This window comes from Salmo salar, chromosome ssa05 (assembly GCF_905237065.1).
Source record: "Salmo salar chromosome ssa05, Ssal_v3.1, whole genome shotgun sequence".
NCBI classification, from domain to species: domain Eukaryota; kingdom Metazoa; phylum Chordata; class Actinopteri; order Salmoniformes; family Salmonidae; genus Salmo; species Salmo salar.
In genome coordinates this window covers 83651565-83716338 of record NC_059446.1, presented here as the reverse complement: position 1 = coordinate 83716338, position 64774 = coordinate 83651565, and the positions used below count along the sequence as shown (strand labels likewise).

The 64774-nt window shown below is 44.0% G+C and overlaps 1 protein-coding gene, 1 long non-coding RNA gene and 4 pseudogenes across 2 annotated transcripts; 1 reads left to right on the top strand and 5 right to left on the bottom strand.

Moving 5' to 3' along the window:
• Positions 1–11918: 11918 nt before the first annotated feature.
• Positions 11919–13731, bottom strand: LOC106598329 (homeobox protein Hox-A2b-like; annotated as a pseudogene).
• Positions 13732–15284: 1553 nt separating this feature from the next.
• On the top strand, positions 15285–16916 carry LOC123743205 (uncharacterized). The gene is made up of 2 exons (XR_006770026.1): positions 15285–15547; positions 16455–16916. It is a non-coding gene; the product is annotated as an uncharacterized lncRNA (long non-coding RNA).
• Positions 16917–26268: 9352 nt separating this feature from the next.
• LOC123743058 (homeobox protein Hox-A9b-like) lies at positions 26269–28908 on the bottom strand (annotated as a pseudogene).
• A 3110-nt stretch (positions 28909–32018) lies between these two features.
• On the bottom strand, positions 32019–33761 carry LOC123743204 (homeobox protein Hox-A10b-like; annotated as a pseudogene).
• A 4730-nt stretch (positions 33762–38491) lies between these two features.
• On the bottom strand, positions 38492–39679 carry LOC123743257 (homeobox protein Hox-A13b-like; annotated as a pseudogene).
• Positions 39680–49077: 9398 nt separating this feature from the next.
• On the bottom strand, positions 49078–61220 carry LOC106596865 (3-hydroxyisobutyrate dehydrogenase, mitochondrial). The gene is given in 10 exon segments (XM_045719195.1): positions 49078–49924; positions 50149–50305; positions 50643–50719; positions 51006–51047; positions 51049–51140; positions 56889–56939; positions 56942–57009; positions 57200–57309; positions 57713–57873; positions 61061–61220. Coding segments are annotated over 10 exon segments (996 nt in total). The 5' UTR covers positions 61131–61220; the 3' UTR covers positions 49078–49756.
• Positions 61221–64774: the final 3554 nt, after the last annotated feature.

Sequence of the window (64774 nt, the reverse complement as noted above, 5' to 3'; positions counted from 1 at the left end):
AATCAAATCCATTACCTGGTTGCAGTTTTTTTGTCTGCCTGTTTTTCCCACATGGGTCTTCCCCGTTTTCTGCAGAGGTACTGGGTAATTTATCCCTCCCCCGTTCCTATTCCTCCAAGCGGGTCAGGACATAGCTCTCCCAGGGCATCGGACCCCTGCTCCATGGCCTTGTTGGTTTGGCTGAGCTTATGGCTTCCCTTTGTGACAGGTGTGATGGTGACATCCCCTCTGGAGATCTGCATACCTTGTGTATGCACTGCCGGGTTCGAGCCACACGGAGAGGGCAGTGGAGTGCCCTACTGGATGCCTGTTTTGTGTGGTGTTCTCAGAACACCTGTGCCTGTTGTGATTGGAGGCCATGCGCGAGTGGGTCGGCCAGGCTCGGGCTCAGGCTGGGGACGAGCTCCCTTCCTCAGGAGTGGTGCGCCAGCGAACCGTTAGTCCCTCTACTAGGCCCAGTACCCCTCCCAGGAAGTGTGGCTGGAGCCAGGCAGAGCCCATCTGCTGCCAGTCCTGGACGGGGGCAGTCAGACCGCTGCGACCACCTTGAACGGAGGGCGCATGCCCCTGCGTCAGGAGGTTGATAGCCTCGATGGCAACGACAGCTGTTCCCTGTTGGCCAGTGATAGGCTGTTCCTGGGGACGATGCTGGCACTGTTCACCACCGAGGCTGACAGGCCATCAGAAGCCGGCAGTGGGGTTTCATTGCCGCCAGCGACTCGAAAGGCTATGAGGGGCCTACTCACTTAGGTAGCCACTGCACTGGACATCAAACTGGTGGACAGTGATTACTGCATCTGTCCCAATCGCTGCTGAGTTCTGCGAGGCCTTGCAGGAGAGCTGGGCACCTGCCATGGTCCTCCCGGACCGGGAGATTATAGGGCGGAACCCGCGACTGAAGCCAGGACCCCCCCCAGAGTCTTTGATGAGGACTTGAAAACCACATATGGGTCCCTCTGCTCTCTTGGCCGCGTTGGTAATGCTGCTGCAGGCCTACCTGCAGGAAGGCACAGAGGCGCTCCTCCGGGAAGTGATGGAGGTGTCTCGCCTGCTTTCCCCTGCTCCAGAGGGATGTGGCCCACTCCCAACGGACGCAGGTGGTTACATCCCGGCTCCATCTCTGGCTGGCCCAATCCCGTCTGCCAGCTGCTCTCCCCATCACCCCAGGGCTGACTTTTGGCCCAGGGGTTAATGACATTCTGGAGCAGACCGATGAGATTCGTAGGGACCGGGAGACCCTGAGACGGTTCATGCCACCTCCTCAGGCTCCAGGTTCAAGGCAGACGGACCGTCGCCACCCACCTGAACTGAACAACGGTGGGGTCCCTTTCCTGCCCCATCGCCTCGTGCTGAGGGACGACAGCGGGCAAGGGCACAGTGTGCGGTGGAGCAACAACCTGTCAACCGTCACCGCCATAGGGACGTGCCTGGGGGACCCAGGTGCTCGGGGCGCCAGAGGAGAGGCAGGTCCCCTGACACCCTTCCCGGCCGCCTCTCCCGGTCTCAAAGGGCAAGGTGGGAGGAGTGTGTGGAGTCCCCATGGGTGTTGTCTACAATGCTTCAGGGGTACCGACTCCAATTCCAGTTGCCGGCCCCCCGTCCTTCAGGGGCCTTCATGTCACCACGGTGGCCGACCCCTCCCCCCCTCCCCCGAAGACGAGAACCCTTTGGCTGGAGATCTCCTCACTCCTGGACAAAGGTGCCATCCGCAGGATCGAGACATCAGAACGGCTAGGTGGGTTCTACTCCACTTATTTTGTGGTCCCAAAAAGAGACGGAGGGTTTCGACCGATTCTGAACCTTCGCAACCTTAATGGGTACTTGAAAGTACTGAGGTTCCCGCTTGTGCCAGGCTGTGTCCAGGGACCAATGGTTTGTGACGCTGGACCTGAGGAATGCGAAATCATGGTTCTTCCCTTCAGCCTCTCCTTGGCACCCCGCACTTTCACAAAGTGCATGGATGCTGTCCTGGCACCTCTCACGTTCCGAGGATTGATGATCCTCAATTACCTGGATGATTGGCTGATTTGTACCCCGACCAGGACCCAGGTCCTGTCAGAGACATGCTCCTGTAAACAACAAGAAGAGTCATCTGACGCCCACCCAGAGGGTGGCCTTCATTGGCGTGTAACTGGACTCAGTCCTCATGACAGCACACTTGCCCACCAGAAGGGTTCAGGCGACCTTGCCTCGACCACTCTCGGCAGGGGCGGGTGGTATCCGCCCTAACCTGCCAACGCCTGTTGGGATTGCTGACGTCGGCCTCGTTGTTGATTCCCCTGGGCCTGCTCCATCTCCGGCCTCTTCAACGGTGGTTCAACTCCCACCGGCTGCAACCGGAGTGCCACAGTCACCACCAGCTGCGGGTGACGGCATAGTGCCTCAGGGCATTGTTGAGGTGGAGCTGTCACTCCTTTCTCTCAGGTGGGGTGGAGATGCTGATGATGTGCCACCAGGAGCTGGTCAGCACAGACGCCTCACAGATCAGCTGGGGGTGACCAAGGGCAGGTCGGCCAGTTGCTGTTGGCTACCCCTTAAAGTGGCAGGCACATCAATACACTAGAGCTCCGAGCTGTACTGCTGGCCCTGCAGTCTTTCCTTCCACATCTGAAAGGAAGACATATCCTGGTGAGAATGAACAACACCACAGTGGTGGCTTACATCAATGTATTGAGGTCCTACCGCCTCCATTTTATGGAACGGGACCTCCTCTGGGGTCAGGGACATCAAGCGTCTCTACTTGCACGTACCTGACATCCTGAATGTGGGCCCGCCACTTTGGGACTGGAGTCTACCCCCCCACATTGCCCCCCTGCGGTACTCCATGTCAGAGCCACCAGGGCCTCTGGGCTTGGATGCTCTGGCTCATGATTGGCCAGGGCTGGAGTTTTAAGCATTCCCCCCTTTTCCCCTGATCCAGGCTGTGCTGGACAGGACCAGGATGGCAGAGCATCGTCTGCTTCTGGTAGCCCCATAGTAGCCCAGATGACACTGGTCCAGCCTTCTCCTATCCCTGTTGTCTGGGACACCTTGGCAACTTCCCCTGAGACCGGACCTGCTGTCTGAGGCTGGGGGTACTCTGTGGCATCTGAGGCCGCACCTCCTTCGCACCAGTGTCCATGTTGGGACTACAGGATAATGAACACCATGCAGAGCACAAGGGCACCGGCTACAACCGCGGCATACCAGTTGCGCTGGTGGTTGTTCTGCTCTTGGTGCACTGGTATTGAGGTTGTGCCCGAGTCATGCGGGGTGCAGTATGGCCTCCAATACCTGCAGTCTCGCTTGGATGAGGGCTTGGCAGCCTCTACACTGAGAGGGTATTTGGCTGCTATATCTGCCTGCCATGTGGGGTGGATGGACAGGCCAGTGGGGCACCATCCCTTGGTCTCCAGGTTTATGAAGGGGATTCGTTGCCTGCGTCCAGCTAGGACCCGCTCAATGGCGAGCTGGGCTCTGGATGTGGTCTTGGCAGCATTGGCAAAGCCGCCTTTCGAACCATTGGAATCTGCCTTCCTGAAACACCTCTCTATGAAGGTGGCTTTCTTGGTAGCGATTACTTCCATGAAGAGGGTGCGTGAGCTCCATGCTCTTTCAATAAGTTCTGAGTGCTACCGAATGGACCGCCTCAACCCTTCATTCCTCCTGAAGGTTCTGTCAGACAGGCATGACAACAGCCCTTTTATCCTGACTGCTTATGACCCCCCATCAGTGGCGGGGGAGTCTGGGCCTCCCTCTGGCATGCTGTGCCCTGTGAATGTACTGGCTGCCTATGTAGAGCGGACACAGTCAGTGAGAACAACAAACCAGCTCTTTGTCTGCTATGGTGAGAGCGTCCTTGGGGCTGGGCTATCAAAGCAGAGGCTCTCTCACTGGATTGTGGACACGATTTACGATAGCATTCCTCTTGCACCTTTGCTAGGTACTATTGGGTAAATGTGGCACCTCCCTCTGTGGTTGGTTCAGCGGTCCTGGGCATCGCCTCCCCTTCCGGGGACTGTGCCGGGTCCCCCCCCTTCCACATTGACGGCCCCTGCATCTCGGTCCCGTGCTGGGACATCGCCGCTGGCTGGCCAGGTCCCTCTAGTACCGACTAAATCTGGTACGGGTATACCAATATATTGGAGTGATCCAATATAGTGAAACATAATGAAGGTTACGTATGTAACCATGGTTATGTGAGCTATATGGATCACTCCAATCCTCTACGGTGCTAGAGGTGCCTCCAAAAATGATGTGGAGAAGGTGTTGGGCTGTGGGGTCTATATATGGGGGAGCTGTGACACAGGCGTAAGTCTGTAAATCCTCACCTCGGTTGTATCCCTCCGCCGCGGAGTGAGACCAATATATTGGAGTGATCCATATAGCTCACATAACCATGGTTACACACGTAACCTTCATTCCCATGTTTCATGAGCTGAAATGAAAGATCCCTGAAATGTTCCATATGCACAAAAAGCTTATTTCTCTAAAATGTTGTGCACACATTTGTTTACATCCCTGTTAATTACCATTTCTCCTTTGCCAAGATAATCCATCCACCTGACGTGTGGCATATCAAGAAGCTGATTTAAACAGCATGATCATTACACATATGCACCTTGTGCTCGGGACAATAAAAGGCCACTCTAAAATGTGCAGTTTTGTTACACAACACAATGCTACAGATGTCTCAGGTTTTGAGGGAGCGTGCAATTGGAATGCTGACTGCAGGAATGTTCACTAGAGCTGTTGCCAGAGAATGTAATGTTAATTTCTCTATCATAAACCGCCTCCAATGTCGTTTGACAGGATTTGGCAGTACGTCCAACCAGCCTCACAACCGCAGACCACGTGTAACCACGCCAACCCAGGACCTCCACATCCGGCTTCTTCACCTGCGGGATCGTCTGAGACCAGCTCCCTGGACAGCTGATCAAACTGTGGGTTTGCACAACCGGAGAATTTCTGCACAAACTGTCAGAATCCGTATCAGGAAGCTAATCTGAATGCTCGTTGTCCTCACCAGGGTCTTGACCTGACTGCAGTTCGGCGTCCTGACTTCAGTGAGCAAATGCTCACCTTCGATGGCCACTGGCACGCTGGAGAAGTGTGCTCTTCACGAATGAATCCTGGTTTCAACTGTGCCGGGCAGATGGCAAACCGCGTGTATGGCTTCGTGTGGGCGAGCGTTTTGCTGATCTTGTTGTGAACAGAATGCCCCATGGTGCCGGTGCGGTTATGGTATGGGCAGGCATAAGCCACAGACAATGAAACGCGATTGCATTTTATCAATGGCAATTTGAATGCACAGAGGTGCTGTGAAAAGATCCTGAGGCCCGTTGCCGTGCCATTCATCCGCCGCCATCACTATGTTTCAGCATGATAATGCACGGCCTCATTTCTCAAGGATCTGTACACAATTCCTGGAAGCTGTAAATGTCCCAGTTCTTCTATGGCCTGCCTACTCACCAGACATGTCACCCATTGTAAATGTTTTTGATGCTCTGGATCAACGTGTACGACAGCGGGTTCTAGATCCCGCCAATATCCAGCAACCGCACAGCCATTGGAGAGGAGTGGGACAACATTCCACAATCAACAGCCTGTGAGATAGCAAAAGCTCAGGTTGCCCAGGCCGGGCGGAGATACAATCTTCGGCAAAATCATTCGCAAGGAGATTCCTGCAAAAATATTATTTGAAGATATGTGTGAAGGAGATGTCGCCCTGCATCAGGCAAATGGTGGTCACACCAGATACTGACTGGTTTTCTGATCCTCACCCATACTTATTATTTAAGGTATCTGTGACCAACAGATGCATATCTGTATTCCCAGTCATGTGAAATCCATAGATTATGGCCTATTGAATTTTTCAATTGACTGATTTCCTTAAATGAACTGTAACTCGGTAACATCTTTGAACCTGTTCCATGTTGCATTTTATATTTTTGTTCAGTGTAGTTTAGTTGCCTCCTCTCTGGTTTATTTACGTGACCCTGTCACGCCACGGTTTTAAGAAACAATTATGTGAATTATGGTAGGCAACCTATAATTAACGTACAGATTATTTCTCTGTTCATATCTTAAATGTAATGTGGTATTTGTAGTTAACACAGATGGCAAATGTCAGTTTTATTGAATCAGACTTGATCTCTTCCAATCAGGAGCATAGGCCCTAGAGCTGCTCTGAGTGTGTTGCTGGACAACAGATCTGTGGCGGCAGATCGTACCACACATCAATGAATCCCACATATTACAGCTTCATAGATAATATCTCCCTCCCAAATGGCACCCTATTCCTTATATAGTGCACTACTTTTTACTGGGGCCCTATGGGTCCTTTGACTGGGGCCCAAAGTAGTGCACTATATAGGGAATAGGGTGCCATTTGGGACCAAGCCCATGTAGGTGTGATAAGAATTCCTTGGATGGATGCCTGGTTGGTGCCAATGTAAACTGTTATTATGCAAGCACGGAGCCCTCTCTAAGAAAACAACTTGTACTCCTGTTGTGTGTTTAGGGAAGAGTTCTGGGCATCATCAGTCAGTGTCAGTCTGTTGGGGAAGTTTGGGGCCAGGGCAGGGTTGGGTGTCATTCAACTACCAGACACTGCACTCAAACGTGGTTACTAAACCCACATGTTTTATGAGGGATCTCAGACTCAACTGGGTGTTAATTTCTCTGTCCTGTCCAAGTCTGTGTATAGCAAAATGTACTGTCCAATCAATTCCGTGTACAGTACTGTCTGTCATCCATTGTGAGTCAGTCTGGAGTTTGTGTGTGTTTACGTCTCAACTTGCCCTATGTGGGAGACAGTTGGGGCATGATGATGATCTCTACAATACATGTTCAGGGAAGCATAGTACTCGTGTCCTCGTCTGTCTCTAAAACAGCCTATACTCCTGTATCTCCTGTACTGTAGCCTACAAGGCAGGGGTTATTGTCACCATTCTATGAAGCTTGTTTTATACATGTTTTTAACCTTGTGTCAAACAGTGCCACCCAATTGTTGTTCTAAGCCTTTGAGCTAGCCATAGCTTTCAGACAGTTTAGAAAGTGAGACAGGCAGTGATGACTAAACCTATCCACCTGTCACCCCACCTTTTTTGGCTGCTTCTGAAATGGCACCCTATTCCATATGTAGGGAACTACTTTTGACCAGAGCCCTAGGAAACCTCCCCTTTCCTTGGCTCAGGAGGAGCCAGGAGCAGTCAGACTCAGGATGGGTATGGGAAAGTGGCTGTCTCTGTCTCTGACCTCTGATGTCACCAGGACCTCTAGGGTTGCAAAGTTCCGTAACTTTCCCAAAAGGTTTTCCAGAAATTGTGGTTTTAGGATTTCTTGCATTTTCCTTTCTGATTACGGGAACCTACCAACCATGATTTCTGGAAAACCTGGGAACTTCTGGAAAGTTCCTGGAATTTTGTGACCCTACCAGTATACTCCTGAGATGAGTATACAATTCCTCTCCTGTCTGTCCTGCCTTCCATGGTAGTGTGAAACCATGTACTCAAGCATGAAACACAGGTGGAGTGCTTACTGAATGAATATAACTAGTCCTACTGGACGTGGGCCAGTATTCAGAATGAGAGCTGACTTAGGATCAGTTTCGCCTATTTGTTTTTTTAACCTTTATTTAACTAGGCAAGTCGGTTAAAAACATATACTTATTTACAATGACGGCCTAACCCGAACAATGCTGGACCAATTGTGCGCCGCCCTATGGGACTCCCAATCACGGCCGGTTGTGATACAGCCTGTAATCGAACCAGGGCCTGTAGTGACGCCTCTAGCACTGAGATTCAGTGCCTGCTGCGCCACTCGGGAGCCCAAAATAATGAATGGAGAGGAGAATCTGATTAAGTCAGCACTCCTACTCTGAAACACTGTGAATACGGGCCCTGCTAAACAATAGAACTTAGTCTCATTACTCACCATTCACAATATCCTTTTAATGTAAGAATGTACCAATATTCAAACATCCTCCTTTCCTGTTGACCTTTACCTGAGCAGCAGATAGGATCACACTGTTGACCCCAGCTGACCTGCCAGGGGTTCCGTCCTGTGTGGTGAGGGAGATGAGAGGTGGCCTGACCTTTGACCTCTTCGGGGAGAGAGCTGGACGGTGTCGGATCTCCCTCTCCCACAATGCACTACACTCGCTGCTCACTGTGTTTTTCATCTGGTTTCAGGTCCTGAATTAGGTCAGTTAACAATGTTTTACCTTCTGACATTGGTTGATTGGCACCAGAGAAGGAATGTACGTATGTGGGTTCGCATGTGTCAACAACAGCATTTTAGTGAAAAGACAATACTTAAATTTGGATGCAAAATGGAGGACAACAAGTATATGGCAGGGCTACGCCAGCTGGCAGACAGCTTCCAGGTAACCCTACATCAGCCCTGGGTTCATAGAGTATTTGTTTTTTTTCAAACACTTTGCCAGATGGGCAAGGTTTACACTTCTGGGACTATACCATTGGTTCCATTGAGCCAGAGAAGCACTTTGAAAGAAAAACAAATTCTACTTGAACCCAGGTCCATCTACAATGTTGTTACTACAGTTATTACTGTGCAGGTACATAGGCATGAGGGCAACTTGAAGGTAAAGTGCTACTGTGAGTTGGGGAGCACACAGTCAGGTCTTGATCCAAGCTCTGTTGATTGTTCCTCAGACTGACTTTCATTGGCCCTGCAGGGGCATTGGGCTGAGGTTTCAGAGGTGTTACATTTACAGTTTGTTTCAAGTCAAAAGCAAAGCTTGAAAGTGACCAACTGCCTCCTCGGCTTACAGGGATTAACCTACTCCGGTGGTGTTTTGAAACAGCTCAGGATTGTTTTACCATTTAACTTCAAATCTCTCCTGTCACAACTCACATAATGATAGTTCACCACCTGTGTCCCCCTTCAGTGTTGTGGACAAACTAATGATGGAGTTGTGGACAGACAGGACTGGGGTACAGTAGTACATCACAGTGGAGTTGACATGAGCTAAACTATGAATAATCACATGAGATATAGGTCCCTGGTAAAAAACTGTGGTACACTAGATACACTGTAAACTCTCTGGCATTTTTACCTCAAATACTTAGTAAGTTGTACTCAAAGTCAATGACTAGTCATTATTACTTAAAATATTGATGTGGTACTGACTCAACTAAATATTTGTAAGATATGATAACAAATTAACATTTTTACCAGCATACTCTACTGCAGCTGGATTTTTTGGAATAGTTTTTTTATATTTGTGTTTTTGAATGTACATTTAGTAATTTGTGTATCATAACATTTACAAAAAAAATCTAAGATAAATCATTGTTTTCTAAACTAATCCAATCATTGGATTTTTGCACCCCTTACTGAAATTGTTGTTCCAGTTTAAATGGCTTAGGTTTCCTCCCACTGTTCTTAACCCTGGCAGTTATTATGAATGTAGGTTGCAAGTGAATACACATTTCAACTGTTGGATAGCCTAATGCTGGCTAGATTCCAATAGGAGTTACACATCACTTTGCAAGCCAGTATAATGTGATTTACAGTAAGGGTTGCAAAATTCTGGTGAATTTCCCAGGTTTCCAGAAATCCTGGTTGGTAGATTACTGGAAAAATGTAGGGAATTTTACAACCCTACTTGCAGGCCTGATGTGGCCTGTAAACTATGAGTTTCAGGCCACTGTATTAGGCCTTATTATATATGTAATGGTTCAATTATAATTTTCCCCTAAGAACACACTTGGTGAATGCCCCGAACTGAAACTGAACGAATTCTACAACGATGTCTCTGTCACTAACAAATACAGTCATGGGTGGTAACTCTACAATTCAGTCGAAAAGGCGAGGCACACTGAGACATTACTGGAGGCGTGGCTTAATGGTGGCGTTAAATTTAAGTATACCTTACTCAAAATAAATGCATTTTTATTACTCATAGGAAGGTAGTACTGCTCACTTCAGCTATTTAAGTTTTTAGGTAATCGTTTCCTCAAAATGTTTGAGTAGACAGAATTTATCCGGTTTTACAGTGTAGGGAATAAGTTGCTATTTGGGAAAGGAATAATGCCCTTTTTGGGTGAGATTCAATGGATTCATAGACTACAATTTTCGATTTTACTCTCAATAATGCATATGTAGTTTAAAATGACCTACTACAGATTGTATGGCAGAAGGCTACAGGCTATTAGGCTACATTTATAGTCCATCCCCGACCAAATGTTTTCTCTTAACAACATTTTTCTTTCACATTTGTGCAATATAATCCTACATTAAAGAACGGAATTTATCGTAAATTTTGTTTTTTTTAAACAATTGATTTGCATACTATTGTTTGAAAGAGAGCTAATAACTAGCTTCGGACAGCATGCTGGCCGTTCGATGGTGTTGTGGTAGAAAATGGCGGTGGTCTGACGGTATCCCCCTCTCCGCAGGCCCACTGAAAGAAACACGCTCTAGTCTAGCGTAGCCTAGCACACTGCCATTGTTAGTGCGGCTGATGGTGTGATACAGGGCCTAATCATTGTGAAAGAAAATACAGTCTTTTGTACCCTTAATTGGATATCCCTATCTTATATTTTATTCACTAGGCCTATACCGATTTGTAGAGGAACTATCAGGTTTAGAGCATCCTGTCCATTGACATGGTCGACTAGGTTAGGATTACAGCATGTCGTATTGTAATCAACGAATTGTGTTAAAATATTCAACCAAAATAGTCTGACAAGTGATCATAATACGTTTCCATATATTAAATATAATCATAATAAACAGTGCCATGGATTTAATTTACCCGTTCAGCACGTGCACATTATTCATAGTCTATTTAGTATAATATTATAATATGTTAATTGCAAACATATAGCCTAGTCAATTAACAGATTGGGTTTAGTTTGGAAATAATAACCACGTTGTCGACACTAATTGTTTAGTTTCAATACTGTAAAAAATAAAGATTTAAAGAGGCAAAAAGCATGAATCTCTTTCAACAGCGGGTTGAATTACGTAGTGTGAAGTAGTCGGCTATACTCCTCCCCCCCTCCTCCCCAAGATGTAAGTTTTATAGGCTATAAAATGTAATTGTAGAACGTCAACAAAGTTACAGCTTTTGGCCGAGGACTCCCGGTATCCCCAATAGGAAGATTGTTTTTATTTGCGCATGTACTACGGCAATTAATCTCTTTAATGACGTCCTCAATCATAAACTACCGTGATTTATGGACTCAGAAACAATGTAATCTATGTCTCATTCAACAGCTCTAGTCCATAGCGTATGGTCAATTCAATCATCGCTACTTTCCAGGAAAAATATTCAAGAGCAAAACAAGATGCTTTTGGAAACTATTTATTGTAACTTCATTAGAAGTAGCCTATTATTACTGGAATTATTCTAAGTCTGTTATTTTCTTGTTTTGGGGGTGAAATTATCTGTGGAAATTATCGCATTGTCGATTCAGTAGTTTATATTTGTGATTTCCGTTTATGAGATAAAATCTGCTCACTATTGTCCATTTAACACCACTTTATATATTTCAGGATGAAGAGTTTTGCCTGCCATTCTGAAGGAAAGATTTCATCATAAAAAGATCACTTGTTGCAATAATATTCTTTGTAAGTATATGTCTAAATTCTAAGAATATTGAGACAATTCTTTTCAGACCCATTGCATGCTAAATTAAAACAAAATTGTTTAAATAATGGAAACAAACGTTCAAGTGAATGGAAAATAGTAAAGGACATGATGATGAATATCTCTCGTAAATAAGTAAAATTTTATTCTAAGAAAATAGGCTATTTATAACATTATTGTACCGGAAAATGATACAAAAATGAAAAGATGTATATTATTCTTTGGAGGCATAATATTGGCATCATTTTAAAAAACTATTCAATTGATGATTTTGTTGTTTTGAAACTTACCTCATTGGAGCCATGTATTCAATCAATCAAGCAATTACATCAAAATAAAAACGGAAGCCAGTTATTTGTAAGAACATGGAAGACAGGAAGCTCTTCCTAACTAAGATGTTTGAGTTGTTGTTTTCTCTTTTAGAATAGTTAGTAGCTCAAGTGTTGCAGGTCGATTGTTGTGAGCGTTTCTGAGAAAAAATCGAAACCTTCAGATGATAAACCCATTGGACTATCTATAGAATCTGACAAACTTGGAGAGAAGGAATCCGATGAGAAAACGTGAAAGTCCTGCAAAGAGACGTCGAGGGCCGGGGAATGGGCATTGTCCCCGCCAGATGCGTAGTCCGGGCCTATTGTTGACACGCATATAGGAACAGTGGGTGCCGTGTTAGGAAAATTTTTCAGATTTTTGTCATCGCTTTTTAAATGCGAAGCAGTTGAGCTTTGGGAATCTCCATTGTCATTGTGTGCATTCTGAGACTGTTGTTGTGAAGTTAAGGTATTCTGTTGAAAAGAGCAGCTTTCCCTCTCTAGAAGCGCGCCGGCGGGTAGGCCTACATTGTTACCAGCCTGGTCGAAGTCCTCCTCTCTCCCGTCCTCCAGACTGGTGAATGTCCCCTCGCCGTTCTGGTTCTCCTTGCAGTGGGTTTGTCTCTTGTGCTTCATCCTGCGGTTCTGGAACCAGACTTTCACCTGTCTCTCAGTTAAATTCAGTAAAGCAGCTATCTCCACCCGCCGGGGTCTGCACAGATACTTGTTGAAGTGAAACTCCTTCTCCAACTCCAATAGCTGGGTGTTGGGTGTACGCTGTCCTCAACCTCCGAGATCCTCCGCCACCACTCTCTGCAATCTCTGGCGACCCTGAAACACATTGAAACACATTTGAAATGTTCAACCAATACAAAAAGCAATTGATGATTGAATATAAATAAATAAATGACAGTTGGTAAAAAAGCATCAAGCGGTTCTACTGCGCCGCCCAGCAAATGGTTTGTGGGAGCACAGACACCGCGCTGAGACGATTTATGAGCCCGGAGCAGAATATGATGGGTCTGCGTGGACCAGGCCGACTGGCTTGAAGATTAATGAACATGCCAGCTGCCGGGTCGGTCGGCCTGCAGTAAGAGTAATCTATCACTCTTCATTACTGTCACACATTAACATTCTTCCACTGCATCACCAGTCAGCAGCACACTGACCACTGAGAATGTTCAAATAATTACACTTTTGCTAATAGATATTCTGCAAGTCATGTGGGAGAATTGCCCCCAAAATAGAATGTTGAGACCAGACAGACCTTTGCATTTTGATAGGCTAATGGGCTACCTACCCAGACTGTAATTTCATTAAAATATAATAGAGGCTAATCAATCATGTCTTACCTTGGGGAGAGAAGTGAAGCGGCGCAGTGTCGGGAGATGTGGCAGTAGTCTGGTGGTTTTTCTTGGAGGCTTTCTTCTCCTTCATCCAAGGGTACTCCGGGGGTAGGGCTGCGGCTGGCTGAGGGCTACAGACTCCATTCAGATTCTGCTTTGACCGGCTGTGGCGTGGGTGGCTGCACGGGTTGAGGCTGGGAATGGTCTGCTCAAAAGGAGGAGGAATCAGTGTCGACTGTGAAAGCGTCGAGTTCTTGATTGATGAACTTTGAAATGCATCACCGACAGGGGTAAAAGATGTCAGGCACTCAGCAAGCGACGGCTGACTATTGATAAAACCGCTCTCTCGCTCAAAATCGTAATTCATCTCCTCTCTTCTTGTCTTGGAAAAGTCACCGGTCGTAATTTTGTGGGCGAGGAGAAAATTATGAAATTTCGTGACAAGTGTTTTTTTCCAACAATGTTGCTGATTACGGCCGTATGGGGACAGCGATGCCATTAAACTATATTGCTTTCATGGAGACAACGTTGAAATTGGAACGTATTACTTGTCACATGATTACCTCTGCCCAATGACAATTTGGGGTTTAATCAAAAGAAGCCACTGTCCTCTGTGATTGATGGAGAAAGTCGGATAGGTAACGCCTAGTTCTGGGGGTACGGCCTAGTGTGCTTTATTTACACACAGTACTGTCCCCGAATGGAGGATAGTCCATTTAACAAGAGCGTGTGTGTGTGTGTGTGTGTGTGTGTGTGTGTGTGTGTGTGTTTCTCTCCTTTTGGATCCAACACCTCATTGTCCAGGGTTTATGTCTTAATGTAACCACAAAAGACGCAGTCATTATCAAAGTGAACTCGTTAATTAGAAAGTAATTCTGAGCAAGCCTGTGGCTCTGCAGAGTGGTGCACAGAGACAGCCGAGCAGACACTCAGTCTTCTCTCTCCTTTTCATTCTGAGAGCGAGAGCGACCGAGAGAGAGAAAGAGAAATATTTTTGCACAGTCTGTAAAGTTTGTATTCTAAACGTAGGTCTTGATATTTCCAAGAATATGAATCTATAAGAATCTGAATACCTTTAAAGATGAGGACTTTCTTTAATACTCACCCACGTATTACTTGTTGTTCTCATGTCAGACTTTGTAAACAAATGTATAAAATATTTAACACATTATTTATACATTTCTTGCCTTCATGGAAAGCCATTAATTGAGCACAGATATATTAGAAATAAAGTGCTATTTGCATGTGGAACTATCACGGGAAGCATGAAATCCATGTCTGCATGTTTCTGGTGACCTACTCCTATTGTATGGAGATATTACAGTGTGGCACGTGGTTGTAAACTTGCATCATATTTCTGGAGACGCAGCTGCTTCAAATCCCCGTAATCCACCATCAATCTGCCAACGATGAATTGCATCAGAAATAGAAAAATGCATGTGGATGAGACGTGTATATAGGCCTACTGACACAGGAAGAGTAGCCTCTGACGAAATATTTAGAAGAAAAATAACATTGAGAATGTAATCCACAATGAGTGACGGTTTACGCACGGATTTTACGCCTCAAATGAGACATTTATTGGTGTTTGTTCAAGTTGAATGGTCCCAGATCCGTATTTAATACCTTATTTTCATCAGTATTACTGACACCTAAGAATTGGCCTATTGCACAATATATTAACAATTGGTTATAGTAGTACTCTGGATAGATGCCTTCCTATTCACCTCCCATAGAATCATCCCGATTTGAAGTAAAACAATAAGATCTATATTCTTTATTAATAATTAAAAAAAATGTCATATTGTTTTCCTCCCTGTGTTGAACTTTTGAAAAAGTGCTAGGCCCCGGGCTGTTTATTGCTTATATCCAGACAAAGAGCCTGGAAAGCCTGCACGTTATCAATCTTGCTCGCCAAAAGGTCTGACAGCTCCTTGCCCTAAGAACACATTTAAACCATCTAACTCTGCCTTAGATCATATGTGGCCGCCAGGAAGACTGCAACAACGTGCTACTTATGGGGGAAACTACACAACTTGGACGTTTCTTTAATAGGAATCCATTTCCGAATATGGATGTTCTACATAGAGCAGACAATGATATCGACATACACTATAGGTGGGTTATCTTATCCTGCTATATTTTCTTAAATGGAAGGAAAATCTACAACATTTTCGTTTTCAAAAGAACAACGTTAGTGGGAAATAGCAGCAAAAGAGTGGATTGACTGAGATGGCGAGAAAGAATCGAATGGATTTGCTTTTACACGGCGTCTATTGTCTGCAGAGGTGAGTGGGTGTTGGCATTCTGCAAAAACCCCATTCAATCCCACGCCGTTTCTGTCTTTGGGCTGCCATAATATATATATATATAATATATATATTGATATCATCTTGTCATAACTTCTAAAAACATTCTCTTACTGTATTTCGTGTTTCAAATAACCTACAATATAGTTGTTTTGATATTTCATTGCAATAGAGGCTATCTTGCATTGCCTTCGGCGCTGACAGGCAGATCGTGTGTTATTCTATTCCAAAATGTCCGGGACGGACAACAAAATATATAACACCTTTTAGTTCTCTGCATGCCGTGAGAGAAGCCCATAGGCTACACGAAAATGTGATTTATTTGTTATGATTAAAGTTGATATTTGTACATAGGCCTAATGCAGTATCACACTGTCATCAGAGAGACACATTATGGTAATCATTTCATCAGAAAAATATCATCCAAACAGATGCTCAGTATATTGACTGTTTATTCGAGAAAAACATTTTGTATACTATTTAGTTTTAGAACAAAGACGCATATCTTATGGTAGGTCTAAACCATTCAAGCTTATTTGGATATCAGATGTTTTTTCAGATACGAGGTGTAGCCACAAAATAGGTCTAGCCCGTGTTAAAAAAATTGTGTGAGGAATACAGAGAATCTATCGAAAAAATATTATTTTTAATTATGCTATCATCATTTATTTAGTTATATCAATAATATATGAACATATACATTATTTATTATTACTCAGATGCACTTTTACTAAACAAAAAATAGTTTACTTTTATCCTTTTCATTTCAATTTTACGGCTAGAATTATTGTTTGTGTGTCAACTTCAACCCGAGATATAGCGCATAAATCAATGTGACATTTTTGGTTGAATGAAGCTTAACTTCATTGTGATATGTATCTGGCAGGGTAGTGGACAGGAGCTACATTAACCGTCTGTCCCCCAGTCAAGACAAGACACCTGGGAAGCATGGCAGGAAAAAAAGTGGACTAGAAGGGAACCTTTTTTCTCTTCGAGGACTAACGTTACTTATCGGAGGAAAGTAAACGTTCTCAGATTGTTGTCAGAATACTTTAATATTCCACATGGAAATTGTTATCAACAGCAATACCAAGTAGTAGTAGAATAGCTGCACTAGGCCTATTCATTTTGGGATCAATATAATAGTGAGAATAACCAGACATTACAAATAGTGTTTTAATTGTAATTAAGGGTTAATAATCTTACTGATATTTGACATTTTTTTACTTTCTTTTGAAGTTTTCTGTTTAAAAAAAATCAAGCATCCTGTTGTATAGCGGATTCGGTTCAAGTCAGTGAATTGTTAGATCGAAGACAGATGACATTGATTAAAGGTCAGTTAATAGTTTGATGTTTGCATTGTCTTATTTCTATTCCTGAATTTCCTCGAGCACAATAAAACCTTCTCTCACATGGATGTTATGTTTTGTCTTATGAATGAATCATAATCAGTCGAGTCGAATTATTGTTCGGACCAGTATGACAATGTAATCCATACCTGCATTAAGCCCTTTGGGGGGAATAGCTATGGGACATTATTTTCATGGAACAGAAGTGAACACATAACATATCGAGTATTCCTGAACAGACATGTTGCAGTGGGATAGGAGGGGAGTAGTAAGACATGATGGATAAGACTGGGTATCCATTAGAAACATGTGTAGGTCTGTATGTGTGGGAGGAGGATCATTCACAATGGCGATGGCAGTGAGTGGGACTAGAGAGATGACTATCCCACCTACATATGGTCTTGTTCTGTAGATAAACCTCCCCCACACAGACACAGCTCAAAGGATGATATGAGTGTGTAGTTACATATCCGGACATATGAATTCCTTGGTAAGTCATACTCCCTTCCTGTAGCTATAGGGTTTATACCTTACGAATATAGCCTATAGGTCTAGGACATTATGCTGCTATGTTGGTCCCGGATATGACGGTAGAAGATGGATTCTGCGGAGAGGAGTATGTCACTGAACCAAAGATGGTGAATAAATAAAGATGTCCCACTTTGCCGTTTATCATTGAAAAAGTTGTCATTTCAATACCGCTTAACGGAGTGGTTCTCCCATAGGAACCAGTGCATTAGCAGATGGGTCTGTTCTGCTTAGTCCATTGACTACATGAACCAGAAAGAAATAGGGGGTGGGATGTCTTGCTTCCTCTCCCTCTCTGAACATCAAGGGCGTCCAGGAATTGGGTCAGGAGACGACAAGGCCTTGTGCTGAATGATTTAACAACGTCATTTGTTTTCAAACGTGTTTTGTAGTTATGAGGTAATATTTAGGCCTTTTTCAAATCATGTTTAAAAAAACCCACCTTTTTTTTTGCTTGGCCTTTAATCAGAGATGTTATTGTTTAAAAGCATCCTTTTGTGTTTTATGCTTTTTTATTCATCTATTTTATTGCTGCCTCTGGTTTTGCTTTTTAAATCTTTCATGCTTTACTGTAACATGTGATGAGATTTTAAAATGCATTTTAAATAAAGTTTGATTGATTTGATTAAATACTTTCATTAATCATTATTTGATATTTAATGCATAAAGGTGTAAATAATAATAGGCTTTCATTATTTTCAGGACCAGTATATTATGTAATGTTACCACTCTGCCTCTCCGGCATTATTTGAAACCATTTCCAAAAGAAAAGAAACGGACAAATATCATATGACCTTTGCATTAAAGTGGTGTATATTGTATCATATGACCTTGCATTAAAGTGTGTATATTGTATCATATGACCATTGCATTAAAGTGGTGTATATTGTATCCTTATGACCTTTGCATTAAAGTGGTGTATATTGTATCATATGACCTTTGCATTAAAGTGGTGTATATTGTATCATATGACCTTTGCATTAAAGTGGTGTATATTGTATCATATGACCTTTGCATTAAAGTGGTGTATATTGTATCATATGACCTTTGCATCACAAGGGTGTATATACTATAGGCCTAACTGTGTGTTCATGGGCTCTCAATAATATCACAAAGCAAACAGAAGAAAATAACTGTTCTTCTAATCAGTCCAATATATATTTTCTGATTTGACAGGGCACTGCTGTAACATGTTTTAATCAGAGTTGTAATTTATTGTGGTAATTATATGGTTTTAATAATTAAAGGAATTTGAATTGGATTTCTTTTGCAACTTTTCATTGCAAAAGAGTCCACATAACTATGTTTATATCCTATATTTTGGGTTCCCAGGTGGTGCAGCTGGTCTAAGGCACTGCAGCGGTCTAACCCTACACTACACTATACTACTTTTGACCAGAGCCCTGTTTCCCCTACCGGCCCGGTCAACAGTAGCACACTATATATTGGAATAGAGTGCCATTTGGGACGTAACCCAGGTGTTCATCATCACCATGACAGCTCTGTGAACTTCTCTAGTGAATCCTCAATAATGGCCTCTGTCATTGGAGCTGACATGGGACTTGATGTATTGGGGGCCGGGAGGGGGTCGGGAGGGGGGCACACGCAAACAACATCCAAGCAGCGCTCTGTTTGAGCTAGCATGGCTCTTCATAATGGTCGCTTCCACCAAATACACGTTGAAAGTTGTCTACCCCTGACATAGTCAACTGAATGGAATCTACATTTTACATGCTGGACCTTTAGCTCTCTCTGTCTCTGTCTCTGTCTCTGTCTCTCTCTCTCTCTGTCTCTCTCTCTCTCTGTCTCTCTCTCTGTCTCTCTCTCTCTCTCTCTCTCTCTCTCTCTCTCTCGTCTCTGTCTCTCTCTGTCTCTCTCTGTCTCTCTCTGTCTTCCTCTCTCTCTCTCTCTCTCTCTCTGTCTCTCTCTCTGTCTCTCTCTGTCTCTGTCTCTCTGTCTCTCTGTCTCTCTCTCTCTCTCTCTCTCTCTCTCTCTCTCTCTCTCAAGAGTGATTTACGCTCAGTACATAAACAACCCAATAAAACTAGGGGTGCTCTGTGCTCAAGAACCATTACAACAGTAGGCTAAGACGTTAACACAACATTGAACTCACTTTGGGGAAGCCTGAACAACAACATGTTGAGAGATTATTGACACCCTTGATCAAGATAAGCAAAAATATTAAATAAATACTGAGCTACGTTGTATGCTCCAAATCTTTGTAAATGTCTATTATTTTATACTAATATAATTGCTCAGAGAAAGAGATTGTGTTTAATAAGTAATACTTTTTTCAACAAAAAATAGGAGTCAAAAAATATTGGCACCCTGTTTTCAATAGTCTGGCACCCTCTATGAGGATAATGTCACCTTTTTCTAAAATGGTTTATTAGATTGGAGAACACATTGGGAGGGATACTTATCATTCCTCTGTACAGAATCTTTTCAGATCTTTGATATCCTTCGTCTGCACTAATGGGCTGCTCTCTTCAAGTCAAACCACATGTTTTTCAATGGAGTTGAAGATAAAAGACCAAAATTATATTTAGCAAAATGCTAATTTTGTGGTCAATTAAAATATTTTGATGTGTTTTTGGGGGTTATTGTCTTGCTGGAAGATCCACTTTCAGCTGCATCTAAGTTTGCAGAGGCAACCAGGTTTTGGCTAAAATATCCTGGTACTGGGCAAATCTCATGATGTCGTTGACCTCAACAAGGACACCAGCACCAGTGGAAGCAAAAATGGCCCCATAACATAAACAATACTTTTCGGATATTTTCATGTCATCCTGCAAATAAACATCTGGAATTTTCTAAACCGCATTGGTACTTGGGCTGGTGCCATGGTCCATGACACAAGTAATACGCTTTGGCTAAGCTTTTCCAGTGGTGGGTTTGATGCGTTGAAAGAAGGACACATATTATGTAACAGCACTGCTTCCATCCCCCTACTCGCCTCCAACCTGGGCTCAAACCAGGGACCTTCTGAACACATCAACATCTGCCTCCCACGATGAAGAACCGCTTCCCACCACTCCACAAAAGGCCACGCCCTGCAGAGCAAGGGAAACAACTACTTCAAGGTCTCAGAGTGAGTGACGCCACCAATTGAAACACTATTAGTGCTTCACCTCTACTAACCATTTCACAATCGGGTTACACTTAACCTCCTCCTTTTGCTACAACCAGCGATCCGGTCACGGCATCAATGTAACTAGTATTGCTTCCGTCCCTCTCCTCGCCCCAACCTGGGCTTCTGAACCAGGGACCCTCTTCTGAACACATCAACAACTGTCTCCCCATGAAGCATCATTAGCTATCGCTCAAAAAATCGCGGCTCTTGCAGCAAGGGGAACAGCTACTTCATGGTCTCAGAGCAAGTGACGCCACCGATTGAAACGCCATTAGCGCTAACTGGGCCTCCCTGTGGCTCAGTTGGTAGAGCATGGTGTTTGCAACGCCAGGGTTGTGGGTTCGATTCCACGGGGGCCAGTAACGGAAAAAAAGAAATGTAAGGAATGGAATTGAAATGTATGCATTTACTGACTGTAAGTCGCTCTGGGATAAGAGTTGCCCACAAATGACTAAAATGTAAAAAATGTAACTAGCTAGCCATTTACACAATCTGGGTTACACATATGCAGAAAAGTACCTAATACCTACTAAAATATGGTGGTGGATCTTTGATGTTATGCGTTTATTTTGCTTCCTCTGGTCCTGGGGCCCTTTAAGGTCAACACATCAATGAACTTACAGCGGCAGTGATATTTTAGCCAAAAAACCTGTGGTTGTCTCTGCTAGGAGGCTGAAACTCCGCAAGTGGATCTTCCAGCAAGACAATAACCCTAAGCAAAAATTTCGAAATAAAATGGTTCATTCAGTGCTACTATCGACGTAAGGAGAGGGTTGCAGAGTATTATTGGACCAGGGTGCCTATACTTTTGACCCCTATCTTACAAAAATGAAAATAAATTACTTTACTCTTTTCTCTGAGAAATTGTATTAGTATAAAATAATTTAATTTCCCCCATGTTTTTGAGCATGCAGAACAGCTTCAACATTTGTTTTTGCTAATATTTATCAAGTGTGCCAATCATTTCTCGGAGGTGACTGTAACTGTTCATCAGAACAGTGAGAGAGGGACAAATATAGTTCTAAGCATTATTCTGATGAGATGAGAGGGGTCAAGACAAACACCTCAGCTGTGACATTGCAACAACATGTCCAAGGGAGCTAAGCAGACAGAAGGGCTGAGGGGAAGAGAGCACCACCACAGCAGCAGAACAACTAGGAATAGGCTATTTGGAGACAGTGGCTAGATTCCAAACACAGATAAACCCTCCCCTCGTCCCTCCCTTCTGTCTTGATGACCTCAGCACCTCCACTCTGTCGATGTGCCCCCCTCAGCCCTCTCTCTGTTGATGATCAGCACCTCCCCCTCTGTCCTTGATGGCCCCCCCCTCACACCTCCCTCCTCCCACAGATAAACACAGAGACTGGATTACAGGGCTAGAAACAGGCAGAGTACCTGCATTATCAAACAGCTTCAAGCAGAGGACCTGCATTATCAAACAGCTCAAGCAGAGACCTGCATTATCAAACAGCTCAAGCAGAGGACCTCAGATTATCAAACAGCTCCAGCAGAGGACCTGCATTATCGAGCAGCTCAAGCAGAGGACATGTATTATCCAACAGCTCAAGCAGGCCAAGCCGAGGACATGTATTATCAAACAGTTCAAGTGAGGACCTCGTATTATCAAACAGCAGGTAGAGGACCTGCATTATCAAACAGCCTGCCAGAGGACCCGTTATTATCAAACAGCTCTATGAGGACCTGCATTATCAAATAGTCAACAGAGAGGACATGCCATTATCAAACAGCTCTGCAAGCAGAGGACCTGCATTAAATCAAACAGCTAAAACAGCAGGCTGGGCAGAGGACCTGCATTATCAAACAGCCAAAGCAGGCCAAGCAGAGGGGACATGTATTATCAAACAGCTCAAGTGGAGGTGATCTGCATTAATCAAACAGCAGGTAGATGACCTGCATTATCAAACAGCTCAAGCAGAGGACCTGCATTATCAAACAGCTCAAGCAGGCCAAGCAGAGGACTGTATTATCAAACAGCTTAAGCAGAGGACTTGCACTATCAAAACAGCCTGCCAGGCAGGCCAAGCAGAGGACTTACATTATCAAACAGCTCAAGCAGGCCAAGGATCTGTATTATCAAACAGCTCAAGCAGGCCAAGTAGAGGGACTCCAAATATCAAACAAAAGCCTGCTATGGCCAAGCAGAGGACCTGCAACTATCAAACAACTGAAGCAGGCCAAGCAGAGGATCTACATCCAAATGCTCAAGCAGGCTAAGCAGAGGATCTGCACTATCAAACAGCTCCAGGGCCAAGCAGAGGATCTACATTATCAAACAGCTCAAGCAGGTGCCAAGAGGACCTGCACTATCAAACAACTGAAGCAGGCCAAGCAGAGTGGGATCTACATTATCAAAACAGCTCAAGCAGGTTGCCACAGAGTGACCTGCACTATCAAACAACGAGCAGGCCAAGCAGAGGACCTGCATTATCAAACAGTCAAGCAGCCCAAGCAGAGGACCTGCACTATCAAACAGCTGAAGCAGGCCAAGCAGAGGATCTACATTATCAACACCAGCTCAAGCAGGCCAAGCAGAGGACCTGCACTATCAAACAACTGAAGCAGTGGGGCCAAGCAGAAGACTTGCATTATCAAACAGCATAAGGAGAGGCCATGCATTATCAAACAGCTCAAGCAGAGGACTTAATATCAAACAGCTCAAGCACAGGCCAAGCAGAGGGACTTACATTATATCAAACAGCTCAAGCAGGCTGGGCTAGAGACCTGCATTATCAAACAGCTCAAGCAAGGGGCCAAGTAGAGGACTTGCATTATCAAACAGCTCAAGTAGGCTGCCAGAGGACCTGCATTATCAAACAGCTCAAGCAGGCCAAGCAGAGGACTTACATTATCAAACAGCTCAAGCAGAGGACCTTGTATTATCAAACGTAGCTCAAGCAAGGCTAAGCAGAGGACTTTACATTATCAAACAGCTCAAGCAGGCTAAGAAGAGGACGTGGGTATTAGCAAAACAGCCTGAAGCAGAGGATTTACATTATCAAACAGATCAAGCAGAGGACCTGCATTATCAAACAGATCAAGGCAGAGGACCTGCATTATCAAAACAGATCAAGCAGAGGACCCGTAATATCAAACAGATCAAGCAGAGGATCTGGCATTATCAAAACAGATCAACAGAGGACCTGCAGTATCAAACAGATCAAGCAGAGGACCTGTACAGATGAAATACTGCATTGCTCTCCACATGCTGAGAATGTGTTTCGCTTGGAAATGGATTAATATGGAAAATCTTACCAATTAAAGCTTAACTACTTTTCTTTTATTGGTTTGGTTTCATTGGTTTCATTTTGGTGATAAAATTGGTGATTTATTGGCTATATTACTATTTATTAACACACCAAAGATATACAATGAATGCCCATCCATAACATGTAATTAAAGATAATTCTGCTGAACAGCCATTTTGTCGATGCAGTATCTCTATGATAATTAAATGGAAGTCACCTCTAAACCCTCTCTGTTGCTCTGTTTGTGTCACCTTGGTTCCTGTTTCAAAGTGAAAATGGGACAAAAAAACGGACTTTCAACTGCATATAAGTAGCCCGGACGTCTGTCCACATCTTGGCCAGGCGTGTTATTCTCGTATTTCCTGGGCGTGCATTGAACTACACACTAGAATACATGGTCGTTCGTCCCCATTGAAGCAGCCCAGCTGCGTGACATTTCGATCTCTAACGTGACGTTGCTTCCACCTGCTGGTTATACGACGCACAGTAACACAAAATGACCGCATAGGTCAGTAAGTAGTTAGATAATGCATAGGCCTTTTTTGTGACTGAATTACCATAATGTTAAAGTGTTTCAACACATTAAATATAATAGTTTTAAAAAAATGATAAGTTCAAAATTGTTTAAATTGCTTACGATTCCTATTGCAACAGGGACAAACAAAGGCGAGGATTTGAGATTAAGATTGGTTGGAAACGCAATAAAACGTCGTAAGCCAGCCAGCCTTTTGTGCCGGAAAACAACAAATGGATGTCTGGGCGCTGAAACAGTGTAATTCGTTGGTGAACAGTCACAAAGCAATTTGAAATAGAAAAAGAAGACAGCATGGCTGGAGCCCGTTTTATGGAGCAGCTTCTGGATTAAGACCTTGAAGACCCATCTAAGGCACACGCCAAACAACACCATAGCAGGCCCTGTGTGTGTGTGTGTGTGTGTGTGTGTGTGAGAGTTGTGTGTGTGTGTGTGTGTGTGTGGGGGTGTGTGTGTGTGTGTGTGTGTGTGTGTGTGTGTGTGTGTGTGTGTGTGTGTGTGTGTGTGTGTGTGTGAGTTTTGTTTTGTGTGTGTGTGTGTGTGTGTGTGTGTGTGTGTGTGTGTGTGTGTGTGTGTGTGTGTGTGTGTGTGTGTGTGTGTGTGTGTGACTGGAAACATAGGTGTTTTGTGTGTTTGAATATATGTTTTTTGAACGACGTGGGTTAACCATGGTTGTGTGTAATTACAACCATTAAAAAATGTTATCCCCCTTTAAAAATAGCCTGTATGAAAAGCATATTATAGTGATATTCAGACGCGAGGACCTGTATGGTGTTTGCTTCTTTCAGTCGCTTTGCACCCCATAAACAGTTAAAGCTGTGATTGTGGTTTATTGCTGCATGGCAACCAAATATCGTGTGCTAGTGCACATTGGCCAATAGCAAATAGCATGGGGCTGGCTTGTCCAATGTCCAGCAAATGTGTTTTATATTGTACTGTATGTTGGGATTCAGAACTCATGGTCGTATAATAACAAGGCCTAAAGGAAAGGGAGAGAAGAAGGCTTTGAAATCCGGTGTGTGGTGGTACTAAGCCAACATGGACTACACGGGAAATGCCCGCTTTAAAATCCACTAATCCCAGGCCTGTGGATTTAAGTATCTGTCGCTTCTTTACTACCTGTTTGGATATAATTTATGCCCATAGGCCTAGCTTCTACCTATACTCTCAACCTTTAACTAAATAAAATAACATTTTCTGTAAATATTGAGTAGGGATGTGTTGTTTAATGTTGTAATAAATAGGCCTATTCATCCTGTGATAGTTTATCATACACAGCATTTATATCAGGCATAGGCCTATACATGAAAAAAAATATGGTTGCCTTTTTGAAATGAAAATTTAACTGAATAAGATGTATTGTAGCAACTATAGTTCTGGTTTTGGATAGAAGGAAATAAATACAAATATCTTGTCCGATGTTGGACATTTATCAACAATTAGAATCTTAGTAACAATCTATTCTCTGATTTCCAAACAATAAATATGGATTGCGACGCAACAAAATAATTTGACATTTTATTTGATATTTCATACAAACGCGACTCTTCATTTTAGAATCGAAATATCTGACTACTGAGGTATTTTATGCGTGTGCAAACAGTGTTGCTCTAATTCCATAGACAAAACTGTTAAGGATTTTTATCCCAGCAATTAAAAAAAAAAATCTCACACCGACTAAACATGTTGCTTTCGGCAAAAAAACTCGAAATAAAATAAATAGTCTGACAGGTAGTTGAAACACATTCAGGTAGTCAAACGCATAAACAAATTAATAGGCCAATAACAGACTAAAACTCTGGGTGAAAAACAACAACTAATTCATGAAACATTTCATGTAAACGAACATTAGATGCAATGCTCTAATATGTAATCTGTGTGCATTAAATGAAATGATTTACCAATTACATCCAAGTTATTGAGATAACATCAAGGTACCAAACAGAACACTCTAGGAAGAAAACAGGCCGACAGATTTTACAACGACGACAACACAACAGTCCTACACAACACAACAGACTATAGATCAAGCAAAATGTGGATAGATTGGCAACTATTTTCTAGAAATATCTTCGTTTCCTGAAAGTCCACCAATTGTAAGTATTCACAGTTTATTCTACGGGTCTACAGGCCTGCACTGCTCGCCTTTTAACATGTCTTTCGACGGTCCTTATTCCTTCTTCATCTTCATCCGGCGGTTCTGAAACCAGATTTTAATTTGTCTCTCAGTCAGATGAAGAACTCTGCTACTTCGTATCTACGGTCTCGGGGAAGATACATATTAAACAGAAACTCCTTCTCCAGTTCCAGAATCTGATGCTTAGAGTATGACAGCGCTTTTTTTCTGCTGGATTTTGCATGAAGCCAGTTGGAGATAATTAATCTGGAAAGAGGGTTCGACAAAAGCGAGACAGAGCTCATGAGAAAGTGTTTTCCACAAGAGTCAGAATGGTATTACAAACTGTGGATGACGAACAGCAGCAGGTCTTGCTGAAAATAGCCAATCATGCAGTAGCCAATACAGTCAGCCATTGTGCTCGTTTCGGCCTTCTGACCCTAAGGCCTAGTCTACTGCTCCACAACAGTGGGAAATAGTTTTTGTCTATCATAATCCAAAACAGCAAAATCATGGTTTCTCACAGTAAAAACTAAGTCGAGGAGGGGACGACATTTTTGCCGCTGGTGAGGCAGCTGCTTATCCAACATGTAGCAAATAGCAAAATCATATTATCTTTCACAGTAGGTTGGCAACTGATCGAGGAAGGAGGGGTTTTTGCTACTGTCGGTCAGTGGTACCGTTTTTGGCGCAATATGGATCCATTCGTTATCAAATAATGGATACAATAATCTTGACGTAAACTCAACCTTTACAGCAGGCCTATATTATATCATAAATCATTTATTAAATGTCAGCCTCTGACCTTATTTCTAGATTCCTTGCTTTTATCCAACATGAATGAATTCCAAAGATCGAGACATATGAGATCATGATCACCATTACATGAAGCCAAATGAAAGATGCCGTGCTTACTTGTGTTGATCTCCCTTTTCCCTCTACGGTTGATGCTGCTCTCTTCGTTGGGTTTGGAGAAAATGGCATCACACGCAATCGTATCCTTCTCTGGGTGCGGAACGGTCCGTTGTCAACAATGTCGGACACAAGAGGTGTGTGCGTTTCAGCGTTGTGCAGTCCCCATTTCATCAGCGGCTCCGGTTTGATATCATAGTTCATATTTGACGATAATCCTGTTAAAAACATATCGACGAAACCGGTTCCAACGCCCAGGAACGCATAAACATCCCATCGGTACTTCCTGTTGGACAATGGTGATAAATAGGGCTGGTGTGTTATAGAGGCTGCTCGGGGGCTGATGAGTGAAATGGGACCCAAGACGCAATTGAAAATAGAAGATTTCGTCTGCAAAGGGCAAGATTCTAACGCTATATTCAGTTAGCATCGGCTGGCTCGCCTGTTCCAGCTCCTGGTCCGCTTGAGTATGTGTGTGCTAAGCAATATTCCCCCTTGGTCGCGGGGAAGATGAGAGTCTGCATAGTAACTAAGCGTGCCTAATTGTCGACATGACAACAAATACACAAAGCCAAAGGCAACTAAACTTCCACTGGAATATATATTTAGAAAACAGGATCATGATACTACTTCGCTGCACCAAGAACCACTCACATTCGTTCAATAAATTGAACCTTGGCTGTATTGGATTGGTGCCGCAGACACGTGACCGTGGGACAGAACAATAAATAATAAATCAGTCTACTCAACGAGCCAAATGGTCACCATTTTCCTCCGTTATATATTTTTAATAGCAAAGTCATATGCCTATATCATTTTAATACCAGCAGTAAGGTTTATGATTTTGTTTCAAATGAGACTTTTAACGTTGATATGTTTTATATATGTCTAGAAAGTGAGAGAGTATAGAATGTTTTTCAGCCTCCTTAAAAAAATAAAGGAATGCAGCAATGTAGTAAGGCGCCTAATATCTCCATTGTGACATATAGTCGTTACTACGCGCAGAATAAGAGTCCATTTATTTCCATCTAAGAACTCTACCACCGATCTAAAATTGTGGAATTCTATAGAATGAATTTATTCAATAAATGATCCAGTATCTACTCAACATAATTCAGTCCATTATTTCCTATAGGCCTATAAGGGCAAAACACTCCGAGGTTATTCCAAAGACTTGATAGCATTAGATTACGATATCGTTATATAGAACTTATAACAGGGGACTCTTGAAAGAAAATACACGCAGCAATATTTTGGCCAAATACATATACCCACATTTAAACATAGTAGACCCGTGAGTTAATAGGCCCATGTACTATAGGTACGCTGATGAGTGTGTTGACATTTGCCATATTAATCATATTTGCCATGATATGCCATTTGATGTATTCATAGTAAAGTTACAAGCAAACCTATATAGGTTTACCACATTCAAGGTATGCACATCGTATTCATTGTTATTAGGCTTTTACATATGTTATTCACCTGATATGCCGATTACCATCCGAGTAATGCTCTCTTCAAAATGGCTTGAGATTATTCCATTTGGCTTCACTCTAAATAAGGACAACAGAAACAGAAAATATTGTAGTGATACTGTCTCCATTGCTCTGGGATATGAACGTTTAAATGTAAAACATTATATATGTAGACCTATGTAGCCATATAGTATAAACACACCGAGGCCCAGTTTCGGATTACAGATTGAACCATAGTCCTGAACTAAAAATAATGTTCAATAGAGAATTCCAATGGAGAACTCCCACGAAAGGGCTTTTCAAATAAACACATTTTAAACAGACTAAACAGAAAAGTATTAATATCCTAAACGAATGAATTAGATCTACTTACCAAATTATTGTCCAAAATCAATTCGAAAAAGTTAAGACCGAATCTAAAAATGCATACCTCACATAGGATTTTATTTGATAGTAAGACCAGGACTATTATTTCTATTTAAGACTGCAAAACACAGGCATATACAACCATTTACACAATATGTGTACACAAGGAACAAGCTCTGTGTATTCTACCATCGAATTAGTGTTCAGAAACAAAATACTTGCACATAGTAGCATCAACATATCCACGTGTCAATAGATTGTGGAGAAAGATCCTGTTGCTGTGTTAGTGTGGAAAACCAGAACAGACCTTACTATTTATGGACCAATGAGTGAACACTAGGACTGTCTGCGCGGCGCTTTAAGCTATCAAAGTGGGGAGAGAAAACGTTAGTTATAGCAGTCTGTTTTTATCACGGGGCTATCAGTTGTTTTTCAGGTTTACAACCTTGGCTGTCTGGACTAAATATCGCCAATAAAAATCCATCCTTGTGTCCATTGTGTGGCGCAGCAGACGCATCCGGCACTCTTGAATGCGTGCCACTGGGAACGCTGCAGCAGCGCACGAGGCATTGGCCAGACTGCAATGATTGGCAACCGAGGCCTTGCAGTCCTTCCTCTCCTCAAGCCAACTCTGCCATTTCCCTCCTCTGAGACATACAGGCCGCGTCTATTGCTCGTCTTTTGTTGTTGTTTGAATAGATATGGCGATATATGTGAGGAACAAAATGTCTTTGCAGCCCTGATTTTTTTGTTCGCTTTTATTTTTGTTATATACATCAGACCCGCGCCAGGATAAAGTGACTAAGGGGGCAGTTGAAATTGGGGAATGGACTACATTTGGGGGTTCTTGCATTGGAATTCATATTGAATTATGCTTATATCACGCTGTACCACAATAAACATAAAGTTAAAAACGCAGAGACTCCGAGATTTTTTAGTGCTTTTGAAGTCACCGACATGCTCAATAAGTAATTGTATGCATGCTTATAATAGCCTATGCTTCCATATGACAATACATTTCCGCAGACACATGACAATAAATGCATCGGATTTGTTATAGAATATTCTACACACGCACTAGGCCACCGGTAAATGTAGCCTTCTTCCTTCGGGCACAGCTCTGTTGCCAGAGACAATTTGGAGTGTTCTGTGCTTTAGAGTTTTTACTGAGGCACTAAGGCAGTTTCTGTGGTGGGGGAAAATATACCAACAACACGAAACTACCTGAACCCCCAACAGCCCTCTTTCCTCCTAAAGAAATAGATATAGTCTACAAGACCATTCATTCCGTCGCACAACTGGAACATATACCGTGGAAATCATAGGGATCCTCATAATTCACTCTCATTCTATGCGTAATTGTAAATTAGATGGTCAACATTCTAGCATTTCTCAATGTCTACACTTTTTTACGCACAACACAACATTTGCACACCTGAAAAGATACAGTCCAAAATGGTGTGTCTTATTGCGCAGTATATTTCACAGCCCACATGTCGGTTACAGACTTAGTGTCCTTTTCATAGATAGTATATGATGATGAACCAAACTACCGCCAGTAATGTCCTTGAGAAATAATGTTTGTTTTCCTCGAATAATTTTGCTAAATCGGAAAACATAATGTTGTTTTCCGGTCAATATCCAATACACCCTGCAGTAAACAAGACTCCATCCTGATGGAGGTCTTTGACCATAAAACTTCGCAAATGGTCATTTCATGTGTATCTATTTAGCAGAGTCCACTCAGTAACACATGCCACTCTTCCCCAGGGAGTCCTAGACAACAAGGGTAGTGCTTGCATCATGTCTATGACTCCAGGCAATGATTCCTATTGACATGAAGGCCACTTTCACACACAAGAGGAAACTGTTGCTTTTCTTTACCGTAAAACCAACCTGCAACTGAAAATGGAAGCCGTGGAATACAAAGAGGGGCTATTCTCTCGTGTGTATGAAAGATGACATTCTATACAGGAGAGATGATTCGTGGACTAAAGCATTCCAATGCAAGCAAAACGTGTCATGTTTTTAATTCACTTACTTAGTGAGGCCAACAGACAACATATCAATTCATTTCCACAGTATAGTCTCTATAGACAAAGCAATGACAATATGGGCAATATTATTAAAATCGGTTTGGAGAATAAAAATTAGAATAAAATATGAGAAGGCAAACTGTAAAATAATATTTACAAGTCTCAGATAAGTTTCTTGTTTATAAATAAAACCCTTAACAAAATAGTTATTGTGTGATGCTTTAGTATAATATGGCTATAATACTCGCAAAATGTGCAGATATTAAATATCAAATCCATCGAGGGTCTTTAGCCATGACGAACGTAGGCCTATATTGCCAGTTTACAACATTTCCCCAAGAGCTATTCCAGCATGCACAGATGTCAAGGTATTATATACATTTATTAAGGGAAAATTACGAATGCCGATATTGTGCAGCTCTGAAACACCTCTAAGTCGCTTCCATATCTATATTAACTGTTGGCATATACATAAAGGGAGCAACCATGTTATGACAGTATAAATACATAACTACCACAAACAAAACAGAGACGTATTCAGGCAAATGTCCACAAAACGACATATCAATAAGTTAGCAATAGTAGCCCTAACCTACACGGTCATATTCACACGACAAGAGGTTCTCGAAGGAAGGCGCTCTTGGCCATTGATGGAGGACGGAGTCAAACACAGCACGAACGTCTCACGAAAAACTGAAGTTAACGCTAGCTCCCGATAGCCCTGGTTTTCCGACTCATTTCAGTTTCATTCTTCGGTTTTGAACCAGATTTTGACTTGCCTGTCTGTCAGGTGGACGCTGCGGCTGATCTCCAGGCGACGCTCACGAGTCAAGTACATATTGAAGAGAAATTTTTCTAGCTCAAGAGTCTGGTGCTTGTAGGGCAACGCTTCCGCTACACTCTCGTCAGCCAGTTAGCTTTGGTTTCAGATGTTCCATCTCCTGTAGAAAGAAATTGAAAGAGAAATTAGTGCGGGCAACATCTTTTTTTCATGCTACTGCACTGATGTAACTTTAAAATAATTAGTTACCCAAATGTAATTATTGTACACAGAAATAATGCATTCCCAAATTCCATAACATGTTTGCATCTAGACAAACACTGACGTAATACCTATCAAAATAAAAAGTGTTGTCTAAAAATGATCTTTAAATAGCCATCCTGAGCCCATGAGTTTATTTGACAGTAACACGGTTAATGTAGACACACACACACACACACAATGCCCGCTATAGGCGTACATATTTTGTATATATCCAAAAACCTAAGCTATTACATCAACGTTGTGCTCAAGATTCACTTAATTATATTTCAATGTAATAATAGGCCTTTATTAAGACATAAAAAGTAACTCGTCTTCTCTGAAATGATGGCCGCAGTTGATGGTTTTATGGGGAAGACTGAGGACATCAACGCGTTGTATTAGACAGATGGACTGACAGACTGGCCTTGCTGCTTCCTCGTCATAAAATAATATAAAAAAACTGAGGAAATCCCAGCTCAGCCACTCTGTCAAACCCCACAAAGACATGCCTTTACTGCTTATAACCCACATATGGGGAAGTTTTCATGTCCACAATATAATCAGTAGGATATACCTCTAAAACCAAAGGTTAATGCCAAGGCACAGCTACACTGACTCGGGGGCATTGATGACTACACTCTCTCCATGTACACCCATCAAGATCCCATTGTCATAAACGTCATATTTTGGATTTAGGAGCAGTACTCACCTTTAACGGGTTTGTTCTGGACTTTCTCTGCACAGCTCTCGGTGGGTTCGGGGGAGGACAAAACCATCTACGGTCGATGTCCGGGTGTCCTCATCCGGAGCACATGGCGGTGGTTCAGGCAGTGCTTCACTCTCCTTCCCGCCTGTATCCACCACCGGAGTAGGAGATGGCGGTGAGGGGTCGAAACGCCGGACGTTGTAGAGCGAAGTGATTATGCTGTGGGTTTCCGCTGAACGTCTTGATAAACCTTTGAAGAGCTATATGTCTGAGACAGGCGGAAGTAACCGGGAACAGGCACGGTGCTGTTTGTAACTGGGCATGATCCCGGTGTTAACCGGGAATAGGAAATGTCTTCCTCGTTGTTGACCCTTTAAGACACTTCCGATTCATACAGTGGCAATACGCATTCTCCTCTTTTGATGCTCGGGAGAGAATGAACAAATGAGCAATTTGCTGGTGGTTGTCTGGGTTGATCTACTCGACAAGATCTCGACGTCTCTAGCCACGTTTCCGTCCCTTGAATATGTGAATACGGGCCAGATGAGGGTACCATAGTTTGAGAATTGCTCTCGTTGCGTTTACTGAACCCCGAGAAAAAGCGCGGTTGGGTAGTCCATAGGAGTACGAGCCTGGTGGCATATACACGCCGTTACTTTGGTAGGTTGAGGCACTGCTCTCGGTTCGTCTGTGGATTAAGGAGTCCACTAAGAACGAGTTTCCACTGTGGTTGTCAGAGCATGACATCGTTGGTGTATAATTTGACGGAGGATGAGGATAGCCCCTTTCTTTGACATTTCTTGTGCAAAACATGCTGAATATAATTACAGATACTCACACTTCTCTGCACTTCAGCTGACAGCCAATTAAAACAAAAGAAGAGAGACTCCTCCCATTGGAAAGCACGTAATGCCAGTATGCTATATTCATTTTATTTAGGAGATTTAATATAATACATGAAAAGTAAAGGTAAAGTGTTGTATTTAAAGGTATCAGTTCAACCTAAAATGGTGGCTAGATAGGATAGGTGATAAGGTATATGGGCTGCATTACCTTTACGATAATCTGTGTTGTAAAACATTGACCTCATGCACCCTCTCACACACACACACACACACACACACACACACACACACACACACACACACACACACACACACACACACACACACACGCCACACACACACACACACACACACACACACACACGAGAGAGAGGGGAAGATATAATCATGCAAACACAACATATTTACACAAAAGGACAGTGCAAATAACTGCAGATGTCTTCAGACCTTAAACAGTTTAGTGGAAAGCTCAGTTACACTTTCTCTCCAGGAAGCGTCAAAACTATTGCACTGTTCAAGTTCACAGAACATTGTGACAAAATATCTATTTGACTATTAGTTAATGTCCCTAAGTTACAAGCGTGAATGTGAGCTATTTAATGTTTCCAACAACAGATCATTTACAACATGCAACACAACAAACATAAATATTAACATAAATGCCACAATAATATCTGCTTTTTTCACAATGTCAGAACAAAAATAGGCTGCTGCAAAGATTGTTTAACCTATCTTGTTAACATAATGGGAATATAATCTGAAACAAACACAAAAACATCGTTATTTATCAAAGACGTGGCATTTGCTATGAAAACTCAGCGAATTATCGTGCGTAATGCATCTACAAGTGTACAACTCTGCACGCTTAGATGATTTTATACACCGCAAGAACCAAATCATGGGATCCTATTTATTTTCCAGAATCCAATTGAAAACAATATCCTCAGACTCATATCCCCAAACCGATTAGAAGCCGATTAGGCTCTGGTGGAAATCCTAGCAATAGCTGAGTTGTGCAAGCTTCAACCACAGCCTTATAAATACCACTGCCTTTACAACTCCTCACAGCTGGGAAAAAGTCATCTCAATGTTTGTTACTACAATTACCACGTTATATTACGTTATTGTTCTGACAATCAAAAAACCCTATATGGTGCGACTTATTTGGGGTTTTATCTGGATTTAGAAATTTAATAAAAATGAATATTGCTTCAAGCCACGTGATTTGAGTGGGTACTAGTCTCTATGACGTATGAAACAATTTCAACGTTCTTATTTATTTACCTCAGCCAGTGTGGTATTTTAAGTTATTATTAAGTTATCATAATTTTTAAAATCATTTAAATGCATGTCTCTTATAGCGGCTAACAAAATTCCATTAACAATGTTTCCTCCGTTCCAAGTTAGCTCCTGCAACGGGACAAAAAATATGCCCACCCCAATGCACCAGTCACATCCGCTAACAGCGATTTTATTTTTCTACTGGAGACTAAAAGCCCTCCGGCAGGCTATGAATGTACTCAGCCAAGAATGTTCCCCTTCCAACACACACACAAACCAAAACACATTCTATAATCTAACGTTTCGTATGACTTAAATAAGAATCATTTGAATAGGTCCTCCGTTATCTTCTGAAAAACGCCATAGACATCTCTAGACAGGATATGGCCTACGTTTAAAAAAAAACAATTTTCCATTTAGAATACTGGTTATATTGAGATGTATACTGTGTAAAACAACTACAAGTTACCCAGCCAAAAATGCACACAAAAAACGGTCTTAATTATCCTTCTCCAATAATGGAATAATATTATTTTATTGGTTCTAATATATTGTGTCATCTAATATTATATTTCCATTAATGTGTTATTTCAGCTATAAAACAGCTTTATATATTATTTTCTGTTGATGAAAGGCCTCACAAAACGTCACTTTATCCCATTTTACCAAGAAAAATGCATCCACACTTGTACCAAGCTCCCATTTCGAGCATTTTGAACATATTTCGACAAAAATAAGAGAATATGCAACAATTATACACAAAAGGGATAATTACCTGAACACGTTTCCACGACTGCAGTACATATTTAAAAGTTCTCAATTGAGAAGACAAAAAGTGTGTTTCCCTTGAATGTGTTTCACTTTGTTTTTCTAACACACAAATTGACAGTTTCTGGCTATTATTGCCATATTAAGGAAAAAGCATATAAATATTACCTACATCAAGGTAAGCCTTTACATTTCCTATAGTACTCAATAGTGAATCGTTTCCATTCGGCAACATTACTCACATGAAGAAATCTTGATAAAAATATCATTCCGCTGTTTTTAACCTGCATGGGTTAAAATGGTCGAGCCATATATCAATATATACTGAACAAAATATAAACACGAAATATGCAACAATTTGAACGATGTTACTGAATTCAGTTCCCGAGTGGCGCAGCGGTTCAAAGGCACTGCATCTCAGTACTAGAAGGTCACTACAGACACCCTGGTTCGAATCCAGGCTGTATCACAACCGGCCGTTATTGGGAGTCCCATAGGGCAGCGCACAATTGGCCCAGCGTCGTCCGGGTTTGGCCGGTGTAGGCCGTCATTGTAACAAGAATTTGTTCTTAACTGACCTGTCTAGTTAAATAATTTTCATAATAAGGCAATCAGTCAATAAATTCATTAGGCCGTAATTCATGGATTTCATAGCCAATCAGAATGACTTTTCCCACAAAAGGGAATTATTACAAGACACAAAAAAACTCCCCAGTTTCATCAGATGTTCGGGTGGCTGGTCTAAGACGATGAAAACGCCTCATGTGGAGGTCCTGGGATGGGGTGACACATGGTCTGCAGTTGTGAGACCAGTTGGACACAAGACTGCCAAATTTTCAAAAATGATGGAGGTGATTTATGGTAGAGAAATTAACATTGAATTCTCTGTCAAGAGTTCTGGTGGACATTCCTGCAGGCAGCATGTCAATTGCACGCCTGGCCAAAACTTGAGACATCTGTGCGCAATATCCGTTGTGTAAGAAAACTGCATATTTAGAGTGGCCTTTATGTCCCCAGCACAGTGTGCACCTGTAAAGATCATGCTGATTAATCAGCTTGATATGCCACACCTGTCAGGATGCGTCATCTTGGTAAAGGAGAAATGCTCATCAACAGGGATGTAAACAAATTGGAGAAAAACATTATATAAGCTTAGTGTGTATGAAACATTTCTGGAGATATTATATTTTAAGCTCATGAAACATGGGACCAACACTTTACATGTTTCGGGTTTATATTTTCGTCCAGTTTGGATCTTACAATGGTTAGGCTCTACACCTGAACTCTGCTCATCAAATGCAACGACGCAGATCCGCGCAGCAGATGGCAACATTTGTTTATCTCACGCTAACAAAGGTATTTCTCATACAACAGCCTAATGGTATTATAAGGGCTTAATGTTTGCAAGCCTCTACAACATTAAAATTATAAAATGGAAAGCTGTTTGACTGTTTTATCAATGCTAATCATACGTCTAATCGGCTTGTAGCCTACCTAAATTCAAGAAATTAAATTAAAAGTTAATAAAAATGTCCCCGACAAACATTATTACAAAATAAATGCTCATTACTAGGCCCTGACTTTTAATTTGTCTGATAGAAAATATGAACAACGTAGTAATGGGGTTTCTCCAGCTTTAATTGGGAAGAGCTTATTGGGCTATTATGTTTGCAGTCAAAAATAGGGGAAACTTTAAATGCAACTGTTCATTCATTGCAATTCAGATGTATTTACATTTGTTATAATGAAAACGAAATACAGCATTTTTCAAACAATGATGACTGCGCAGATAACTGTTGCGTAAAGCAGAGTTAAGATGATTATTCCCGTATGGGAGAAAAGACGTGTTTTACCTGAGACAGAATAAAAACATCTAATCGTTTATAATTAACTGAATATTGACAGAATGGTAGGTAAAAACGTAAAGCAATGTATTAAACAATAGCTCAATCATTATGTGATGAGAAATGTTTCAGCTTCTAAAAATTATATTCGTAGGCATGTGTAACGATTTACGGGTTGCGCGCTATAGCGCTATAGCACCATTTCAATAATCAATTCAGGGAATGTATACTCAAATTAACGAATAATCTCAAACCCTCAATATCAATGCTGCACAATTTTGAATCATTAATTTTTACTCTGATGGAGCCAAAATAGAACACAGATTTGAGTGCGTTTACGTTTCCAATTACAGGAGGCTATGTTCGAGTAGATATCATATTTTAGGCTAATGAGTTATTTAGCGTATTGTATTTGTAGAAAATTGTAGAAAATTCTAAAAGCTATATGTCCGTCGAATAGAGTATGACACAGAATATATAAACAAGGAGGAAGTGATTTCCCCATTTCTTCAAACACAGGACATCGAATGGTTTCTTCAATTAATTACGCACAAAACCAAAAAAAAAGCCAAGTGGACCTCCAAAACAGAGCCAACCCATGGCGAGAGCGAGAAGGAGACGCCTTTATATTGTGTAATAAAATTATAATATATAGTTCATTTTCATTGAACAACCTTCAAGTCTCTTCTTTTTCGGTCTTTTTGTTTTCAGTAGTTCCATATACAGCTAACTGGGACTCTTAAAATTTGTTGACAACCTTCTTCTCTTTTACTCGCCTGTTCTGGAAACCAGATAGTCATACTTGTCGCTCTGTCAGGTTTGACTGATCAGGATATCCTTCTCGTCGTTTGTCCTTTGTGATAAATTTATTGGCGGCATACTCCCTTCTTGTTCTTTTCAGCTGTTACCTTGGTGTATGGTACGCGCTTCTTCCTCCCACGTCGAAATAGAGCTGCCATCCCCTCCAAGTAGATACAGTGTGTCTGGTGTGTGAAGAGCATAAACACATGCTTAATTAACCTAGAACCATCTGAAAAATTGCTAAAATCGTAGTATTAGTTTCTAATACTGATGGGATCTGTCGTGTCTATCCACACAATCTTACATTACGGTGACAAAGATGGATGACGGTTTCTTCTAACGAATTATTAATATGCAAATTGTAAACGGAAAACAACGCAGGGCGAATGATAAATCGATGCTTTTGATAAACTGAGGTTTATAATGTGAAATATGCATAAGCTTGTGAAACATTTAAGAATATATAGCCTTAATTCCATACCTTGAATGGATGATTTCCATAGATGGTTTGACTGTGGCTGGTCCTTAGCGCAGTAAACCGGCCCATTCCATCTGTTGGTGATAGCCCATGGCTGATAAGGCTCCACTGGCAGAAGAGGCTCATGCCTGGGCTCGGTGGGTCCGCTGAGGTGGGGTACCACTGGGACGTCCAGAATAGCTGGAGACAGGTTGGTAAGGGCTGGAGGAGTAGCCTTGCAAGAAAGCGAATTCCCCCGACCCTGGGAACTCCTCTCCTGAAACGGATGTGTCCATGTATTTGTCCTCCATAGGCAGAGGAGGTTGCGCGCAGGACTTGACGCTGCCGCGTGACATCCTACACGGGTAGTAGCTGCTGCCAAAATATCCATACGGCAAGGACGCATTTAGATGAATCCTTGGGGCTGCGGAACAGGGGCTGCATTGTTTGACAGCTTCGCCCATGCCAGGTACTCGGCAATCTCGCCCGACGTTAGGTAGTGCTTGGAGCCAGGGACGTCGGATGCGCCAACAAATTCCTGCACTGATTTGATGTAAAAATTGCCTCCTGTGAACCCTCCATGTTTTTACTTATCTCATCCAAACCGTTATCATACAGAAACATGACTGGGTCAATCCAGCGCGAATGGAGAAGCAATGACGCTGTCATAGCATGCCCTTACATCGAGACAACCTCGCTCTTTTAAAAATCCCCACGACTGAAAAAAAAAAGAGATACGGAATCTGGGAGAGAATCGATACCAGCGCCTGTGTGGGACCTAAAGACTGCAAGGTTGGGCAAAGCCAGGCACGTGATATGCAAAGGAGCTGATAAACGTCTAGACCGGGTAGATAACGCAGCTCCATGCCCAAAGTGTTTATACTCTGAAACAATATAGCATTTAGGAGGAAAAGGACTACACGTTTTAAACAAGATGAAATAGTTCATATATCATACAGATAACCATAGGCCTACACTCCATATAGTTGTTATTCATGAATCTATTGAATCTGTCTGATGTCATTCTTGTTTATAGCCTAGCATTTTGCTGAGGAACATCACATGGATGGAGAACTGACATTTAAATACTTTTTGTCAAGAAATGCTGATAAAAACAGTAGAATGGAGATGCGGTGGACGCAGATTTATCTCTGCCGCCGTCGCATTAACATTTATCCCAACAGTTATATGGCCAAGGCAGTTTGTACGAAAATATGGGTTGATTTAAATTAAATAATTGATATTCTTTTTATTTTAACACACCGTGTAAGGGAAAATCATTTATTAAAACTACCTCTAATCACTAGAATCCGTTGAGCTTGGGAAACAACATGCTGTTAGATAGTTTTTTTTATCCCCCCATTTTTTTTATATTAACGAGTAACAATACATTTTGTTTTGGGCTAATAGGAAAATATCAAGGAAGGTGAAACACTATTAAAATGCTTTGGTGGAGAAATATCAGTCATTCAAACCGTAAAAGGAAATCAAGAATAGTCTGTGCGAAGTAAAACTCACTGAAAATGTAAACCCATGCATGCCACGGCAATATTCTGAAATACACTGCTATTCTAGCTGCTGTTCAGTCTCTTATAGGCTTACAACTCCCTACTGACAGAAAGCAGCTAGCACTAACTATTTGGCAGCGAGCTCACTTTTACACATGGGTTAGACTGCTGGGGGCCAAGGACAAGAGTTCAAGTTGAAAGTTAGTTGCAGTCCGTCTAGCCAGAGATGTTATTGTCATCCAACTTCTGACCGTATGGCTTAATTCCTTCAGGAGTCCTTCAGGGAGAGGTGAGAAAACAAACAACTATATTGTTGAATAAACCCCTTGGTGATCTTTTGTCGATGTTTAAAGAAAACCTCTGCGCCTTATTCAGTAAAGGGTATGCATTTCCTTAAGTGACTTGGGGGGGGTATGATTCATTTGTCCATGGAGCTTTGGCAAAGTAGTGAGAAATGGGATGTAATTGCAGAAACATGCTTGAACATAAACATGTAAGGGCATCCCGACCGGTTTTCGTGTTTACCGGACATGTGGCATTTATCCGGGGGTAATATCACCTGGGTAAAGACAGGCCTGGCAACCCTAGGAACTAAACCCATTCCATTCGCGTAAGTATTTCAACGTGTAAAACATTGCAGACAATAGGAAACTGTGGTTTCAAAAGAGAAGTTCAACTGCACCATATTTTCAGCTCATTAAGAATGAGAGAAACATTCTGCTCTCCCATGTTTTATGTTAGGCATGTGGTAAGAGGCTAGTCTAGTTAGGCTACAGGCTACGAGAGAAACGTAAATTTGAGCTAATCAATTCGAATCAATGACAAAGTAGCTGTTTGTGAAATGGCATTTTACTTGTGCACAAATATAAAAATCTGTGAAAATTCCGGCCTGAAGAAAAGAAAACGTAGAGCTAGACTATATCTTATTTTAAGTTAGAATGGAGCAAAGACTATAGGTTACAACATGTCGCCACTGGCTTTGTCTGTGACAGAGAACAAGCGATTCACATTGCACTGCATTTCTTCCATTAGACATAGTTGCGTGGAATATTTGAATAACAATGTATTCGAAATTTTACAAGCAGAACACCAATACAATAGGCCGAAGGAAGGTAGCCTTTTATGGATAAGGTATTTGCAGGAGAAAATTTAGCATTTGGTTGTGATACTGCACCAAAATGGCTTAACCCGTATTCTTCATAGCTATTCAACTGCCCACGTTTTCCCGGAATCACCGTTCCCAATATATATAGCCTGTCCATATATGTTTGAGGACACAAAGTAGACAATTGTGCTTATCTATTGAAATCTGTTTCACGGTTTCGGTCGATGCTGTTAGCAAGTTATTCTGGAGGGGATGAGGGATATACCATACCTATGCTTTAAGCATACTGCTATACTGAAGTGTTTCATTCCAAACCTTGGGCGTATTGTCACCCAACCGAGTGGGCAGGAAATATCACAGCCTGCTAATGGCTGCTACATTCACAGTCAGAACTCCTTCCCTTCTCGTCGAATGGAGCCGAGTTCAATGAGGCTGGGCTGTCGTGTTAAACCATATGTTAGGCCTATGTTATTCTAGTTCATGCGGCTGAGAGAATTCAATGGTCGCAGTAGAGACATTAGCGGCCCTACCGCAGACATTGAAAAAAAGCGTCCTGTAAGCTAGTCATAAATAAAGCAATGACGCGATGCGTACTACCAACATCGAACATGGCCAGACCCCCAGTGCAGTGGTGGAGTGGGCCGGTGTGGGAAACGAGGGGATCTAGCCTATACTCCTATCTGCCATGATGGCCACACACTCAGGCTCTTCTTAGACAAATAATGGCTAGCCACACATTGGCTCTGGGCGGTGAATTTCGCGGTCAACAATATCGTCAGCTTTTCTGTGCGGGACCAGTTAGAGGATATGTTAATACGCCATGTCGTACGCACCTTATCGTTTCTTATTTGGTAAGCTACTTTAATATACTGGTAACATCAGCGTGGACATATAGCGCACACAGTAGAAAGAGGCGATACATTGGACCTATAGCGTTAACAAATAATATCTGGGTTATTGTGCGAAAATGCATTCATCACAAGGCGGATAGATCAAGAGAAGATGGTAATCGAGGGTCAATTAATTTTCAAAGACGCTTTTGACCCGCTGAAATATGAAAAAGGGTCCATAACCCCCTTCATAATCGAATGCTGTAGGCTATATAACTTTATAGAAATTCGAGAGGAAATCAACGATGTGCAAGTATCTACTACCACATATCTACAACACAAAATCTGTGTTCGTGTGTGTATAGTGCGTGTGTTATCCTGTGTGTGTGCGCGTCTCTTCGGTAGGGCTTCATAGGTGTATTTTTTCGTTTCACAAAACAAAACACATAGGCTCAGATGATGGTAGAAGTAAATTAAGACCTTTTAATAATTAAAATTATTGTTGGGAAAAATATGATATATTTTGAAGACTTTGAATAATTTAGGAATAATAGTAGTAGCCTTGCACGAGCTTTGGCTTGTGCGAGACGGAAACTGCTCATAAGACTGCTCATCTCCTGTTTCTGTAGCGCGAGACAGCTTGTACAAGTACACCCCCTGGACAGGATGCTAGTCTGTCCCAGGGCCTTACCCCCCAATCTATCTCCTTAACGCCGAGTGCCAAGCAGAGACCCATTGGGTCCCATTTTTACAGTCTTTGGTATGACTCGGCCCGGGATCGAACTCCCAACCTGCCAATCTCAGGGCCGACACTAACCACAAGCCCACTGAGGAATAAATAGGCCCACTAGAAAATAGGCCTAATACTAGATATACTGTTTCGCGAATGATATAGACCTTAACAACAACGCCGAATCAGTATACCTCATTTATGCATAGTTATTAGAACGTAGTTTTTTTTCTTCAAATAAATTGATGGTCTATTTAAGAACTGAGTTCAGAATGTGACTAAAACGTGTAGATCAGTGGCCGGTGTAGATGGTAATGTACCGTTTTGTTCAATCCAATCAACCGGTTTGAACTGCATTTCTTAAATATGATTGTATTGTTTATTATTTGGCTGTGGCTCATTAAGGATTTCGCTTAATTGCAGCAACCCACTATTTAGATGTTAATTGGCCAATAGCCTACTAGCTATAATTTGTCTGAGTATGACCCTTTAGAAGTTATAGAAATAAAATGTTCGTTAAGGGTACATTTTGAAATAGAAACATTTCAGAAATAATAGGCTATACAAGCTTTTACAAAAATATTTTTAGTTAAGCCTAACACAAATGTGAATATCAAACAGTGACGTTATATGCCAATTGAATAAATACAATTATTAAACTAATAACACAACTACTAACTTTAACATCATTATTAAACCATTAATCATAATTATTATTATATTTGACGTCCAAATTCGACATTAATGTTGAAGTAGCGGTAATAGAGCTAAAAGAATCAGCGAATGACGCGTCCTGTCTGATGAGCGTTGCAGAATTAATTTAAATTAAACAATACAGGCTTCTGCTTACTGACTAGTGTGTGTAGCTCGTTCGATAATACAAATACAATGACGTGAAGATACACCTTACGCCGCGTGCCAATTTATAGGAGAGATAGTGAGATTATATTGAAAAATGCATGTATTCCTCGGAATCTTGTTTTATTCCACTGAACAAAATCTCTAGAAAGGAAGGTAATATCACATTAAAATCCTTTAGCCTATTTCGTTTTTAAAAAGACTGGATCACCTGCTTAGTTTATAAATAGCGTATGTAATATACTGTAATTTTCAATGAGTGGACAGCCATTATTCATCCCTGCTAGTCAGAATTTGTGCTGGCATGGGATTTAATTCACTAACAGCAACACACATAAAATAGTGCTGAATTATTTGTGGAGACAAACCTGGTAAATAATGACCTTGATGCCTAACACTTGGGAGCAAAATCCTTACATTTCCCTAAAAGTCAGTCGCTTCCATAACCTCTGTATGAAACAAAAAAAACACAAACTTCAGAATATACAGAGGTGGAAGAGGTGTCAGTGAGGTTGGCTGCTGGTCGGTAGAGTACAACCTCACAGAGGTGGAAGAGGTGTCAGTGGGGTTGGCTGCTGGTCGGGTAGAGTACAACCTACAGAGGTGGAAGAGGTGTCAGTGGGGTTGGCTGCTGGTCGGTAGACTACAACCTACAGAGGTGGAAGAGGTGTCAGTGGGGTTGGCTGCTGGTCGGTAGACTACAACCTACAGAGGTGGAAGAGGTGTCAGTGGGGTTGGCTGCTGGTCGGTAGACTACAACCTACAGAGGTGGAAGAGGTGTCAGTGGGGTTGGCTGCTGGTCGGTAGACTACAACCTACAGAGGTGGAAGAGGTGTCAGTGGGGTTGGCTGCTGGTCGGTAGACTACAACCTACAGAGGTGGAAGAGGTGTCAGTGGGGTTGGCTGCTGGTCGGTAGACTACAACCTACAGAGGTGGAAGAGGGGTGTCAGTGGGGTTGGCTGCTGGTCGGTAGACTACAACCTACAGAGGTGGAAGAGGTGTCAGTGGGGTTGGCTGCTGGTCGGTAGACTACAACCTACAGAGGTGGAAGAGGTGTCAGTGAGGTTGGCTGCTGGTCGGTAGACTACAACCTACAGAGGTGGAAGAGGTGTCAGTGAGGTTGGCTGCTGGTCGGTAGACTACAACCTACAGAGGTGGAAGAGGTGTCAGTGAGGTTGGCTGCTGGTCGGTAGACTACAACCTACAGAGGTGGAAGAGGTGTCAGTGAGGTTGGCTGCTGGTCGGTAGACTACAACCTACAGAGGTGGAAGAGGTGTCAGTGGGGTTGGCTGCTGGTCGGTAGACTACAACCTACAGAGGTGGAAGAGGTGTCAGTGGGGTTGGCTGCTGGTCGGTAGACTACAACCTACAGAGGTGGAAGAGGTGTCAGTGGGGTTGGCTGCTGGTCGGTAGACTACAACCTACAGAGGTGGAAGAGGTGTCAGTGGGGTTGGCTGCTGGTCGGTAGACTACAACCTACAGAGGTGGAAGAGGTGTCAGTGGGGTTGGCTGCTGGTCGGTGACTACAACCTACAGAGGTGGAAGAGGTGTCAGTGGGGTTGGCTGCTGGTCGGTAGACTACAACCTACAGAGGTGGAAGAGGTGTCAGTGGGGTTGGCTGCTGGTCGGTAGACTACAACCTACAGAGGTGGAAGAGGTGTCAGTGGGGTTGGCTGCTGGTCGGTAGACTACAACCTACAGAGGTGGAAGAGGTGTCAGTGAGGTTGGCTGCTGGTCGGTAGACTACAACCTACAGAGGTGGAAGAGGTGTCAGTGAGGTTGGCTGCTGGTCGGTAGACTACAACCTACAGAGGTGGAAGAGGTGTCAGTGAGGTTGGCTGCTGGTCGGTAGACTACAACCTACAGAGGTGGAAGAGGTGTCAGTGGGGTTGGCTGCTGGGTCGGTAGACTACAACCTACAGAGGTGGAAGAGGTGTCAGTGGGGTTGGCTGCTGGTCGGTAGACTACAACCTACAGAGGTGGAAGAGGTGTCAGTGGGGTTGGCTGCTGGTCGGTAGACTACAACCTACAGAGGTGGAAGAGGTGTCAGTGGGGTTGGCTGCTGGTCGGTAGACTACAACCTACAGAGGTGGAAGAGGTGTCAGTGGGGTTGGCTGCTGGTCGGTAGACTACAACCTACAGAGGTGGAAGAGGTGTCAGTGGGGTTGGCTGCTGGTCGGTAGAGTACAACCTACAGAGGTGGAAGAGGTGTCAGTGGGGTTGGCTGCTGGTCGGTAGAGTACAACCTACAGAGGTGGAAGAGGTGTCAGTGGGGTTGGCTGCTGGTCGGTAGACTACAACCTACAGAGGTGGAAGAGGTGTCAGTGGGGTTGGCTGCTGGTCGGTAGACTACAACCTACAGAGGTGGAAGAGGTGTCAGTGGGGTTGGCTGCTGGTCGGTAGACTACAACCTACAGAGGTGGAAGAGGTGTCAGTGAGGTTGGCTGCTGGTCGGTAGACTACAACCTACAGAGGTGGAAGAGGTGTCAGTGGGGTTGGCTGCTGGTCGGTAGACTACAACCTACAGAGGTGGAAGAGGTGTCAGTGGGGTTGGCTGCTGGTCGGTAGACTACAACCTACAGAGGTGGAAGAGGTGTCAGTGAGGTTGGCTGCTGGTCGGTAGACTACAACCTACAGAGGTGGAAGAGGTGTCAGTGGGGTTGGCTGCTGGTCGGTAGACTACAACCTACAGAGGTGGAAGAGGTGTCAGTGAGGTTGGCTGCTGGTCGGTAGACTACAACCTACAGAGGTGGAAGAGGTGTCAGTGAGGTTGGCTGCTGGTCGGTAGACTACAACCTACAGAGGTGGAAGAGTTGTCAGTGAGGTTGGCTGCTGGTCGGTAGACTACAACCTACAGAGGTGGAAGAGGTGTCAGTGAGGTTGGCTGCTGGTCGGTAGACTACAACCTACAGAGGTGGAAGAGGTGTCAGTGAGGTTGGCTGCTGGTCGGTAGACTACAACCTACAGAGGTGGAAGAGGACACACTCCTATTCAAGATCACACCATTTCAATTCCCTTTTCTCTAACTGCACTGCATTTGTAGTCACAGTAGATTGAATGCACATCTACCAATATTTTTTAAATAAGAGTAAAGTCCACGACACGTGCCAGTGACCCCCCCAAGATAAACAAGCAGTAGGCCTATGGGGTGAGGGTGCAACCAGCAACAGCATCCAATTTGCTCTGCCTCTTCCTGAGACAGGGTCCAATCTGAGATGAAACCACTATTCCTACTACCTGTGACCAGGGCCAATAGGGCTCTGGGGAATATGGTGCCATCTGGGACAGACACACTCTGTAGAACTCCCAGGCTCTGTAGCTAACCCAGAAACACCCAGAAGGACCTTTCACTTTGGCCTGTCTGGCCTGGTTGCTCTGCTCTATAGGATCTAGGACCAAAGTGGTGCTCTGTTTGTAATAGCTGCCAAGCAGATAACACAGCACTTAGTCTCCAGTGCTTAATGGACTTTTTATGGGCTAGTCTTGTGATCGTGTGACCTATGGCATCCTGGCCTCTGTGTCTCTTGGTAAACTAGATCAGAAACATGCCGCTCTCTCCTTTTGTCTTGGGAGAGCGAGAGAGAGTGAAAGAGAATCCTACAGTTTTTCTATTTCCATCAGAAAACACAGACCTCCTTGTTGACCATTTCACCCCTTAACTGAAGAGCCACTTCAATCTACAGAGTTTTACTGTATCCTGGAAGCACTTCCATTCTTGCTTCTATAAGTTCTGTTTTTCTGACACGCTTTGGAAGGCCTCTCCTACCTCAGGGTTAACGCAGTGTTATATTGGCAAACTTTATAGGAAACATCTACATTGAGTGTACAAAACATTATGAACACCTGCTCTTTCCATGACACACTGACCAGGTGAAGGCTATGATCAATTATTGATTACTTGTTAAATCCACTTCAAAGCAGTGTAGATTAAGAGGAGGCGACAGGTTAAAGAATAATTTTTAAGCTATGAGACAACTGACATGAATTGTGTATGAGTGCCATTCAGAGGGTGAATGGTCAAGACCAAAGATTTAAGTGCCTTTGAACAGGGTATGGTAGTACATGCCAGGTGCACTGCTTTGTGTCAAGAACTGCAACACTGCTGCGTTTTTCTACACCCAACAGTTTCCCATGTGTATCAAGAACAGTCAATCCAGCCAATCTGACACAACTTCGTAAAGCATTGGAGTCACGGGCCAGAATCCCTGTGGAACGCTGGACACCTTGTAGTCCATGCCTCAACGAATTGAGGCTGTTCTGAGAGAAAAAAAGAGTGAGGCACCTCAGTATTAGGAAGCTGTTCATAATGTTTGGTATACTCAGTGTATAAGAACCACTATTGAATTCTATAGGCTTACTACACAACCACCTTCAGCCAGTCACGTGCACTCTGGCTCACTCCTCTCCGTCTGGTTGGCTGGTTGCATAAGGCAGCAATAGAGGCGCTCCACTTCTGGTCTTTGGCCATCTTCTCCTCTGTATGTACAGCACATTGCATGCTCATTTTGCTTGACCTATAGGAAGAAGCTATACTGTAACAGCCAGTCACAGTTCCTGTGCATGCAGAATTCACACGCGCTTATGTTAAATCAGGGCCAGGTGTATTATTTAGTTCACAATGTAGCAAAAACATTTAGCAACAAAAACAAGCATTTCTTACAGGATAAATTCTGGTAATGTCCTCCCCATTTCAGCCATTTGTTTTGGTTCCTAGTGAAGACACCCCAGTTTACACTCTTATTTCCCCAAAAAAAAAGCAGTCACCTACAGACATGAATGTAAGTATGTGGGACAGCTTAGTAAACACCTCAGACATCTTTGATAGAATACATATTTGTACCGTGATGCAAAACTTTAAAAAGTGCTTACCCTCTAACGAGGAGCTTAATAAAAATATAGAATGATGCAATTATCTAGATCAGTCTCATCAGGCACCTTGTCTTCCTCCTGCTAACAGACAGTACAGACACCGGTGCAAGGCTTTAGAGTTGTGGGTCAAAAAGCAATCCAATATCACTGGAAGGAAACATACATATAATCTCTCACCTTTTATTAAACAATAAAACACATACAAATAACACCGGAACATTCTATCCCTCCACATGTCAAGAGTAAATAAAACCACCACAGGAAGAGAAAAACAAATCAATGATCAGGATCAACACACGTGACGTTGCAGTGAGGTGAGTGGCGACTAGAACTAAGAATCATCTGAAGTCTTAGTGGTCTATTGTTGACGAGTGAGTGTGGTCGTTAACAAGTATAACGCGGGTCATTTCCTTGACAACGCTTGGGTCTGCTTTCCATGACGACGTGTGCTAAGGTAGCACCGATATCGTCATGGTGATAGCTGTAGTGGTTAGTCAGCCTACTGAGTGACAGTGACTTTGGAGAGCCTCCCCACACCTCAAAACATCCACTGTCTTCTAGCCTAGCCATCTAAAACATTAAAAAAAGCTACTTTAACAAAAGGCAGGATCACAGAGGCAACACGACTCCCATCTTACAGACACAGTGTAGTCTAGTACTGTGCTGAGATGATCTGTCACATCACGGCTGGCTGTATTCTCTTGGCTTTGACCCAATACACACATCTTGACAAGTCCTGGGGAGAGGGGGGGGGCAAACCGACACCCCAACTACATGGTAGTAGTCTTGTATGGAATAGACCCTGGTGAAGCTATGGATGGGGGGGAGGTACTGTTCCCCCGCCCCTATTGGCCCTCCTTGTCCTCATCCTCCCGCAGGAACTGGAAGACAGAGGAGAAGTCTTTACCGGCGTAGCCCCGAGCACACATCATGCGGTATATCTGGTGGGCCAGGGAGCCCAGAGGGACAGGGGTCTTGGTGTTGGTGGCTGTAGTCTGGGCTAGCCCCAGGTCCTGAAGAGGAGAAACACTCATTAGCCCTCTGCCATCACCGCTTGTTGTACACAGTTAAAACATGTCAATCTCTTTCGAGTTACATGAAAGTTAATGTCTCTGTCAATAGTATTAACTAAAATAAAGTCACAGGAAATGGAAGAATCAGCTTCTGTGACACTCAAACATTTGTGTACTAAACGTCGAGAGAGAGAGGAGAGGGATGAAGTAAACGGGAGACCCACCTTGGCCATGAGTTGGGTCCCGAAGCCTCCCTGGTAGTTGTTTCCAGAGGGGACTCCCTCCATGACACCAGGTACAGGGTTGTAGGTGTCACTGGACCAGCAGCGGCCTGAACTCATGTTCAGGATCTTAGCCAGTAGCTTAGGGTCCAGACCTAGTCTGCCAGGGGCCAGGAAATCACAAGCATTAAAACAGAAACATTTTACAAGTTTAAGGTGGGTTACTGTTTACCGTGTGGCATTTCTCTGACTGCTGGTTAGTCATAACTACAAGTAAAGGACGAGTCAGAGACAACATGTAGACAGTTGAAAGAGTAGCAGCTTTATAAAAAACAAAAGGAGCTTTTCCATTGGATAGTTCCTGTGCGTGACTATAGTGGTAGTGTTACAGATCTGTACGATACTCACAGCATGGTTCTGTTCAACAAGCGTTAAGTGCAACAAGACATTTTGTTGGAGATGCGTTCTCTGCTGTGAATGCATTAGGAATACTCAACCGGATGCCAAGGTTCATGGTCTCCGAGGTCCCGATCATGCCAATCGCCAGCAGCATATTGTTGCAGATTTTGGCTGCCTGTAACAAACAGTCTCCTGGTTACATCCCATGTCGTTTTGGAATAATCCTCCCATAATGCTGCTAGTAGGAATGTAATGTGTGTATCCCCAATGGCACCCTATTCCCTAAAGTGTTTTACCTTTGACCAAGGCCTCGGGGACAGGTAGCCTAGCGGTTAAGAGCATTGGGTCAGTAACAAAAAGGTCGCTGGTTTGAATCCCTGCACCGACTTGGTGAAAAGGCACTTAACACTAATTTCTCCTGGGGGCCATTTGAGACAGGTCATGTAAATGTGTATGACTACCTGTCCAGTGCCGACGGCCCCACAGTACACCACGTTGGCTCCCCATACAGGTCAGCAGCTCCTGGGCCGCAGTAAACTCCTCCTCTACTCCCCCCACCATGAAGGTCAGCTTCCCTGAGCTGGCAGCCCCCACACCTGGAGAAAAGGAGGGTGAGATGAACATCCTAAACTTGAGAATATCTGATGAAGTGGAAACGTTGTACATTTGGGTACATAGCGCGCCAGACAAGCACACTTCTAAAACATGGCGGTTTCATTACAATAGTATGTCAGTCACTGCTGTTGCTTCTCAAAACTGTTATGAGGTAATCACAGAAAGATTGATGCAAATCTACAGAGCACTTTACTAAACAACAGCTTGTTCCCTTGTCAAACACCCAACCTTCTCTCACCAAGTTTGGCTGAGAAAGTAATTCCACATAAAATCAACTGAAATGAAAAATGAGGCAAGCCCTAGGCTTGTGGATTATTTCCATAGCAATAGTTTCATACTCAGTCAAACATAAGGTTGTGGGGAAAGTAAAGGGAGCTAAACATATTTAGACAAAATGAAGTGGCAGCAAAAAGCTGGCTGAGAGAAAGAGATGTCTCAAATCCCATGACAAATGTGGGTAACCAGTTAAAAAAAAAAAAGTGGGGAGATTTTCTTAAATGCATTAAAAACTTAAGCTACACAGCCCCAAAATGCGTAGATAAAAATGCAACCCTTTCATTTCTGTTGCCAAAGTTACAGGCCCTCGGTCTCTCTGCCATAATAATGAGCAGTGTGTGTGTGTGTGACAACTGCATCTCTGCCATCTCCCACAGCCTGGGAACCAATACACACAAATTACGGAGTCTCTAAGGACATGTATTACAGTGAATGTGTTTGTTGGTGGCTACGTAGCTAGAGTTCTGTGGTCAAACGTTTTCATTCCAGTCAGCACAGTAGTCTTTCATGATAAACATTTCCCAAGGCTTTACATACAAGTCTAATTGATTTCAATTAAAATGTATAAGAAAACAATAGTATTTTTCTGTGTCGTAATGACTGGATTTGGGACTAGGTTATTGTATGATGACTACGCTGACAGCAGGGGAGCGTTCCAAAATAGAACCCTACCCCCTATATTGTGCACTACTTTTAACTAGCTCCCTGTGGGCTCTGGTCAACAGTAGTGCACTATATAGGGAACAGGGGCCCATTTGGGCTGCATCCCAGGTTGTGTGGCTTTCCTATTATTGCTCCAGAAAACAAGGCATTCCTTCCAACAGTGAGTCTGCTGCCAAACCTCTCTGACGCACTGTGGGCTCTGGCTGGAAGAGGCAACACATGAAGGACAGAGAACCAGAGGTCTCTCAAAAGCACAGGGAAACAGCCTGATTATAGACCATCTCACTAAATAATACTACAAAGTAAGTCTGGGTTGGAGAAGGTATTCTGGATATGTCCATACTGGGCTACAGCAAAGCTCCTTGCTGGATTCAGAACAAGCAGAGCTGGAAGTTCTAAACATGATGTGTGGTCTCCCCGGGGGTTTGGTTTGGTGTGGTCTCCCCGGGGGTTTGGTTTGGTCTCCCCGGGGGTTTGGTTTGGTCTCTCCGGGGGTTTGGTTTGGCGTGGTCTCCCCGGGGTTTGGTTTGGCGTGGTCTCCCCGGGGGTTTGGTGTGGTCTCCCCGGGGGTTTGGCGTGGTCTCCCCGGGGGTTTGGTGTGGTCTCCCCGGGGGTTTGGTGTGGTCTCCCCGGGGGTTTGGTGTGGTCTCCCCGGGGGTTTGGTGTGGTCTCCCCGGGGGTTTGGTGTGTCTCCCGGGGTTTGGTGTGGTCTCCCGGGGGTTTGGTGTGGTCTCCCCGGGGGTTTGGTGTGGTCTCCCGGGGTTTGGTGTGGTCTCCCGGGGTTTGGTGTGGTCTCCCGGGGTTTGGTGTGGTCTCCCCGGGGGTTTGGTGTGGTCTCCCCGGGGGTTTGGTGTGGTCTCCCCGGGGGTTTGGTGTGGTCTCCCCGGGGGTTTGGTGTGGTCTCCCCGGGGGTTTGGTGTGGTCTCCCCGGGGGTTTGGTGTGGTCTCTCCGGGGGTTTGGTGCGGTCTCCGGGGGTTTGGTGCGGTCTCCGGGGGTTTGGTGCGGTCTCTCCGGGGTTTGGTGCGGTCTCCGGGGGTTTGGTGCGGTCTCCGGGGGTTTGGTGCGGTCTCCGGGGGTTTGGTGCGGTCTCCTGATCAAAGGCTCAAGTCTTGGTTACAGTACCATCATCTGGGTAACAATGACACCAGTCTCATCACATTCCCCTGTGCTCTATTACGACCATGCAACTCCTTTTGTCTCCCCCACCACACACACGAGAGGTTTCAGTTTTCTGACCACAGATTACATGTTCAACCACAGGCATTCCAGCACAGTATCAAGGTAGTAACATGCTGCAATACTTGACTCTAACCAAACACACACCTCTGTGACCTGCAGCCACCCAAGTTCAACGTGGGAAGCTGGACAGCCTTAATCCAAGAGCACTGCCACAGGAAGGATGCGTATAAATCATTACTAATCTTTAGGGCCTGATGGTAAAATATGCCAACATCAACTCAAAGTGGCTTTCCTCAAGTTAAAAGGCTGAGTTCAAACAAACAGTGTATGAGTTTCCCCTGAAGACTGTGATAGTGTTTTACAGCTTGGAGCCTTTCTGAAGGCCAGTAGGGCTCTTCCTCATCTTCCCTACCCCCAGGCTGTCAGGTAGGTCCTCCTCATGACCCAGGCTGTCAGGTAGGTCCTCCTCATGACCCAGGCTGTCAGGTAGGTCCTCCTCATGACCCAGGCTGTCAGGTAGGTCCTCCTCATGACCCAGGCTGTCAGGTAGGTCCTCCCTCATGACCCAGGCTGTCAGGTAGGTCCTCCTCATGACCCAGGCTGTCAGGTAGGTCCTCCTCATGACCCAGGCTGTCAGGTAGGTCCTCCTCATGACCCAGGCTGTCAGGTAGGTCCTCCTCATGACCCAGGCTGTCAGGTAGGTCCTCCTCATGACCCAGGCTGTCAGGTAGGTCCTCCTCATGACCCAGGCTGTCAGGTAGGTCCTCCTCATGACCCAGGCTGTCAGGTAGGTCCTCCTCATGACCCAGGCTGTCAGGTAGGTCCTCCTCATGACCCAGGCTGTCAGGTAGGTCCTCCTCATGACCCAGGCTGTCAGGTAGGTCCTCCTCCTCCTCCTCTATGACCCAGGCTGTCAGGTAGGTCCTCCTCCTCCTCCTCATGACCCAGGCTGTCAGGTAGGTCCTCCTCCTCCTCCTCATGACCCAGGCTGTCAGGTAGGTCCTCCTCCTCCTCCTCATGACCCAGGCTGTCAGGTAGGTCCTCCTCCTCATGACCCAGGCTGTCAGGTAGGTCCTCCTCCTCATGACCCAGGCTGTCAGGTAGGTCCTCCTCCTCATGACCCAGGCTGTCAGGTAGGTCCTCCTCCTCATGACCCAGGCTGTCAGGTAGGTCCTCCTCCTCATGACCCAGGCTGTCAGGTAGGTCCTCCTCCTCATGACCCAGGCTGTCAGGTAGGTCCTCCTCCTCATGACCCAGGCTGTCAGGTAGGTCCTCCTCCTCATGACCCAGGCTGTCAGGTAGGTCCTCCTCCTCATGACCCAGGCTGTCAGGTAGGTCCTCCTCCTCCTCCTCATGACCCAGGCTGTCAGGTAGGTCCTCCTCCTCCTCTATGACCCAGGCTGTCAGGTAGGTCCTCCTCCTCCTCCTCATGACCCAGGCTGTCAGGTAGGTCCTCCTCCTCCTCCTCATGACCCAGGCTGTCAGGTAGGTCCTCCTCCTCCTCATGACCCAGGCTGTCAGGTAGGTCCTCCTCCTCCTCATGACCCAGGCTGTCAGGTAGGTCCTCCTCCTCCTCATGACCCAGGCTGTCAGGTAGGTCCTCCTCCTCCTCATGACCCAGGCTGTCAGGTAGGTCCTCCTCCTCCTCATGACCCAGGCTGTCAGGTAGGTCCTCCTCCTCCTCATGACCCAGGCTGTCAGGTAGGTCCTCCTCCTCCTCATGACCCAGGCTGTCAGGTAGGTCCTCCTCCTCCTCATGACCCAGGCTGTCAGGTAGGTCCTCCTCCTCCTCATGACCCAGGCTGTCAGGTAGGTCCTCCTCCTCCTCATGACCCAGGCTGTCAGGTAGGTCCTCCTCCTCTCATGACCCAGGCTGTCAGGTAGGTCCTCCTCCTCATGACCCAGGCTGTCAGGTAGGTCCTCCTCCTCATGACCCAGGCTGTCAGGTAGGTCCTCCTCCTCATGACCCAGGCTGTCAGGTAGGTCCTCCTCCTCATGACCCAGGCTGTCAGGTAGGTCCTCCTCCTCCTCATGACCCAGGCTGTCAGGTAGGTCCTCCTCCTCATGACCCAGGCTGTCAGGTAGGTCCTCCTCCTCATGACCCAGGCTGTCAGGTAGGTCCTCCTCCTCATGACCCAGGCTGTCAGGTAGGTCCTCCTCCTCCCATGACCCAGGCTGTCAGGTAGGTCCTCCTCCTCATGACCCAGGCTGTCAGGTAGGTCCTCCTCCTCATGACCCAGGCTGTCAGGTAGGTCCTCCTCCTCATGACCCAGGCTGTCCTCCTCCTCCCCCTCATGACCCAGGCTGTCAGGTCGGTCCTCCTCCTCCTCCTCATGACCCAGGCTGTCAGGTAGGTCCTCCTCCTCCTCCTCATGACCCAGGCTGTCAGGTAGGTCCTCCTCCTCCTCCTCATGACCCAGGCTGTCAGGTAGGTCCTCCTCCTCCTCCTCATGACCCAGGCTGTCAGGTAGGTCCTCCTCCTCCTCATGACCCAGGCTGTCAGGTAGGTCCTCCTCCTCCTCATGACCCAGGCTGTCAGGTAGGTCCTCCTCCTCATGACCCAGGCTGTCAGGTAGGTCCTCCTCCTCATGACCCAGGCTGTCAGGTAGGTCCTCCTCCTCATGACCCAGGCTGTCAGGTAGGTCCTCCTCCTCATGACCCAGGCTGTCAGGTAGGTCCTCCTCCTCATGACCCAGGCTGTCAGGTAGGTAAGGTACTTTCTATAACCCAGACTGAACCATCTATATGAGAAGCAGAGACTGAATGGATTCACAATTTTGTCACATGAAAGGAAATGATCCCGTGTCGGCCATTTTAACCTGAACCAAGGCCCACATGGGAGTCTGCTGTCCTGGGTATTCACCAGGTTGTCAGGAGAAATACAAAATCAGTCTTCCTCCCAGTGGAATTCACAGAGCTACACGTGTGGCAACAGAGACATGAGTACACATATGATCATGACGGAGATGGTTCTCTTTATATAACTTGGTCAATTGGTTTGCAGTAAAAGATGTGTAATTGTTGCGAAGTTGTGCTATGAGAGAGAGATGCACTGGTAGTAGACTTTAAAAACCACGTTTTCAGAAAAGGGGGGCACAAATAAAGAGCTTTTCGAGCTGCTGGGATCTGAGAACGGAGCATTTGTGTGGAAGGGTCATCGGGTCAAACTCCAGATGCTGGGTTCTGAAATAATCCACATCATGGGCCACAAATGTGCTAGAGAGCTCCATCTACTAAATCTGGTCCATTTCAACAATTAGGGAGTGGAGAGGCTGGTCCTCTCAGATTGCAGCAGAGACCCCCAAGGAAATTCTGCATCCCAAATTGCACTCTATTCCTATGGGCCCGGGTCAAAAGAAGTGCACTATATTTATCTACATATGTTTTGTTATTTAATTAGGCAAGTCAGTTAAGAACAAATACTTATTTACAATGACGGCCTACCTAGACGACGCTGGGCCAATTGTGCACCGCGTTATGGGACTCCCAATCACGGCCGGATGTGATACAGCCTGGATTCGAACCAGGGACTGTAGTGATGACTTTTGCACTGAGAAGCAGTGCCTTAGACTGCTGAGCCATTTGGAACAAAGCCTGTATTAGTCCTTACCTCCTGACACAGGCGCGTCCATAAAAACTGCCCCCATCTTCTCCGCGCCACGGCCATCTCCTTGGAAACGGCTGGGTCGATGGTGCTGGAGTCAATGAGTAGCGAGCCTTTCTTAACCTTCCTGTAGAACAGTAAAGTACCCACCTTATTGTTTAAAACAACAGTCTGAAGGGTTTCTGTTAAAGACAGATAGCTAAGTGACTTGGACTTGAATCTTGTATTAGGACTCTGGTCAAAAGTAGTGCACTATAAAGGGAACAGAGAGCCATTTGGGACATAGCCAGTGAGTAATCGAGAGCAAGGGATCTTACTTGAGGATACCGTTGGGCCCAGTGTAAACCTCGATGACGTTGGGACTGGAGGGCAGCATGGTGACGATGCGGTCTGTCTGGTCTGCCACCTCCGCAGGGTTATCCACAATCTGACAAAACAGGGCTTTATTCATTAGGGGCACGCCGTAGCAAAATGTTTCAAATACAAAAACTAGTGTTTCCTATTGGACAAGTTCAGGTAGTCCCTCCCTGTTTTAGTCTGTTGGTGCCTAATGAATAAGCTACACCCCAGGCAAGCACAACCATTAGGATTCAATTAAGAAGTAGATCGGCAATGACGAGAGTAAAATCTTATGATGGACTCAGTTTGCTTGGACACTCATTTAAGTGGTTCCATCCATCTACAATAGATTATTTTTAGTCCTGGTATTTTGTTTGTGTTTTGAGCCCCTACCAGCTGACATCACATCAGAGAGCTATGGCATGCCATCAGCCGGTGCATTTCCCCCAATGCGCTGCCATTAGCAAACAAGCAAGTTTTTTTTGTCCCACCTGGGCACCCAACTCTTGCAGTTCTTTGCAGGACTCAGGGAAGACGTCAGTGGCGATGACGGGGTATCCGTGCTTCAGTAAGTTCTTGGCCATGGGTTTTCCCATGTTCCCCAGGCCGATGAAACCCACCTGGGTCTTAGAGGCCATGGACCTGCTGGAGACTGGGAGGTACAAGGGTGTATTCATCAGTGCAAACCGGTGCAATCTGTAGCGAAACATTCCAAAAGAAAACTAGTGTTTCTTATTGGACAAGTTCAGGTAGGCCTAGGTCCCTCCCTTTTTGGTTCCTAATCCACCCCAGGAACAACTTGTAATGAGAATAGACTACTACCAGAAGCCTTTTGTTATCCTTTCAGCCAAGCTGAGACAGCTCTAAAGCTTTTCTGTGTAGGCCTTCACTAACAAAAATAAATTGTCAGAATGTGAAAAACTATAGTCTCTTGCAAAATGCTGTTAAAAGGCTCCCTAGTCCATTGAAACAGCCAGGACACTTCTAATCTAGGCCTTGCCGTTCTGGTTTAATGAAATCCAAACATAACCCAGCCCTATCAATAGTTACCCAAGACCTGTATACTACATCGAAGTGGGTAATGGCAGAGGCAAGCTTGATAAAACTAAATACGACCAAGGAAAGTTGGCCATACATTTCTACATTGATTCCAGACATTCATTTTTTCTGAGAATGAATTTAATTTCAAATCCTAAACCATTTGATATGAAAACCCACTGCAGCCCTTGTAGTGCCAAAGTCAAGCAAATGCTAACACGATAATTGCATATCAAAGAAGTAAACAGGTAGTGAACTCATTCACCATTTCCTATAAAAACACAAGTATGAAGGCTGAAAGTAGAGATGTATTGGCCAAAGGGCATCTTATAAATAAACTGTGGTGTGTAAATGTGTGAGAGAAAGGGGGGCAGTCATCCAGGCTACAGGTCTCTCACATGGCTGGCTCTCCCAGCCAATCTATAGTGGCTTCAGTGGAAAGACACCTGACCTGCCACTGTTGGACTGACGCCGCGTTCACTTCCTAGTTGGAACTAGGAAACTCAGAAATGTACGACTCGCTAACTGATTTTAGTCATACACGTGCAATCGAATCAGCAAGTTGTAAATGTCAGAGTTCCGACTAGCATTTGAACGCGGCACAAGGCTACTACCACACACACAAACTGCAGCACACAAAACCCCATGGCTGCGTCTCAATAATATCTACTTCCTCCTGAACTGTGTCCTCCCACAAATGGAAAGGCATTAGAATGGTGTAGGCATGGGCTAGAGGGAGTTTCCATGTACCAGTGCCAGTCAATTCCATGAAGGGACGTGAACAAGAGCATACGCCGAGAGATTGTTGGGAAGCAACCCCGGTCTTGTGTGGTAGACCTACTGCCATTGCAATGAAGGTCACTGGCCCTTAATCATGACTCAGTTCCATTACACATCAGAGTCATTGGAGAAAGTAGTCTTCTGTATGGGGGAGTTTTGTTAAAGCGCCCAGACGCTCAGTCTGAATATTAACACATCGTTGTGTATGGTTTTGGAAGCATAAATGTTATTTCATATCAACGAGAATATATATATATATTTTTTTTATGGATACATTTATACACACCTTTATAAAGGTTAGTGTTCCAACATAGCCATATCTCCATGTTACAGCCCTTTTGAACAGAAAACAGACAGAAGACAGGCGACCACCTACGCTAATTAGCTATCTAGCATTCTCCGAACACCTGTGTGCCAGCGTATCTGTGCAAACCTGCTACAGCAAGAGCAACTTTTTATATTTAGGATTCTGTCTCGCTGATGTAAGGGCCATGCTTCAAAAGCCGCGATTATTGTTTTGCAAGCGATAATTATTAACGTTTCTAAACGTGAAAACACAGCGTCGGGATTGTAGTTGACACAAGCCAGTCGTGGGCGAAGCTAACCACTGAAAACTGTAGGGAGAATGCCGCCTAGAGTTTGAGAGCTACGAGGTCACGTTTTTCACAAGGCTGGGTTATCAAGGTAAGAGTTGAACTACCTTGAGGACAGTAGGTTGGGTTATCAAGGTAAGAGTTGAACTACCTTGAGGACAGTAGGCTGGGTTATCATGGTAAGGGTTGAGCTACCGGCGAGGACAGTGGGTTGGGTTATCATGGTAAGAGTTGAACTACCGGCGAGGACAGTAAGCTGGGTTATCAAGGTAAGAGTTGAGCTACCGCGGAGGACAGTGGGTTGGGTTATCATGGTAAGAGTTTAGCTACCGGCTTGGACAGTGGGTTGGGTTATCATGGTAAGAGTTTAGCTACCTTGAGGACAGTAGGCTGGGTTATCATGGTAAGAGTTGAACTACCGGCGAGGACAGTGGGTTGGGTTATCAAGGTAAGAGTTGTGCTACCGGCGAGGACAGTGGGTTGGGTTATCAAGGTAAGAGTTGAGCTACCGGCGAGGACAGTGGGTTGGGTTATCATGGTAAGAGTTTAGCTACCGGCTTGGACAGTGGGTTGGGTTATCAAGGTAAGAGTTGTGCTACCTTGAGGACAGTAGGTTGGGTTATCAAGGTAAGAGTTGAGCTACCTTGAGGACAGTAGGGGCACAGCACTGGTATGAGAAGAGATGTAATACAGACATGCAGCAGAACAGACTAGCTATGGCTGGGCTACATCTCAATGACCTGAACTGGCCTCACTCACCCTCTTTTCCTTTCCTTCCATTGTGCATGAGAGCTGGTTGATAAGCTGAAGCAGTGGTTCCCAACCTGGGGGTATTAGGACCCCTGGGGGTACTTGGTCTATTGGTAAAAGACATCCCGGGGGAGGAAAATACAGTTGTACAGTAACTGGAAAAGGTTGGGAACCACTGAGCTACAAGCTATTACTAGAATCACGGAAGAGTCTATAACAAACACGTGTACAGTACAGCATACATCTACAGAAGGCGTGACATTATAATTGACAATATTTGTGCAAACAATCACCCTATTCAATACAGAACTCGCTTGGCTAATGACTGACTTGCTGACAAGAGCTGTGGGATTTGACTTGACCCTCAACTTGTTACTTGTGCGAGATGCACACTGACACACTTTGATAAGAACATTTGCTGGTGTTGGCTGTCGGTCGTCTTGATAAACAACAAATGTTTTGATCAACCAACGTCCCATGACTTTAGCTAGCTAGCCATTTCAGCAAACTAACGCTAGTAGAAGTGAGCGAGCCACAATAGCCAATGCTAATCAACTTTTGTTCAACGTTGATTTTGCACACACGCGGTGCCTTTTGTGTCATAGACGGGAATGGTCATCAAACAGGTCCTCAACATTGATGGTAGACATATTTTTGTTATATTTTTAAACTCCTTACCCAAAGTAAAGTCAACATGTTTGATGCTCCTTCCCCATAAGGTCCGAGACCCCCTTAAAACAGCGGCCATGCTTCTTTCCTTTCTGACGACGAATTCAGCGTGACATAATTAGGTGGGTTGTAATGGCACGTTTTCTGTCCAATCGCAAAGCCGTTTACCCGGGTTTATATGCGATGAGAAAGAGTGGGGGCGGGACATCTGAACTGCATGAACTTGAAGGACATGGCTGATTTCATACATCTAGCACTGAAATGCACAATCAGAAGTTAATAATACAATTTCAATGGTCTGCTCAGGCGGTGGAAACGCGTTTTCAATAGCTCAACCCAAAAGAAACCTAACGTTATCAGCAAATACAAGCATTTCGCCACACCCGCAATGACATCTGCTAAACGCGTGTATGTGACTAATAAAAATGTGATTTGAAATAACCTATATAATAACGGCATAGGGGGCATACTGTACTGTATGTATCATAATACGACGGTCATGTTACATACAGGCTTTGGCAGTCAGGGTTTCCCTAAATATGTCAAGCCCCCCCTAACTATATCAAGTCTGATCGAGTAAATTTATATTATAGAAGAACAGTATCTGGGGTAGCGGAATATTATGGGGAGGAGTATCTGATGTTGGAACATTTTTGCTATATTATGGAACATTATCTTATGGGAGGAATTTGAAGAACTCCGATGGGGATGGGGGAATAGTAGGTTATTTAAGCAATAGCGAGGGGGTGTGGTATATGGCCAATATACCACGGCTAAGGGCTGTTCTTATGCAAGATGCAAAGCAGGTGCCTAATTGCTATTTATTATAATCTGGTTACCAACGTCATTAGAGCAGTAAAAATACAAGTTTTGTCATACCCCTGGTATAAGGTCTGTTATAAACATGGTTCTAGCCCTGAAGGCTGATTGCCTGACAGCTGTGTCGGCTCCCGAGTGGCGCAGCGGTCTAAGGCACTCCCCTGGTTCGAATCCAGGCTGTATCACATCCGGCCGTGATTGGGAGTCCCATAGGGTGGCGCACAATTGGCCCCGCGTCGTCTGGGTTTGGCCGGGGTAGGCTGTCTTTGTAAATAAGAACCTGTTCTTACCTGACCAGTTAAATAAAGGTTACATTTAAAATTTATATCAAATAGCTCGAATCCTCGAGCTGACAAGGTACAAATCTGTCGTTCTGCCCCTGAACAGGCAGTTAACCCACTGTTCCTAGGCCGTCATTGTAAATAAGAAAATGTTCTTAACTGACTTGCCTAGTTGAATAAAGGTTTTTTTTAAATGGCCCAAATATATTGACATCTACCAGTTTGAAGGGTCCTACTCAAATTTCAGAGTTTCATTCCTGTAACCGAAAGTGAGTTAAATATCTATTCATTGTGCCATTCATTATTTTTCAGATCGTTAGCTACACGTTGTTAACAATTTGTTACATTGTAACAAGTTTGGAATTCCCACATGACAAATAACGGTATTTTTCCGGAAGTGATGTCGCTTATGTTGTTATTCTATTCCAGGAAGAGAGGACGGGCATTGCGTTTAACATCGAGCAACTGCGTCAATAACAGTTTTGACGAATATCTTTGGTTTTCCTCTACTCTTCAGCATGGCAAATGGGTATGTTATCATCTTATGTGCTCTTGTCGATAAAAAATAACAACTATTGAAAAATGTATTCGTCTTGCCCTGGTAACTTGATATGCTAGCTAACGAACTAACTGGCTAGCTAACTAGCCAAACCAAAGGGTCCCTGACAAAGCCAGGGCAGCAAACAGATAACTAGCTAGCTAGGTGGGTGGACGGACAACTCGCGCTATCTTGGGGGACATGTACAAGGTTGGCTGAAGTATTTGCCCCTTATCACGTTTTCGAGAATAGTCTTTCATCTCTGTTAAAGCTAGCTAGATAGCCTAGCTAGCTTGTTCCTATAGCTAGCTATGTATATTTAAGGAGTTAGCTAGCAATATGTTAGATTACTAGCCTAAACAAGCAGTTTTCAGCAGGATGCTAGTTTAACTACACGATTTAGCTAGGCCTTTTTCTTTGTTTTGCCACATGGCTATATTTATGTCTGGCAGCCATATGATACTTGCCCAGTTAATTCTAATTCCATTACATTAACTAACGTCAGCTAGCCCTAAAGTTACATCATTGTGTGATTCATTTGGCTCTAACACACTCACTGACACACCACTGGGTTGTCAACAGTTCGAATAAAGATGCTATCAACCTGTAAAACCAAACTAGGTAGGTTCATGTCACTCATCACAATCCATATAATAAATGTATAATTTCAGTATAACAGTTATTTTTTTGGTCACATACATTTTGGCATGTCGGACAATGCTCTCTATTGTCTGGTAATGATGAATTGAATAATTTTGGAAATGTTTTAGTACGAGCCTGTTTTTAGACAATAAGAGAATAAGTGGTGTGTGTTATTGGTGTGTTTTGTCTAGATTACAACCCCTGGCCTGTGTTTTCTTTCTCTATTTACCAATGTTGTCTTAGATACTTCTCATGTGTACCATTTTCCTGAACACGTCACTGTGACTGAACAGAGGGACTGGAAATTCCCTGCTCATCTTGTCTGGTCTTTAGGTTTCTTTATGTAGTGTTGTGGTGTCTCTCTTGTCATGATGGGTGTTTTTTTCTCCAATACATTTTTATCCCAGTCTCAGTCCCCAAATGAGGTGTTTTGGCTCTTGGTAGGCCATCATTGTAAATTAGAATTTGTTCTTAAGTGACTTGCCTAGTTAAATAAATGCGTTTTATAAGACTTTTAGCTAGACTTCAGTGATATAACTTTTATCTGTTGAGAATGAGATTGTGGACAGCATTTTTGCACAAGTCCTTTGACTGTTAACTTCTTTCTCGTTGCAACAGTGTGGAATGTAGAATCTCTTATCTTGTTTCGGGAAAATGCTGACAGATGTTGTGGCCAGAGGAATTCATCAGCACATTTAGGCGACAGTTTAGGCCAGGCTAAATCTATACCCTTCATAGTTCACTATATGAGGAATAGCATTTGGACATGAAACGTTCTCTCACTGTGAGTCGCTGATCAAGTCCTTTGTCTAAATATACAAACAACCTTTAGTTTGGTTCTTTCCTCAGAGGTCTCAGCGGATGAAACAACTGGAGGCCGTATCTGGATTACTAAATAAGAACAGTCTGAATGAGATGGTATCCTTGCTGCTTTGTGTGAACCAACCACACTGCAAAGCCAAACACAGGAAGAACACCGTCCTAACCAATTTGATTTGCATTTTTAGATAAGACCTTTGTTGTTGGTACATTTAGATTACATTTGACATTTTAGGTGACTAAGCAGACACTCTTATCCAGATCGACTTATGATGTTGTATTTAACATTCTGTTGTTCAGTCATTGACTTATGTTTTGTGAAGAACTGGGAACAGACCGTACAACCAGCCCTTGTCAACTCTAGTCAGGGATGATACGTGTCGTAGTCATCACACCGCGGCAACAACGGTAGTCATCACACCCGCAACAACGGTATCATATTCACCGCGGCAACAACGGTGTCGTATTCGCGCGGCAACACTAGTATTCGGCAACAACGGTTTATTCACCGCGGCACACTTCTTTCACCGCGGCACAACGGTAGTGTTTCACTCAACACGGTGGTCGCGCTCCCCCGGCAACAACTACATGACAAGATTGATGCCATTTCTGGTCCGGGATGGC